Raw genomic sequence first — 72,089 nt, forward strand, 5'->3', positions numbered from 1 at the left:
AAACCATGACTTCATCATTACATAGTAGTAATAGGCGCATGATACTATGAAGCTTTACAAAGTTGTTTTGTAACGGAATTCCGAATAGGATAATTATCTTTTTGGTACGCAGTTCAAAAAGAGCCATCCGAATATCGCTATTTGGAAGGACTTTGTTGAACTTCGTACCAAAAAGCGAATTATTCTATCAGGAACTCCGTTCCAGAACAACTTTCTAAAGCTTGATAGCGCATGCGTCTGTTACTACCAAGTAATGATGAAGCCATGGACCATGACTTCATCATTACCTAGTAGTGAGAGGCGCATGATGCTATGAAGCTTTACAAATTTGTTTTGTAACGGAATTCCGAATAGGATAATTAGATTTTTGGTAGCAGTTCAAAAAGAGCCATCCGAATATCGCTATTTGAAAGGACTTTGCTGAACTTCGTACCAAAAAGCGAATTATTCTATCAGGAACTCCGTTCCAAAACAACTTTCGAGAGCTTGATAGCTCCATGCGTTTGTTACTACCAGATAATGATGAAGCCATGCATTTATTCAATACTTTGACACACAACGTGACATATAGAATCTAGGTAGCTAGGTTACATAGATGAGATCAAAAAAATTGAATCAACTTGTGCACATACATAATGTGGCAGTCTTGATAAATCCATTATTGACACTAGCTAACAATGTTGTTTTCTCTAGCTTAACCTACACCTAACAGAAAATTCACTTAAACATGTACAATCTATAATCTACAAATATTCTACAATTTACAAATATCACTTAAATCACTACAAATATCACTTAAGCATTTCTATGCTTAAGTGATTTTTGTAGTGATTTAAGTGATATTTGTAGATTGTAGATTAATTTGTATATGCTTAAACACTAACTGTGACCTAAACTAAAAGGCCCTAAACTAACTTACTTAAATTTACATAACCCTAAACTAGCTAGCACTAACCTATTAGTTAACACTAATTAACTACCTAACCCTAATAACACAAATTTACATAACACAAAAATAACACAAATAACCTAATCTACTAATTAAACATCTACTTAATCTACAAATAACCTAATTAATCTACTAATTAAGCATCTACACGTACGTATGTAGTAAATTACATGCATGATCGACGCTCGATCGAGAGAGGAGAGGAGAGAGACTCACCGGCGGGGCGACGACGACGGCGAGGAGTGACAGGGCGACGACGACGGTGAGGAGTGGTAGGGCGACGGTGCGACGACGACGACGAGGAGAAGGACGGCAGGGTGACGACGCGACAGCGAGGAGGTAGGGCGGCGGTGCGACGGCGATGACGAGGAGTGGCAGGGCAACGACGCGACGGTGACGGCGACGGCGAGGAGGACGGCAGGGCTACGACGACGGCGTTGGCATCGAGCAGTTCGTCCGAGCACGAGAGGCGGAAGAGAAAGATCCGGCGATTTGGGTTCCAAATTTCCAACTCCCTCTTATATAGGCGGAGCTTTATTTCCGGGTCGTGGCTCGAACCGGGACTAAAGACCCCCTTTAGTCCCGGGTCGAGCCACGGCCCGGTACTAAAGACCCCTTTTCGGCAGGCAGAGGGGTGGGGAGCGAGGGCCTTTAGTCCCGGGTCGTGGCTCGACCTGGGACTAAAGGGGGTCTTTAGGTCCGGTTCGAGACACGACCCGGGACTAAAGACCTGGGCTGGCTCCGGCGCAGGACACACATTGTTTAGTCCCACCTCGCCGAGCGAGGGGCTCTCGGAGTGCTTTATAAGCACTGTTGCGCGTGCTCTTTCGAATTCCTCTCTAAAGCAGTCTTACAGGCATAAACGCACTCTGTGTGCCTAAATTTAAAAAATGAAAATATATGTGAATTTAAAGACAAAATTCAACCTAAATTCAAAGTGGGCTCACTCTGAATTTGGGTTGAATTTTCTCTATAAATTCTCATCTATTTTCAAATAAATTCCATTATTTTTGTTTTGTTCTTTGCTTTATTTATTTTGTTTTTTTCTACTTACAGCTAAATACTTACACCTAAATATTTAGTTTTCAAATTTGAATTCTTTGAAATTTGTGAATAACTTTACTTTCATTTTTTGCTACTAAAGATCTTTTTCTTCTATTTTATTTTAGTTTTCTATTAAAGATTTTAACCAAAAAACTTTGTGAAAATTCTTTTGAGTTGATTTTTTTGTTTCTTTTTAGGTAATGTTTTACTTGATTCTTTTTAACAAATAAGCACTTTGATAATTTTAGTTGATTATTTTTAATTCATTCATTTTAGTTAATGTTTTAATTGATTATTTTAGTTGACTCTTTTTTTTGTTTTCTATTAAATATTTTAACAAAAAAACTTTGTGAAATTTCTGACTTTTGGTATTTTGCGTGCATTTACTTAATTGTTTTGAGCTAGTTGACCCTGAAATTGAAAAGCACTACAAATGAACTCTGAAAATGTTGACAGTTGGCATGGTATCATCATTTCATCCACATAGCATGTGCTAAAAAGTTGAGAGGGTTACGAAAAAATTGGATGCACTTCGTGTACAAAAGGGACAATCCCTCCCGAAGTATTAGGGTTTCGAACGAGAACTCATCTGTTACAAAAGGATTTCATTTTTTTGAACTTATTTGAATTCCATACTTTTTGTGTGTTCAAAATGCACCATTCAAAGGCACATCATAAATTTTCAACAATTTCTGACTTCATTTGATATTTTTCGTGCATTTACTTATTTTTTTAGCTAGTTGACCCTGAAATTGAAAAGCAATACAAATGAAGTGTGGAAATGTTGAAAGTTGGCATGGTATCATCATTTCACCCACATAGCATGTCCTAAAAAGTTGAGAGGGTTACGACAAAAACTGGATGCACTCCGTGTACAAAACGGACAATCTTTCTCGAAGTATGAGGGTTTCGAACGAGAACTCATCTGTTACAAAAGGGATTTCCTTGTTTTGAACTTCTTTGAACTCCATACTTTTTGTGTGTTCAAAATACACCATTCAAAGGTACATCACACATTTTCAACAATTTCTGACTTCATTTGATATTTTTCGTGCATTTACTTTTTTTTGAGCTAGTTGACCCCGAAATTGAAAAGCACTACAAATGAACTCTGAAAATGTTGAAAGTTGGCATGGTATCATCATTTCACCCACATAGCATGTGCTAAAAAGCTGATAGGGTTACGACAAAAACTGGATGCACTTCGTGTACAAAACGGACAATCTCTCTCGAAGTATCACAGTTTCGAACGAGAACTCATCTGTTACAAAAGGGATTTCATTTTTTGAACTTATTTGAACTCCATACTTTTTGTGTGTTTAAAATGCACCATTCAAAGGCACAACACAAATTTTCAACAAATTCTGACTTCATTTGATATTTTTCGTGCATTTACTTATTTTTTTGAGCTAGTTGACCCTACAATTGAAAATCACTAGAAATGAACTCTGAAAATGTTTAAAGTTGGCATGGTATCATAATTTCACCCACATAGCATGTGATAAAAAGTTGAGAGGGTTACAAAAAAAAAATTGGATGCACTTCGTGTAGAAAACGGACAATCTCTCTCGACTTATGAGAGTTTCAAACGAGAACCCATCTGTTACAAATGGATTTCATTGTTTGAACTTATTTGAACTCCATAATTTTTGTGTGTTCAAAATGCACCATTCAAAGGCACATCACAAAGTATCATTAGTACACATCATATAAAGTTTAATACATTAGTACACATCACATAAAGTTTAATACATTACAAAGATTTATATTTTGATCCCTTGCATATGATAGCTTTGGCCGTAACCATGGAGCATCTTCATTATTTAATGGGATGCTTGGGTCAATTCTCACTATGAAGGCCGGAATTTCATCAAACTTATTATAATCTGCTTACATGTCTGTCTTGTTCTCGATCCCCACGATGTTTCTTTTTCCATGAAAGAACTATGTGACGCTTTGGCTCATCGTACGATGTATTCATTTGCTTTTTTTTCTTTTTTCGGTCTGGAGGACATGTCTTTCAGGTAGAAAACCTGAGCACATCATTGGCTAGGACGAATGGCTCGTCTCTGTGACCAAGATTCTTGAGATCAACTGTTGTCATTCCGTACAACTGGTCTACCTTTACCCCTTCTCCATTCATGTTCACCCAACTAAATCGAAACAAAGGGACCTTAAAAGTAGGTCCGTAGTCAAGTTCCATATCTCCTCTATGTAACCATAGTATGTGTCCTTTTTCCCATTCTCGTCTGTCGCATCATAGCGGACACCACTGATTTGGTTGGTGCTCTTTTTATCTTGGGCGGTCGTGTAAAATGTATTCCCGTTTATCTCGTACCCTTGGAAATGTAATAGAATCGAAGAAGGTGACGCGGCCAACAAGTAGAGTTGATCTCCAACAGTGTTGTCATTCATGAGACGTGCTCGCAACCAACTGCCGAAAGTATCCATGTGTTTTTCTTCAATCCAGGAGATAGCCTTCCCCGGGAACTCAGAGCGTACAAAATTCTTATGCTCCTCGATATACGAAGCCACGAAGGTGGAACTTTTTAGAACTCTGTAGTGTGCTTGAGTGAAAGAATGCCCGTCCCTACAGATCACTGCTTTCTTTCCTAGTGTGCCTTTTCCACTCAGTCTCCCCTCATGCCGCGATTCAGGAACACCAATCGGCTTAAGGCCAGGAAGAAAGTCTACACAGAACCCAATGACCTCCTGTGTTCAATAGCCCTTGGAGATGCTTCCTTCTGGCCTAGCATGGTTATGAACATATTTCTTTAAGACTCCCATGAAACTCTCAAAGGGGAACATATTGTGTATAAATACACGACCGAGAATGGAAATCTCGTCGACTAGGTGAACCATGAGATGCGTCATAATATTGAAGAAGGACGGGGGAACACCAACTCAAAAATGACAAGACATTGGACCACATCCTTCTGTAGCCTTTCCACACGTTCTTGATTGATTAACTTCTAAGATATTGCATTGAGGAATGCACAAATCTTCACAATGGGTAATCGAACATTTTCCGATAGAATCCCCCTCAATGCAACCGGAAGCAACTGCGTCATAATCACGTGGCAATCATGAGACTTCAGGTTCTGGAATTTTTTCTCTGCCATATTTATTATTCCCTTTATATTAGACAGAAGCCAGCGGGGACCTTCATACTGCTCATGCATTCAAAAAAGATTTCCTTCTCTGCTTTGGTAAGAGCTTAGCTGCTTAAGTATTGTTGCACTTTATCAGTCTTCTTGTCGTATGGGTCTTTCATACGTTGCTGCTCCTCCCGTGCTTTTGTTGTATCTCTTGTATTTCGATACACTCCCAGGAAGCCTAGCAGGTTCATGCAAAGATTCTTCGTCACGTGCATCACGTCGATTGAAGATCAGACCTCTAGGTGTTTCCAATAGGGTAGCTCCCAAAATAAAGATTCCTTTTTCCACATGGGCACATGTCCGGTAACGTCGTCTTTCGGAACAGATTGACCGCCAGGACCCTTTCCAAATATTACTATTTGATCCAAATCCTTGACCATAGCCAATAACTCATCACGAGTAGGGAGGTTAGGCTTCTTCCGATGATCTGCCTCACCGTTGAAATGCTTGCCTTTCTTTCTTACGGGATGATTAGTCGGAAGAAATTGACGACACCCCAAGTAGACAACCTTCTTAGACTTTCCAAATATCTACCTTTAGTCTTATCTAAACAGTGCATGCATGCATTGTATCCCTTGTTTGACTGTCCTAAAATGTTACTAAGAGCATGTCAATCATTGATGGTTATGAACAACAATGCTCGTAGGTCAAATTCTTGCTGTTTGTGCTCATCCCACACATGTACACCTGGTTTGGCCCACAACTGCAAAAGTTCATCAACTAATGGCCTTAGGTACACATCAATGTCGTTGCCGGGTTGCTTCGGTCCTTGGATGAGCACTCGCATCATAATGAACTTTCGCTTCATGCACAACCAAGGTGGAAGGTTGTAGATACATAGAGTCACGGTCTAGGTGCTGTGACTGCAGCTCTGCTCCCCAAAAGGATTCATGCCATCTGTACTTAGACCAAGCCATAAGTTCCTTGGGTCATCTGCAAAGTCCGGCCACTCCCTCTCGATTTTCCTCCACTGTGACCCATCTGCGAGGTGTCTCAACTTTTTCCCGTCTTTAATACGCTCGTCTTTGTGCCATCGCATAAACTTGGCATGCTCATTGTTTCTGAATAGACGTTTCAACCGTGGTATTATAGGAGCATACCACATAACCTTAGCAGGAACCTTCTTCCTGGGGGGCTCGTCATCGCCCTCAACATCACCAGGGTCATCCTGTCTGATCTTGTACTGACATGCAGTGCATACTGGGCATTTATCCATATTCTCGTACTTCTCACCGCGGTACAGGATGCAGTCATTAATGTATGCATGTATCTTCTGCACATCTAATCCAAGAGTGCAGATAGCCTTCTTTGCTTCGTACGTATTCTCGGGCAATTCGTTATCCTTTGGAAGCTTCGACTTCAATATTTTCAGTAACTTCTCAAATCCCTTATCAGATAAACCAGTTTCTGCCTTCCATTTCAACAGTTCCAGTGTGGTACCGAGCTTTGTGCTGCCATCTTCGCAATTTGGATACACCAACTTTTTATGATCCTTTAGCATGGACTCCAACTTCAGCTTCTTCTTTTCTGTATCAAATTCTCTCTTTGCATCAGAAATGACCCGACCAAGACCATCAGCGGGATCATCTGATGTCGTTTGTTCTTCACCTCCTTCTTCTTCATTGTCTTCCATTGTAGTACCACTGTATTCTTCAGTGAACATAGGATAGTCGTCATCATCATATTCTTATTCATTGTCTTCCATCCTAACCCATCTTTCTCCGTGCATGGTCCAACAATAATATGTGGGCATGAAACCTCTCTGAAGCAAGTGGAGATGAATGGTTTTCGAGCTAGAGTACTCCTTCACATTTCGACAACCAACACATGGACAAGGCATAAAATTATCCACTTTGTTTGCCTCAGCCACATCGATAAATTTATGCAGGCCTTTTATAAATCCGAAACCGCATCGTTCGCCGTACATCCATCGCTTCCGTGCATCGATCTGGCATCATACATGAATAGTGAAATGACCACCGTACATTGACACATGCAATATTTTTGTATCAATTACAAATGAAAAGGATAAGGTTGCTAACCTCGGTCGAGGATACCATTTTGTGTGAACTATAGTGTGACTCGGGCATTAGTCCCGGTTCGTAATGTACTCCGAAATGCGTCGGTCACGGTACATCCATTGGCGGTTCATCTCTATTATGAAATTGAGTATATCAAAAAACCATTGGAGAACATCATGAATAGAGAAATGACCAAATTAATACAAGTTCATCATCACATTAAAACCAAAGCATAGTAGTGATCAAATGTTATTATTGCAAAAAATAAATACATAAAGTTCTCTCATAAAACAGCCTACAACTATGTAAAACATTTAAATGCAATGACAAATGCGATCAAAACCGCAACTAAGGTAACAATTGACCCAACATCATAATGATACCAAGCCTCTTTATCAATGGCATATTTTCTAATATTCCTAATCTTCAAGCGCATTTCATCCATCTTCAAGCGCATTGCATCCATCTTCAACCGCATCGCATCGATCTTCATCTTGCGATCATCGATGACATCGGCGACATGCAACTCGAGTTCCATATTCTTCTCCTCAATTATTTTCAATTATTTCCTTCAAGTATTTGTTTTCTTTTTCAACCAAATTTAACTTCTCGACAAGAATTTCTATGTGGGTTGGAATTTCCGGTTCACATACCTCCTAGATTAAAAAATATATATCACGTTGGTCGTCAAAATTGTCATAAACACTAAATAAAACAAATAGTTATAAAATATAATATATACCACATTCGAATCATAGACAAGACGAGGGCCGACGGAGGCGGATACCAAAACCATCGCACTATATAATAACAAAAAATAATGAAAGTAAGTAATTTATACAAGTATGTATCTAAATCATACAAGTAAGAAATTTTTATTTCTTTTAAAAAGAGATAAGAACAAGAGGCTCACCACGGTGGTGCTCGCGACGAGATCGGCGCGGGCAATCGACAATGGTGAGGACGGGCACGGGACGACACCCTACACATGTGCAGACTCTAAGAAGTTAATTTGAGCATTTGAAATAAGCTAAACTAGCAGTGACATATGAAAGGATGAAGTAGCTAACCTTTTAAAACACTTGTACAATTGGTGCACAACCAAACCTAGACAAATATTGAGGAAAATGGAGCTTGGAGGTCGAGCTTGGAGAGGAGAAAGCTTAAGTAGTGTGGCTCGGGCATTTCATCGAACACCTCATGTGCATGAACTAGAGTGGCAAGAGCATGGCATGGACACACCTCAATAGCCAAAAAACTGAGGAGAGGGTGGGCAGGGGTGAGGGTTTATAAAGGCAACACTTTAGTTCCGGTTTTTGTCTAAACCCAGGACTAATAGCCTAACCTTTAGTCCCGGTTCTTGCCACAAACCGGGACTAATGCTCCGCGACACGCCACGTGGCAGTCGCTGGATCTTTAGTCCCGGTTTTCCCCGAACCGGGACTAATGAGGTGAAACGAACCGGTACCAATGCCCTGGCAAACCGAACCGGGACCAATGCTTGGCATTGGTCCGGTTTTAGTTTGAACCGGGGCTAATGTGGTTTTTCGCTCCGGCCGAAAGACCCATTTTTTACTAGTGGCCCTTAGCACCTAGAGGCCCGGGGCAGCCACCCCGCTTGCCACTCTTCGCGGGCCTAGGGATGGATGGTATCCTATTCTATGTTTGATCGACATGTAAAACAATTCCCAGCTATCCCAAGAGGGGATGGTGCATGATACGTCTCCATCGTATCTACTTTTTCAAACTCTTTTGCCCTTGTTTTGGACTCTAATTTGCATGATTTGAATGGAACTAACCTGGACTAACGCTGTTTTCAGCAGAATTGCCTTGGTGTTGTTTTTGTGCAGAAATCAAAGTTCTCCAAACGTCCTGAAAATTTACGGGGAACATTTTTGGAAAATATAAAAAATATCTGCGCCAAGATCCACCTGAGGGGGTGGGCCAGTGGGCCACAAGCCCTGCCTCGGCCACCCACTCGTGGCGGTGGGCAAGCTTGTGGGGCCCACATGGCTCTGCCGCCCCCAATCTCAACTCTATAGGTTCACTTTCATCCCAGAAAAAAATAAAAAGAGAAGATTTCGTCGCGTTTACGATACGGAGGCGCCGCCACAACCTGTTCTTCATCTCGAGGGCAGATCTGGAGTCTGTTTTGGGCTACGGAGAGGGGAAATCGTCGCCATCGTCATCATCAACCTTATTCCCTCTCCAATTCCATGAAGCTCTTCGTCGTTTGTGAGTAATCTATTCTTAGGCTCGCTGGGCGATGATGAGTAGGATGAGAATTATCATGTAATCGAGTTAGTTTTGATGGGGATTGATCCCTAGTATCCACTATGTTCTGAGATTGATGTTGCTACTACTTTGCCATGCTTAATGCTTGTCACTAGGGCCCGAGTGACATGATTTCAGATCTGAAATTATTATGTTGTCACCAATATTGTGTGTTTTAGATCCGATCTTGCAAGTTGTAGTTACCTACTATGTGTTATGATCCGGCAACCCCGGAGTGACAATAACCGGAACCACTCCCGGTGATGACCATAGTTTGAGGAGTTCATGTGTTCACCAAGTGCTAATGCGTTGGTCCGGTTCTTTATTAAAAGGAGAACCTTAATATCCCGTAGGTTCCTTTTGGACCCCACTGCCACGGGAGGGATGGACAATAGATGTCATGCAAGTTCTTTTCCCTAAGCACGTATGACGACACACGGAATGCATGCCTACATCACATTGATGAACGGGAGCTAGCCACATATCTCTCCGTGTTATAACTTTTGCATGATGAATATCATCCAAACAAATCACCGACCCATTGCCGACGAGTTTTTCCTACTGCTGTTGTTACTTGTCTTGATCTACTGCTACTGCTGTTACTACTGTCGCTTGCTACTGTTGCTACTTGCTACTGCTGTCACTACTGCTGTTCCTTGCCACTTTCGTTACTCGCTACTTTGCTGTTACTACTTTGCTTGCAGATACTAATCTTTCACGTGTGGTTGAATCTGACACATTCAGCTGCTAATACTCGAGAGTATTCTCTCACCTCCTATTTGGCGATCAACAAATTTGGGTCGAATACTCTACCCTGGAAAACTGCTACGATCCCACACGCTGGTGGGCCGTCAACAACATTCTTCTAGTTTCGATTGTCGGAGAGTGGTAGCTGCATTCTTCTGGTGCCGTTGCAAGGGAAGGTCTGCAGTTACGGAGTCAACATTTTTCTGGCGCCATTTCCGGGGAGGTATTGCTATATTCTCTGAGTTACTTGGGATTTATATCTGCTGATCACTATGAAGATTCTGAAGGATCCGAAAACCAAAGTCTTGCCCTCAACTACGAGGGGAGGTATGGAACTGCCATCTAGCTCGGCACTTGATTCACCTTCAGTTATGAGTAAATTTGCGACATCACCTCCTCCTAGAAATCTTGATATGTCGCCTGTGCTTGATGATGCTTATGATGCTACTGCTAGAGATGCTATGCTTGATACTCTGCTTGATACTGCTAGAGATGCTATGCTTGATACTATGCCTGATACTGCTTTGCCTGATATTGCTAGAGATGCTATGCTTGATACTGCTTTGCCTGATGATGCTAGAGATGCTATTTTTCCTGATGATGCTATGCTTGATACTGCTAGAGATACTACTTTGCGTGATGTTCCACTAGGGGTATTCCTTGATCCTCATATTGCTAGAGTTACTACCAATGCTCGTGATGCTTCTGAAACTGCCGATACTATTGAGATAGAACCTGCTTTTGCTCCTGCTAGATCTAGCTCTCCTAGATATGAATTGCCTGATATACCTGAGGGTTAGGTTATGGAGGGAGAGATAGCTTAGGATTTTCTTGTGTGTAAGGATGCCTATGACGCTGAGAAATTACTTCTCAAGTGGAAGGAAAAGTCTGTGAAAGCTAGGATGAAATACGACCCAAAGTTTGCCACTTCACCTATCTTTATCACCGATAAGGATTATGAATTCTCTGTCGATCCTGAGATAATCTCTCTAGTCGAATCTAATCCTTTTCACGGTTATGAGTCTGAGACGGTCGTAGCCCATCTTGCCAAACTACATGATATAGCCACCCTTTTCACTAATGAGGAGAAGATCCGCCACTACTATATCCTTAAGTTGTTTCCTTTCTCTCTAAAGGATGACGCTAAAGCGTGGTTCACTTCTCTTGCTCCTGGATGTGTGAGTAGTCCCCAGGATATGGTCTATTACTTCTATGAGAAATATTTCCCTGCCCATAAGAAGCAAGCTGCCTTGCAGGAAATATACAACTTTGCTCAACTCCAAGAAGAGAGTCTCCCAGAAGCTTGCGGGAGGCTCGTCCAGCTACAAAATGCTTTGTCGGATCACCCTCTTAAGAAGAACGAGATACTTGATATCCTCCATAACGGACTTACCGATGCTTCTAGAGACCACCTAGATAGTTGTGCCGGTTGTGTTTTTAGGGAACGGACTGTAGAACAAGCCGAGACCCTACTGAATAACATCTTGATCAACGATAATGCTTGGACTATTCCCGAACCACCTCCTAAGCCAACTCCGAAGAAAAGAGGTATTCTATTCCTTAGTCCCGAAGATATGCAAGAAGCCAAGAAATCTATGCAAGAGAAAGGCATTAGATCTGAAGATGTCAAAAATCTACCACCTATCGAAGAGATCCATGGTCTCGATAACCCGATAGAGGTAGTAGAAGTAAATTCTCTGCGTAGGTTTGATGAGAGTGATATTCCCTTTGACAAACCTGCTAGCCTATGCTTTGATGAATTTGACAAATTTGTTTCCAAACAACAGAGTTTCAATGATTATGTTAGCAGACATTTGGAACAAAGTACTCGTATGCTTAGCCATTTAAGTGCTTGTGTACACAGAAATGTCAATGATCTGAAGCTTCTGAGTAAACATGCCTCTATGATTACTACTCAGGTAGAACAAGTACTTAAAGCTCAGAATGACCTGCTCAATGAATTAAATGACAACTCTGTTAGAGTCATTACTAGAGGAGGCAAAATGACTCAGGAACCTTTGTATCCTAAAGGTCATCCTAAGAGAATTGATCAAGATTCTCAAGGAATCAATGCTGATACACCTAGTCATCCTAAGGAGAAGAAGAAGGATGATAGAAACCTGCATGTTAGTTCACCAAATACTTTCACACCTGAAGAACCTAATGATATTTCTGCGTCTGATGCAGAAACACAATCTGGTGATGAACATGAACCTGGTGACAATATGGACAGTGATGTTCATAATGATGTTCAACCTAGCAATGATGAGGATGTGGAGATTGAACCTACGGTTAATCCTGATAACCCACAACCTAAGAGATACGATAAGAATGACTTTACTGCTAGGAAGCATGGTAAAGAAAGGGAACCATGGGTTCAGAGATCTATACCCTTTCCTCCTAAGCCATCCAAGAAAAAGGATGATGAGGATTTTGAGCGTTTCGTTGAGATGATAAGACCCATCTTTCTGCAGATGCAGTTAACTGATATGCTCAAGATGTCTCCGTATGCCAAGTACATGAAAGATATCGTGACTAATAAACGGAAGATACCAGATCTTGAGATCTCCACCATGCTTGCCAACTACACTTTTAAAGGTGGAACTCCTAAGAAACTTGGTGATCCCGGAGTGCCCACTATACCTTGCTCCATTAAAGGAAACTACGTAAGAACTGCCTTATGTGACCTTGGAGCCGGTGTTAATGTTATGCCGCTCTCTCTTTATCGTAGACTTGAATTGGATAAGTTCACACCCACTGAAATTTCTCTGCAAATGGCCGACAAATCAACTGCTTTCCCTACCGGCATTGGCGAGGATGTGCCTGTTGTGGTTGCTAACACCACTATCTTAACAGACTTTGTTATCTTGGATATTCCCGAGGATGATGCCATGGATGTCATCCTCGGAAGACCCTTTTAAAACACTGCAGGGGCTGTTATAGATTGCAACAAAGGCAATGTCACTTTCCATGTCAACGGTAATGAGCACACACTGCACTTTCCGAAGAAACGATACCAAGTACATTGCATCAATGCTATCGAAAAGACTTCATCGATTCTTATTGGGAGCTTTGAAGGCCCTATTCCTCCTGTCAAGATGAAGTATGATTTTCTTGTTGGGGAGATACATATCCCCATTGAGGTGACTTACTGGCTATTTGAAAATTATCCGTTCTCTCTTGCGATTCGAGAAGGTTTTGTCATGAGGACTTGATCAACCCCATTGACGAATTTCTTTCGATGACCATGAAATGGATGAATCAAAGAGTCACATACCTCTGTTTTGAGCTTTCATTTTCTGTTGCTTAGAAGAAAAATGATGGAATTAGTTTAGTTTTTCGTGTTTTATGTTTTAGCGTCCCGGAGAAAACTACCTCGAAAATAAAAGTTCTCCGATGGTCCTGAAAATTTAGTATGATTTTTTCTGGAATTTTTGAAAATTACTAGGCCTGAGAGCTGGCCTGGGGGCCAGACTAGTGGGCCACAAGCCCTGCCACCGCCACCCCCCTGGTGGCAGATGGCAAGCTTGTGGGGCCCACTGGGACCCCCTCCACTCATTCCAGCTCCCAGCCTCTTCTTCCACCTCCAGAAAAAATTGTTTCGCACCTCAAACCCGTGTTCTTGCTCATTTGGCTGTGATTTTCGATCTCCTTGCTCAAAGCACCATTCTCCGAACCGTTTTGGGGAAATTACTCCTTGGTAAGTGACTCCTCCATTGGTCCAATTAGTTTTTTGCTCTAGTGCTTTATCCTTCGCATATTCTTGCTACCTTGGTGACCCTGATCTTGAGCTAGAAAGGTTGATTTTAGCTGGTCCCAAGTAGTTTTAGCGCGTGATACGGTGTCTAGGCACTAGTAGGAGTAGTTGCTACAAGTTGGGTTAATCTTTATTCACTTTTCTTTCGAAGTCTCTAAAAATTTCAGAATTTTTCAGAGCTAGAAAAAGGAAAAGATGAGGAGGTTCTTGAGAGGCTCTTCAAGCCGTAACCCCAAGGAGGATGAGAAGAACCACCCCGAGTACGTAGTCCCTCGAGTCACAGAAGTTCGAGCGTGCGAGTGGCCAAGTGATGATTTTTTGCACGCCGTTAGGCTTTATGAAGACTTTTATTACTTGGTGGAGAACGCAGGTCTTACTGCGTTCGTTGAAGATAAGTGCTCACAATATCTCATCCTCGCCAATATTTTCGTTCAAAGCTTCAACTTTTATCCGAGGAAGAATCCTCCCATGGTTGAGTTCATGATATACGATGTTCCCCAGTGCATGACACTACAGGATTTTTGCAATGTATGCAAATTACCTTATGTTGGGGATATCAGTGACCCTCGTCCACGGGACTTGGAGGATTTCATTGGTACTATTGCTGTTGGAGAGGAGAGAGGAGTGTCTCGCGCTAGAATTGCTAGCATACATTTTCCTGTGCTTCGGTACTTCTCATTATTTGTGGGAAAATGTTTGATTGGCCATGGGGAGGCTGGATAACTTAGTTCTCGAGACCTTGCGGTTTTGCGCGGAGGCCTTTATAACGATAAGACTTACAACCTATGTGCTATAGTGGCCCAGCGGTTGAACATCAACCATTCCAAGGGTGTCGTCTATGGAGGTATCTACGGTACCCGTCTTGCCAGACACTTTGAGATACCCATTAGACTGGGAGAGGAAGGAGAGATGCTTCTCCCTAGGAAATATCTGGATTATGACAGCATGGTTCGCCATGATTTTCTGGATAGAGATGCTAGTAGACGGATGATTTATAACATGGTATTTAGTCAGGGTACTCGAGAGACTATCACTTTGCCTGCTCCTTCTTTGTTCGATCTTCATGCAGGCAGGTACACTATTATGCCCTCGAACATCTACGCATATCGGGGCTTGGCCCAACCACAGGCGCCCGTGCCCGAGCCGCCAGTCGAGTACCAGACGCCAGTTTATCAGTGGGAGCCAGAGGAGCTCACACAGCAGTGGCATCCACAGTCTGCTCCGGAGTATCCTGGAGCTCGTGATTTCCCACCGTGGGAGTAGACCAAGCTAGGCCAAAAGCCTAAGCTTGGGGGTGTACGTGTTCTCACCGACTTTACATTCATGCTTATGCTTTCACTTTGTTAGCCGGTGTTCACACTTTGCCATTGTATTATCCATGCTAGTTTATTTTCGTTTTCTTGTTTTGTGTCCTTTTGAGAAAACCCAAAAAGATTTTCCTTTCTTCTTTTTCTTGTTGGGAGCTTTCTCGTGTAAATAGTTTTCTTTTTCTTTGGGTCAAGGTAGAAGATATTGGTTTCAATGTTTAGTGGTTCTTGCATGCTTACCTGTTTAGCTTTCAAAGAGCCATATTATTTTGTCTTCTCTTTTGTGTTTGCGTGTAGATTCAGCTTAGTCCAATGCACGAGCACTCTTATTGTTGTTCACATCGTTCGATCGTGCAAGTGAAAGGCAATAATGATGATATATGATGAAGTGACTGAGACTGAAAAGCTGGTATGAACTCTATCTATTTTGTTTTTGTAAATATGATTAGCTTGTCATCCCAGATTCAGCTTTATTGTGGGAGAACCATGTTTGCGATGACAACTTAGAGATCATAGTTTCTGATGCCATGTTTAATTAGCTGAGAGCTTATAATGGTTTGTCTTGAATGCCAACATAGATTTTGAGATGACTATGATATAGTATGATAGGATGGTATTCTCCTTTGAATGTTTCAAGTGGCTTGACTTGGCACATGTCCATGCATGTAGTTGAAACAAAATCAACATAGCCTCTATGATGTTCGTGTTCATGGTGATTTGTATCCTGTTCATGCTTGCATTCAATGTTAGTCAAACTCATTGCATCTTGATGACCGTTGTCGCTCTCTAGTTGGTCGCTTCCCAGTCTTTTGCTAGCCTTCACTTGTACTAAGCGGAATACTGCTTGTGCATCCACTTCCATAAACCCAAAAGTTTTTCCATGAGATTCCACCATACCTACCTATTTGCGGTATCTACCTGCCGTTCCAAGTCAATTTGCATGTGCCACTCTCTAAACCTTCAAGAAATAATCTGTTTTGCATGCCCGAACCGCTCATGTGGTGACAGGGGGCTATTGGTATCTTCCATGCTAGGAGTGTTATCCTCGACATGTGATTATTCACTGTCATTCACGAGAAAGGGGCCGGTAATTGGAATGCCCAGTTCCACACTTAAATCGAAAACATAACTGTAAAACAAGACTACCCCCGGATTGATGTTAGTATGGACGGTACCCGAGGATTCGGCGAGCCGTGGAGTGTGATTGATTGGTGGTGGGGGAGTTAAAACTTTACTTTTCTGTTTGGGAACCGCCTATAGCTTGAGTAGCATGGAAGATATTGAGAACTCTTGGTCATTGCGTTGACAATGAAAGCATGCCACCCAAAATTATTATCTCTATTTTCAAAGCTTGAGCTCTGGCACTTCTGCAAATCAATGCTTCCCTCTGTGAAGGGTCTGTCTATTTATTTTCCTGTTGAGTCATCCTCTTCTTTCACAAGCACCAATTAGAGAGCACCTCTGTCCTTTTTATGCTTTTCTTTTGATTGATATTGAGTATGACTATGACTGGATCTTCATTGCTATGAATTACAATGTTTAGTCAGCCCTTGATCTTTGAAAGTGTTGTGCATTTATGTTTTGCGGTCTTAGAAAGAGCTAGCGAGATACCACCTATTCATATTGCTTCATGCTTGTTTTGATTGAAGTGTTGGTATTTGAAACTCATTATTATTTGCTCGTTATCTGATTATGCCATTGATATTAGTTTACCGTGAGACCTTTGTGTCACTTGCTTATATGGTTAACTTGTGATCTTTCTGAAATTCTGGTTATGAGTTAGACATAGTTGCAACAACAAGATAAAACAGAGTTTGTCAAAGTTTTTCTTTCTCTCTCAGTTTGTCAACTGAGTTGCTTGAGGACAAGCAAGGTTTTAAGCTTGGGGGAGTTGATACGTCTCCATCTTATCTAATTTTCTAAACTCTTTTGCCCTTGTTTTGGACTCTAATTTGCATGATTTGAATGGAACTAACCTGGACTGACGCTGTTTTCAGCAGAATTGCCTTGGTGTTGTTTTTGTGCAGAAATCAAAGTTCTCCAAACGTCCTGAAAATTTTCGAGGAACATTTTTGGAAAATATAAAAAATATCTGCGCCAAGATCCACCTGAGGGGGTGGGCCAGTGGGCCACAAGCCCTGCCTCCGCCACCCCCTGGTGGCGGTGGGCAAGCTTGTGGGGCCCACACGGCTCTGCCACCCCCAATCTCAGCTCTATAAGTTCACTTTCGTCCTAGAAAAAATAAAAAGAGAAGATTTCGTCGCATTTACGATACGGAGGCGCTGCCACAACCTGTTCTTCATCTGGAGGGCAGATCTGGAGTCCGTTTTGGGCTTCGGAGAGGGGAAATCGTCGCCATCGTCATCATCAACCTTCTTCCCTCTCCAATTCCATGAAGCTCTTCGTCGGTCGTGAGTAATCTATTGGTAGGCTCGCTGGGCGGTGATGAGTAGGATGAGATCTATCATGTAATCGAGTTAGTTTTGATGGGGATTGATCCCTAGTATCCACTATGTTCTGAGATTGATGTTGCTACTACTTTGCCATGCGTAATGCTTGTCACTAGGGCCCGAGTGACATGATTTCAGATCTGAAATTATTATGTTGTCACCAATATATGTGTGTTTCAGATCTGATCTTGCAAGTTGTAGTTACCTACTATGTGTTATGATCCGGCAACCCCGGAGTGACAATAACCGGAACCACTCCCGGTGATGACCATAGTTTGAGGAGTTCATGTGTTCACCAAGTGCTAATGCTTTGGTCCGGTTCTTTATTAAAAGGAGAACCTTAATATCCCGTAGTTTCCTTTTCGACCCCGCTGCCACGGGAGGGACGACAATAGATGTCATGCAAGTTCTTTTCCCTTAGCACGTATGATGACACACGGAATGCATGCCTACATCACATTGACGAACGGGAGCTAGCCACATATCTCTCCGTGTTATAACTTTTGCATGATGAATATCATCCAAACAAATCACCGACCATTGCCTACGAGTTTGTCCTACTGCTGCTGTTACTTGTCTTGCTCTGCTGCTACTGCTGTTACTACTGTCGCTTGCTACTGTTGCTACTTGCTACTGCTGTCACTACTGATGTTCCTTGCCACTGCTGTTACTCGCTAATTTGTTGTTACTACTTTGCTTGCAGATACTAATCTTTCAGGTGTGGTTGAATCTGACACATTCAGCTGCTAATACTCGAGAGTATTCTCTGAGTGCACTAAATTATTGTTTTTATAAATAATGATGAAGTTAAAGATGCATGTATTGTAGTGCCAATGTTTATTTCTTCCTATCTTAGACCACGACAAAGATAAGGCTTGACAATAGTCTTAGTTATTCCTAATGAAAACCGAAGGTGATGAAATCCAAAAATGATTTCCAACAGTAAGCTTGCTGGTAAAGGGAGATAGTAAAAACATGGAGTCCTTCAATACTGCTGCCCCAACTCAACAACAACAAGTGCAGCTAAAAAAAACCATATTTTGGTTGCTCAAATGCCATCTCTCAAGAAGGCCAATGACTTGAGTACATGCAAATGAACTGAAATTTGACAGTGAGCGTATTAGCACTGAAACTCTGAAAACTATGACATCAAAAAATAAAGGCCACGCCCGTGGCTCTTTCCATTGTGCACTCAAGATTGGTTGGATTAACTCACTTTTTTGTGGGTTATATATTCACTTATGCAACTTTCTTGATTTCCCCAATATGAGCTTGAAGTATGAGATAAGTCTTTTTCTATCTTTTAAAAGATCATAAATCAGAGGGGTGATCAATCCACTTTCAATCATTCATCTTCTTATGATTAGCCGCCACAATCGGGCACCTTTCATTTCATGGACCATGACCAATATCACCTCACACCATTTCAAGTCAAAACTGACTAGATGACGTACTCTCAAGGACCTGCAAAACTCTCTAACGCGAATGATCAAACACAATTAAAATATCCCATAACAGGAAGGTAATGATGTGTGTACACTGATCATGTTTTTTTAATTTTGGATAGCTACTACTAAATCTATAATGATGACATATTTCAACTTTGTAATAGAAAGCTAACCAGGTGTGTAAACAAAAGCAACACCAACTCAAATTAAAAATTAGAAGTTCACCTTTGGTACAATCGATAGATTACAACAAGAACCTATGGTGAGTTTTGCAAGCCACAGAAAACTATCAATTTAAAACTTAACAATTAGGTCAAGTATTTCCTCCATATGAAAATTGTGGTCTCGATTTTCTCATCCTATATAATACGCTCCCATGATACAAAAACCTACCATATTAGGTACATGAAATGGAAGCCCAACTAAATACAAGAGAGAACTTAGACTTTCAATGAGGTATCAAATGGAATGGATATGGTGAATGTGGTGGTGTTGATTGGACCGACAGAAGTGTGATCTAGATAATTATTTTGGAGAAGAAATCATTGTAGTCGCTATTGGGTCCAATTTCACACCCGAGCAATGGAAAAGCTCGATAATGTACGGGACCTTAATTCACTGCCGGTAGCATACAAATAAAATAAGTAAAACGACTCCAATATAGGTGATATAGCAATACTACAAATGCCTCATACAAAAAAAGATACAATATGGAGAACCAAACGCACGAGAACATAGTACACGCACTGTTTCATGAAATATGTCACGTGCAAAGACACGTATTCCTCATCTTCCATCATGTTAGTGATTGCTTCACCTTGAGAAAGTGAAACCCTAAAAACATGGAATCCTAAGCCAAGAATGTGCATTCAATGAAGCAAAGAGGGGAGTATCTTGGGTATTTACAGGTGAATGAGCATGGTGAGATGATTGGTCTTGATTTCTGTACCATGTGCGACAATCAGAGGCACCCGATGGGAGAGGGAACAACCATTGCCATTGTCTTCATGTGTCGCATCATATGCTCCCCGACCCAAGCGACGTGATAGCAAGAGGCCCATAGGTGTGCGGATGTCGGCATCAGCATTTGCGGTTTAGACGTCACTTTAGCAGTACATACATTATCCATGCAATAGGCACAGATGCAATCAGCTGTTCGTTACTATAAAAACAAGAAGAAAAAATGATTTCCTCAAGGACACATATCAGAAATTAAACCTGGACAACATAATTCGTCATTCTCTCACATATATAACCATTTAGAAAAAGAACCTCCGGCTTCATCTATTTGCATACATATAACAAGTAGTACTAAGAATTGTTGTCTACAATAAACAATGGACATAATTCAGTTATAGAAACTATTAAGCATAAATAGGGATCTTATTGTTCAAAATCCACCGACAGCGGAGCATCAAGAATCACAGCCAACAGAATGAAGGGATCAATGAACAAGCGAAATGAGATGCCCATCTACTCTATGCAGGAAGACCTCACACTCTTTGGGAATGTTTCAATGGCACCACAATCATTGGGGGATTCTGTTGGAATTATGCCCTAGAGGCAATAATAAATATAGTTATTATTATAATTCTTGTATCAAGATAATCGTTTATTATCCATGCTATAATTGTATTGAATGAAGACTCATTTACATGTGTGGATACATAGACAAAACACTGTCCCTAGCAAGCCTCTAGTTGGCTAGCCAGTTGATCAAAGATAGTCAGTGTCTTCTGATTATGAACAAGGTGTTGTTGCTTGATAACTGGATCACGTCATTAGGAGAATCACGTGATGGACTAGACCCAAACTAATAGATGTAGCATGTTGATCGTGTCATTTTGTTGCTACTGTTTTTATGCGTGTCAAGTATTTGTTCCTATGACCATGAGATCATATAACTCACTAACACCGGAGGAATACTTTGTGTGTATCAAACGTCGCAACGTAACTGGGTGACTATAAAGATGCTCTACAGGTATCTCCAAAGGTGTTCATTCAGTTAGTATGGATCAAGACTGGGATTTGTCACTCCGTGTGACGGAGAGGTATCTCGGGGCCCACTCGGTAATACAACATCACACACAAGCCTTGCAAGCAATGTGACTTAGTGTAAGTTGCGAGATCTTGTATTACGGAACGAGTAAAGAGACTTGCTGGTAAACGAGATTGAAATAGGTATGCGGATACTGACGATCGAATCTCGGGCAAGTAACATACCGAAGGACAAAGGGAATGACATACGGGATTATATGAATCCTTGGCACTGAGGTTCAAACGATAATATCTTCGTAGAATATGTAGGATCCAATATGGGCATCCAGGTCCCGCTATTGGATATTGACCGAGGAGTCTCTCGGGTCATGTCTACATAGTTCTCGAACCCGCAGGGTCTGCACACTTAAGGTTCGATGTTGTTTTATGCGTATTTGAGTTATATGGTTGGTTACCGAATGTTGTTCGGAGTCCCAGATGAGATCACGGACGTCACGAGGGTTTTCCGAATGGTCCGGAAATCAAGATTGATATATAGTATGACCTCATTTGATTACCGGAAGGTTTTTCGGAGTTACCGGGAATGTACCGGGAATGACGAATGGGTTCCGGGAGTTCACCGGGGGGGGGGGCAACCCACCCCGGGGAAGCCCATAGGCCTTGGGGGTGGCACACCAGCCCTTAGTGGGCTGGTGGGACAGCCCAAGAAGGCCCTATGCACCATAGGAAGAAAATCATAGAGAAAAAAAGGAGGAGGTGGGAAAGGAAAGAAGGACTCCACCCACCAAACCAAGTAGGACTCGGTTTGGGGGGGGAGACCTTCCCCCCTTGGCTCGGCCGACCCCCTTGGGGCTCCTTGAGCCCCAAGGCAAGGCTCCCCCTCTCCCACCTATATATACGGAGGTTTTAGGGCTGATTTGAGACGACTTTTCCACGGCAGCCCGACCACATACCTCCACGGTTTTTCCTCTAGATCGCGTTTCTGCGGAGCTCGGGCGGAGCTCGGGCGGAGCCCTGCTGAGAGAATATCATCACCAACCTCCGGAGCGCCGTCACGCTGCCGGAGAACTCTTCTACCTCTCCGTCTCTCTTGCTAGATCAAGAAGGCCGAGATCATCGTCGTGCTGTACGTGTGCTGAACGCGGAGGTGCCGTCCGTTCGGCACTAGATCGTGGGACTGATCGCGGGACGGTTCGGGGGGCGGATCGAGGGACGTGAGGACGTTCCACTACATCAACCGCGTTCACTAACGCTTTTGCTGTACGGTCTACAAGGGTACGTAGATCACACATCCCCTCTCGTAGATGGACATCACCATGATAGGTCTTCGTGCGCGTACGAAATTTTTTGTTTCCCATGCGACGTTCCCCAACAGTGGCATCATGAGCCAGGTTCATGCGTAGATGTCTTCTCGAGTAGAACACAAAAGTTTTTGTGGGCGGTGATGTGTGTTTTGCTGCCCTCCTTAGTCTTTTCTTGATTCCACGGTATTGTTGGATTGAAGCGGCTTGGACCGACATTACTCGTATGCTTACGAGAGACTGGTTTCATCGCTACGAGTAACCCCATTGCTCAAAGATGACTGGCAAGTGTCCGTTTCTCCAACTTTAGTTGAATCGGATTTGACCGAGGAGGTCCTTGGATGAGGTTAAATAGCAACTCATATATCTCCGTTGTGGTGTTTGCGTAAGTAAGATGCGATCCTACTAGATACCCATGGTCACCACGTAAAACATGCAACAACAAAATTAGAGGACGTCTAACTTGTTTTTGCAGGGTATGCTTGTGATGTGATATATTGGATGTATGAGATGATCATGTTGTAATAGATAATATCGACTTGCACGTCGATGGTACGGCAACTGGCAGGAGCCATAGGGTTGTCTTTATACTAACGTTTGTGCTTGCAGATGCGTTTACTATTTTGCTAGGATGTAGCTTTAGTAGTAATAGCATGAGTAGCACGACAACCCCGATGGCGACACGTTGATGGAGACCATGGTGTGGCGCCGCTGACAAGTAGATCGTGCCGGTGCTTTGGTGATGGAGATCAAGGAGCACGTGATGATGGCCATATCATGTCACTTATGAATTGCATGTGATGTTAATCCTTTTATGCACCTTATTTTTCTTAGAACGACGGTAGCATTATGAGGTGATCTCTCACTAAAATTTCAAGACGAAATTGTGTTCTCCCCAACTGTGCACCGTTGCTACAGTTCGTCATTTCAAGACACCACGTGATGATCGGGTGTGATAGACTCAACGTTCACATACAACGGGTGCAAAACAGTTGCACACGCGGAACACTCGGGTTAGGCTTGACGAGCCTAGCATGTGCAGACATGGCCTCGGAACACATGAGACCGAAAGGTCGATCATGAATCATATAGATGATATGATTAGCATAGGGATGCTTACCACTGAAACTATGCTCGGGTTAAGCTTGACGAGCCTAGCATGTGCACACATGGACTCAGAACACATGAGACCGAAAGGTCGATCATGAATCATATAGATGATATGATTAGCATAGGGATGCTTACCACTGAAACTATGCTCAACTCACGTGATGATCGGACTTGAGCTAGTGTAAGTGGATCATGAACCACTCAAATAACTAGAGAGACGTACTTTTTGAGTGGGAGTTTAGCGAATAATTTGATTAAGTTAAACTCTAATTATCTTGAACATAGTCTAAGTCCACTTTGAATATATTTGTGTTGTAGATCATGGCTCACGCGACAGTCACCCTGAATTTTAATACGTTCCTAGAGAAAGCTAAGTTGAAAGATGATGGAAGCAACTTTGTAGACTGGGCTCGTAATCTTAAGCTAATTTTACAAGCTGGGAAGAAGGATTATGTCCTTAATGCTGCGCTAGGAGATGAACCACCCGCTACGGCTGATCAGGATGTTAAGAACGCTTGGTTAGCACGTAAGGAGGACTACTCACTAGTTCAATGTGCAGTCTTGTATGGCTTAGAACCGGGACTTCAACGTCGCTTTGAGCGTCATGGAGCATTTGAGATGTTCTAGGAATTGAAGTTTATCTTTTAGAAGAATGCACGGATCGAGAGGTATGAGACCTCCGATAAATTCTATGCTTGCAAGATGGAGGAGAACTCGTCTGTCAGTGAACATGTGCTCAAAATGTCTGGGTACTCAAACCGTCTAGCTGAGCTGGGGATTGAACTCCTGCAAGAGGCTATCACTGACAGAATCCTTCAATCACTGCTGCCAAGCTATAAAGGCTTTGTGTTGAACTACAACATGCAAGGGATGAACAAGTCTCCCGGCGAGTTGTTTGCGATGCTGAAAGTCGTAGAGTCTGAACTCCGTAAAGAGCATCAAGTGTTGATGGTGAATAAGACCACTAGTTTCAAGAGAAACGACAAAGGCAAGAAGGGTAATTCAAAGCAGAGCGGCAAGCCTGTTGCCAATCCGATGAAGAAACCCATAGCTGGACCTAAGCCTGAAACAGAGTGTTACTATTGCAAGGGTATGGGACATTGGAAGCGCAATTGCCCCAAGTATCTGGCAGATAAGAAGGCGGCCAAAGAAAAATCAGGTATATTTGATATACATGTTATTGATGTGTACTTAACCGGCTCTCGTAGTAGTGCCTGGGTATTCGATACCGGTTCTGTTGCTCATATTTGCAACTCGAAACAGGAACTACGGAATAGACGAAGGCTGGCGAAAGATGAAGTGACGATGCGCGTAGAAAATGGTTCCAAGGTTGATACAATCGCCGTCGGCACAGTTTCACTTCAGTTACCATCAGGATTAGTTATGAACTTGAATCATTGTTATTTAGTGCCTGCGTTGAGCATGAACATTATATCTAGATCTTGTTTATTGCGAGACGGTTACTCTTTTAAGTCACGGAATAATGGTTGTTCTATTTCTATGAGTAACATCTTTTATGGTCATGCACCCAATGAGAGAGGATTGTTCATATTGAATCTTGATAGCGATACACACATACATAACATTGAGACCAAAAGAGTTAGAGTTAACAATGATAGCGCCATATTTTTGTGGCACTACCGCTTAGGTCATATTGGTGTAGAGCGCATGGAGAAACTCCATGCCGATGGACTTTTGGAGTCACTTGACTTTGATTCACTTGACACGTGTGAACCATGCCTCATGGGCAAGATGACTAAAACTCCGTTCTCCGGAACAATGGAGCGTGCAAGTGACTTGTTGGAAATCATACATACCGATGTGTGTGGTCCGATGAGCGTGGAGGCACGCGGCGGATATCGTTATTTTCTCACCTTCACTGACGGTTTGAGTAGATATGGTTATGTCTACTTAATGAAGCACAAGTCTGAAACATTTGAAAAGTTCAAGCAATTTCAGAGTGAAGTTGAAAATCATCGTAACAAGAAGATCAAGTTCCTACGGTCTGATCGTGGGGGTGAATATCTGAGTTTCGAGTTTGGTGCTCACTTAAGACAATGTGGAATTGTTTCACAGTTGACACCGCCTGGAACACCACAGCGTAATGGTGTGTTCGAACGTCGTAATCGTACTTTATTAGAGATGGTGCGATCTATGATGTCTCTTACTGATTTGTCGTTATCGTTTTGGGGTTATGCATTAGAAACAGCTGCATTCACTTTAAATAGGGCACCATCAAAATCCGTTGAGACGACACCATACGAACTGTGGTATGGCAAAAGGCCAAAGTTGTCGTTTCTTAAAGTTTGGGGATGTGATGCTTATGTCAAAAAGCTTCAGCCTGAAAAGCTGGAACCCAAAGCGGAAAAGTGTGTCTTCATAGGTTACCCAAAAGAGACAGTTGGGTACACCTTCTATCTCAAATCCGAGGGCAAAGTGTTTGTTTCTAAAAATGGAGCTTTTCTCGAGAAGGAGTTTCTCTCGAGAGAATTGAGTGGGAGGAAGATAGAACTTGACGAGGTTGTCGAACCTCTCATCCCTCTGGATGGTGGCGCAGGGCAAGGGGAAACCTCTGTCGTTGCGACGCCGGTTGAGGAGGAAGTTAATGATAATGATCATGAAACTCCGGTTCAAGTTTCTGTCGAACCACGCAGGTCGACGAGACCACGTGCTGCTCCAGAGTGGTACGGTAATCCCGTCTTATCAATCATGTTGTTGGACAACAATGAACCTACAAATTATGAAGAAGCAATGGTGGGCCCAGATTCCAACAAATGGCTAGAAGCCATGAAGTCCGAGATAGGATCCATGTATGAGAACAAAGTGTGGACTTTGGAGGTACTGCCTGAGGGCCGCAAGGCTATTGAGAACAAATGGATCTTTAAGAGGAAGACGGACGCTGACGGCAATGTGACCGTTTATAAAGCTCGACTTGTGGCAAAGGGTTTTTCACAAGTTCAAGGAGTTGACTACGATGAGACATTCTCACCCGTAGCAATGCTTAAGTCCGTCAGAATCATGTTAGCAATAGCTGCATTTTTCGATTATGAAATCTGGCAGATGGATGTCAAAACGGCGTTCCTTAACGGTTTCCTTAAGGAAGAATTGTATATGATGCAACCCGAAGGTTTTGTCGATCCTAAGAATGCTAACAAGGTGTGCAAGCTCCAGCGATCCATTTATGGACTGGTGCAAGCATCTCGGAGTTGGAACAAACGCTTTGATGAGGTGATCAAAGCATTTGGGTTTATACAAGTGGTTGGAGAATCTTGTATTTACAAGAAAGTGAGTGGGAGCTCTGTGGCGTTTCTAATATTATATGTGGATGACATATTGCTGATTGGAAACAACGTAGAGTTTTTGGAGAGCATAAAGGATTACTTGAATAAAAGTTTCTCTATGAAGGACCTAGGAGAAGCTGCTTACATTCTAGGCATTAAGATCTACAGGGATAGATCAAAACGCCTGATAGGACTTTCACAATGCACATACCTTGATAAAGTTTTGAAGAGGTTCAAAATGGAACAGTCCAAGAAAGGGTTCTTGCCAGTTTTACAAGGTACGAGATTGAGTAAGACTCTGTGCCCAGCAACTGATGAGGATAGAGAGCATATGCGCACTGTCCCCTATGCTTCAGCCATAGGTTCTATCATGTATGCAATGCTGTGCACTAGACCGGACGTTACCTGGCCATAAGTATGGCAGGTAGGTTCTAGAGTAATCCAGGAGTGGATCACTGGACGGCCGTCAAGAATATCCTGAAGTACCTGAAAAGGACTAAGGAGATGTTTCTCGTGTATGGAGGTGACGAAGAGCTCGCCGTAAAAGGTTACGTCGATGCAAGCTTTGACACAGATCCGGACGACTCTAAGTCGCAAACCGGATACTTATTTATTCTTAATGGGGGTGCGGTAAGCTGGTGCAGTTCCAAGCAAAGCGTCGTAGCAGATTCTACATGTGAAGCGGAGTACATGGCTACCTCGGAGGCGGCTAAGGAGGGTGTCTGGATGAAGCAATTCATGACGGATCTTGGAGTGGTGCCAAGCACACTGAATCCAATAACCTTGTTCTGTGACAACACGGGTGCCATTGCCTTAGCAAAGGAACCACGGTTTCACAACAAGTCCAGACACATCAAACGACGCTTCAACCTCATCCGCAACTACGTCGAAGGAGAGGACGTAAATATATGCAAAGTGCACACGGATCTGAATGTAGCAGACCCGCTAACTAAACCTCTTCCACGGCCAAAGCATGATCAACACCAGAACTGTATGAGTGTTAGATTTATTACAATGTAATTCGCATGATGATGTGAGGTCTAGATTATTGACTCTAGTGCAAGTGGGAGAGTGTTGGAATTATGCCCTAGAGGCAATAATAAATATAGTTATTATTATAATTCCTGTATCCAGATAATCGTTTATTATCCATGCTATAATTGTATTGAATGAAGACTCATTTACATGTGTGGATACATAGACAAAACACTGTCCCTAGCAAGCCTCTAGTTGGCTAGCCAGTTGATCAAAGATAGTCAGTGTCTTCTGATTGTGAACAAGGTGTTGTTACTTGATAACTGGATCACGTCATTAGGAGAATCACGTGATGGACTAGACCCAAACTAATAGACGTAGCATGTTGATCGTGTCAGTTTGTTGCTACTGTTTTTATGCGTGTCAAGTATTTGTTCCTATGACCATGAGATCATATAACTCACTAACACCGGAGGAATACTTTGTGTGTATCAAACGTTGCAACGTAACTGGGTGACTATAAAGATGCTCTACAGGTATCTCCAAAGGTGTTCGTTGAGTTAGTATGGATCAAGACTGGGATTTGTCACTCCGTGTGACGGAGAGGTATCCGGGGCCCACTCGGTAATACAACATCACACACAAGCCTTGCAAGAAATGTGACTTAGTGTAAGTTGCGGGATCTTGTATTACGGAACTAGTAAAGAGACTTGCCGGTAAACGAGATTGAAATAGGTATGCGGATACTGACGATCGAATCTCGGGCAAGTAACATACCGAAGGACAAAGGGAATGACATACGGGATTATATGAATCCTTGGCACTGAGGTTCAAACGATAAGATCTTCGTAGAATATGTAGGATCCAATATGGGCATCCAGGTCCCGCTATTGGATATTGACCGAGGAGTCTCTCGGGTCATGTCTACATAGTTCTCGAACTCGCAGGGTCTGCACACTTAAGGTTCGATGTTGTTTTATGCGTATTTGAGTTATATGGTTGGTTACCAAATGTTGTTCGGAGTCCCGGATGAGATCACGGACGTCACGAGGTTTTTCGGAATGGTCCGGAAATGAAGATTGATATATAGTATGACCTCATTTGATTACCGGAAGGTTTTTCGGAGTTACCGGGAATGTACCGGGAATGTACCGGGAATGACGAATGGGTTCCGGGAGTTCACCGGGGGGGGGGGGGGCAACCCACCCCGGGGAAGCCCATAGGCCTTGGGGGTGGCACACCAGCCCTTAGTGGGCTGGTGGGACAGCCCAAGAAGGCCCTATGCGCCATAGGAAGAAAATCATAGAGAAAAAAGGAGGAGGTGGGAAAGGAAAGAAGGACTCCACCCACCAAACCAAGTAGGACTCGGTTTGGGGGGGAGACCTTCCCCCCTTGGCTCGGACGACCCCCTTGGGGCTCCTTGAGCCCCAAGGCAAGGCTCCCCCTCTCCCACCTATATATACGGAGGTTTTAGGGCTGATTTGAGACGACTTTTCCACGGCAGCCCGACCACATACCTCCACGGTTTTTCCTCTAGATCGCGTTTCTGCGGAGCTCGGGCGGAGCCCTGCTGAGAGAATATCATCACCAACCTCCGGAGCGCCGTCACGCTGCCGGAGAACTCTTCTACCTCTCCGTCTCTCTTGCTAGATCAAGAAGGCCGAGATCATCGTCGTGCTGTACGTGTGCTGAACGCGGAGGTGCCGTCCGTTCGGCACTAGATCGTGGGACTGATCGCGGGACGGTTCGGGGGGCGGATCGAGGGACGTGAGGACGTTCCACTACATCAACCGCGTTCACTAACGCTTTTGCTGTACGGTCTACAAGGGTACGTAGATCACACATCCCCTCTCGTAGATGGACATCACCATGATAGGTCTTCGTGCGCGTAGGAAATTTTTTGTTTCCCATGCGACGTTCCCCAACAGATTCGTCTTCATCATGGGAGGATCTAAATAAACTAGTACAGAAACTAAATTATTGGTTGTGTTTTCTCTAGCTCTTCCTTTTGATTTGCGAAAAATTTGGTTGTTTGATAAGGGTCGTTACACTCAAAATTACTCAACTACACCTGCACATGTAATCTCGTCCCAGAAACCATATAAAAAGGGCATCATATGAATTGCAATTCCAAATAGCTAATAATAGGACTGCTTTGCTCAATGTTTTTTACTTATGAGAATGCATATTTAGTTAGTAGATTATTGGTAAATATCATAGCATGGTTGCGTTTGTCAACATTAGTTACTAATCGGCATGACCTATTTAGTCAAGATATTACTTCTAGTTACCTTTTAAAATTTGCAGGATTACTATTAGTTCTAATGCTCATGACCTATTAAATCTGCACGGCCTAAAGTGCGAAGGAAACCACTCCATGCTACAACGTGATGAGCTGAAGGTCACATGGCGGCGTCCACCATGACCACCATTACGTTGGAGTCACTACGTGCGTAGCCAATTCTTCCACCATCAAATTGCTTGCTAATTTATTGCAAAACATGTTGGACACAAAATTATGCTGCTAATAAAAAGAGGAGTACACTTCATTATCGATACTTTAGCTTCTAAGAAATAAAGTGGTACTCAACCAAGCCTGTAGGTAAAACATATTGGAGATCATAAAATATTCCATAAAAAATGCTAGTTACCGATAGAACGGTTGATCAAAAAATGAACCAAGTACAAATTTGAACATGGGAGATTATGTTGAAGATGGCATCTAGTTTGTAATTTATAAGTTAACGATGTAGTCCATAATCAACCAAGGGAAAAGGAAGCACATGACAAAGCAATGGATTAAAATTGTGTGTAATTAGTTACAAGATCAGGAAATTAAATATTGCATAATAATATGTATTTTTCTCTCTTCAGGTTACTTATTTATATACATCCATATAAACCATATATGTTTAGGCAGCAAAATCACAAAACAACATGCATCGTTACTGCTTGATCCACCAAACACCACACATAGACACACACACACAACAAGCATCCATCGACACCCAGCAAGCATCACGCACACACACATGATGAGTTCATACAAGCATCAATCTATGGAGATCACTTACTCGCACAAGCTAGAAAGCTACACACACAACACGACACCCCCATCACATTAATCATGCATAGCACACACGCACACAACGCAAACACAAACAAAGAAGTGAGATTTGGCAGGGAGGGGAAGAGAGATATACCACGACAGGACGGAGCCATCGCGCCTGTGTGATCGGTGACTAAGTGGACGATGACCACAGATCAAGCAGCATGCACAAGGCGACGACTGTTGGTCGGCGAGGCTGAGGTGAGCAGACAGGTTCGTCGCCGACCACTTTTTAGGTGACACTGCCGCCGCTGTCATATGCCAGAGACGATGGGGAAGTCAGTTGGGTGCCCACCAGAGTTCCACACGGGCGCCCCCTCCCCCCTCTCTCTCTCTCCGGCAAGGAGGTGCGCGACAAGGGAGGGATCCCGGTGGCTACCCCAACTACAGTGTTGCATGACACCGCACACCCAATGGACGCCCTTGGGGAAGAGCACGACTCCCACTCCGGGTTGCGCATGCGATTGATAAGGAGTAGAAGCCTCAGTTCGCTCATCCTGACTAACTTATCCCAAGTCTGAACCGCAATTTGGCTGCGACGGAGGACCAAACCAGCATATCATAGGGAAGTGACACAAAGATCGATTTGTGGTGGTCGCCGGTGATCCGTGGTGGTGATGCACGTATTCGCGACGTCTTGGTGGTGGTGATCAGCAGAGATCGCTGCCTCTCGTCCGGCAGAGGAGGAACAGTGACTTGGGGTCTCGATCGGGACAAGTGGATTGGCGAATGGTTTTTTTTCCTTATGTTACAAAGGTGATGGGAGGTGGGACGAAATAAAACGAGTGTTACGGAGGTGGGATTGGGACGAAACTAAACCCGCATACGAGGCTACCAATTCCTCCTTTAGGAGTAGAGATATCCTTCAAATATGTTATTTGTTTCCCCAAAATCTCTTAGTTGTTACCTAAAACAAATTGCATTAACGAGAGGAATCCATTAATTTGGAAAAGTTAGGAAAGTTAGATTAAAATCTGTTATTTATTTCCTAAACAAACTGCACTAATGAGAAGATAGATTGATTTGATAAGTTAGGAAAGTTAGATTAAAATATATTATTTGTTTCCTAAAACAAATTGCACTAATTATAGGGATTCATTGATTTGGATAATTTAATAAAGTTAGATCAGTGATTTGTTATATGTTAGGGAATTGTCGATTTGTAATGAAAGAGTGAAGAGGAAAATAAACCAATGAACCATTATGGCATGGGGTGGTGGGTGAAACAAATATAAACCAGACGAACGAGGGAGTAGAGACAAAAATAAACCGATGATAAGTTAGGAAAGTTAGATTAAAATCTGTTATTTGTTTCCTAAACAAATTGCACTAATAAGAGGATCGGTTTATTTGAATAAGTTAGGAAAGTTAGATTAAAATATGTTATTTGTTTCGTGGAAATATGTTATTTGTTTCGTGGAAATATGTTATTTGTTTCCTTAATCAAATTGCACTAATGATAGGGATCCATTAATTTGGATAATTTAAAAAAATCAGATTAGTGATTTGTTATATGTTTGGAAATTGCCGATTTGTAATAAAAGAGTGAAGAGAAAAAACAAACCGATGAACTAGGATGAGAGGGGTGGTGGGAGGAGAGACGAAAATAAACCAGACGAACGTGGGAGGAAAGACAAAAATAAATCGATGAATAACGACTGCCAAACCTATCATCACGGTTGCAGATTGCCCCTTTAAGACTAGAGATAAACTGGAAAAAGAGACAATGAATCCTCCGTCGAGTCCGGAAGAGGAACACGCGCACGAGGTGATACGCGCTAGGTCGTTTCGTAGCAACCTAAGCGTGAAATAGTATTCTCCGGCGATATGTCCTCCCAGCTCGCAGCGTCCACCGTATTGAGCCCAACCCAATAGTATTAGATCCGTGTACTTCCAACACAACAGTTGCACGTTCGAACGCTCTAGTTTCATTCGTTTTCCCTTCATTTTTCTTTTCTATATTATCAAGTATTATACATACATTCCAAATCATAGTTTAGTTACATCTTTTCGAAAATGTTCACCGCAAATTTTAAAATGTTTTGCAACAAAAAATAATTGATTGTGCAGTTTTAAAAAAATATGAAAAATTCATTAAAATATTTGCACCACTAAAAAAAGTTCATGTGTTTCAAAATAATAGTTGTGATATTTTGTAAGAAATGTTTAAGTACCTTAGAAAATATATTTCATTCCCTTAAAAAATGTTTTATGCTTAGAAAAATATTCACTTGGTTCAAAGATATTTTCATAACATTTAAGGCAATGAAAAAAGGTTTTATGATTAAAAATGTTTAACCAATGTAAAAATGTGTTCACGTAGTTTAAAAAAATCATATCATTCTAGAAAATGTTCAACGTGTATTTGATAGATGCTTTTACATATATTTGAGAATATGTTCAAGCATGTACTTGCAAATATATTTATACAACGTAATAAATATATTAGCGCAATTGAACTTGTTCGTACCATTTCATATTTTACATGTATTAGAAAAATGTTCAATGTGTGTCACAAAAGATATTTAGTTTATTGTTTCACGTGTATTGATAAAAGTAGACATGTACTAAAAATACCAAAAAACATGAAAAACGATAAGAAAACACAAAGAAAAAAGAGAGGGAAAAACCTGCATAAGTTAAAACATATATAACCTTTCTAAAACCATTCGTGCGATATATTTTATTAGGCCATCCTATTAGCCTCACGCTAGAGTCGAGTGCTTCTCTCGATATGGGCGAGCAGGTTAGTCATGCCTTGTTCCAAATGATCAATAGATGCAAGAAATACTACGGTATTGTGGTTGATAATTGATCACAAGGATGCCAACTCAATTATATGATATTGCGAATCGATGCAAGAAATACTATGACCTAAATGATCAACAAACAATCAGGTTAAGATATCTGATGGAAATTTTGTAGAAATTACAATACTTCCCATCAACATAGTACCTATGTGATTTATTGTCATAATTCATTTTAGAGTCCTATACACTCTAGCTCATTGCATAGAAATTGCAAGGGAGTTGTTCGTGATAGAACAATAATTGTTTAATATTATGAACAAAACCTCATACCTCTATCATGAATAGGACATATGTTATGAATACTGATAATAAAATTAAAGATCCATACCACCGACACTAAATGTCGTAGGACTAAAATAATACCACATATATATAGCACTGCATTTAGTCACATTGGAGAAACCCGCATGAAGAAATTTCATAGTGATGGATTCTGAAGTCATCTAATTATGAATCGTCTCACACTTGCAGCGTCCATTCAAATAGTGAAGTAAGCTAAAATACCGTTCACATGCCATAATGAACGAGCAAAAAAATAAATTGGAGACATGTGTATTCTCGCAAGCGGTGAATTTATTTATCTTCAAAGATGAGTCCAATTAATTAATACAGAAATATGGATCCTTTAAATGTTTCAAAAATCTTATCAAAATGAAGTAGTAATTAGTGTAACAAGAAAACTATGTTTCTATGATTTGATTGTAAAAAAATATTTGAGTTACAAGTTTAGTAAATGTCTGATGAGCCATGAAAAGAATTTTATAGGTTTCACCTTCCATAACACTACTAAGAGTTGACTGTTTTGCGTAGATGTAATGAAGCTATGTATGACATGGTGAGATCAAAGTGGACATTAATAGATTTGTGAGTATACTTCTCACGTGATGCATTAGAGACTATATCATTTACACTAAAAAGCATGCCATAAAAATTGTTGAAGTGACACCATATAAAATTTGAAATGATAAGTGCTACTTTGTTTGTTATGTCAAATGGTTGGGTACTCCTCTATCACTACGTCGAGGCAAAGTGTTTTGCAAGAGAGTGTAGAAATGTTTGAAGAAAGTATTTTCTACAAAAGAGTGAGTGGGAGGACAATGAAACTCAACAAAATTATAGACTCTTCGTAACCATGTCACAGAAAAGAAATGCTAAAAGTGGTTCTAGAATTTCCATCAATGACTCATACAAAAGCGTTTACATAAGATATAGATACTTAGGTTGAACTTGCGGTTGAACTACATAGGTTGAGGAAATTCGTGCAAACCTTCGTGGTACGCACACGAAATGCTATTGAAGTAAACAATGAATCTATGTTACACAGAGAAGTATTGATGGGCCCTCACTCCAAAAATGGCTATATGGCAAAGTAATGTCAGATAGTATCCATATACTTGAATCAAGTTTGGATCTTGATGAACCGTACGAAAGACTTAGAGTCTAATGTATAGTAATGGATCTATAAACTGAAAAAGATAGAACTGTTTTATAAATCTTGACTTGTTGCAAATAGTTTATGACAAGATCAAGGAGTTGACTATAATAGGATCATCTCGTCATAGCACTACTTAAAGTCAGTTCGATTAAAATATCAATTACTACACATTTTAGTTATGAGCTAGATGTCAAAAGGATTCCCAAGAGATGGAAATAGAACCAGACTTCTATATATGATACGGTCCAAAGTTATTTTGTCAATCCAGAGGATGCTAGTAAGCGTGCAAACTTTAAGAGATCCTATAAATGGACTGAGGAAAGCATAATGGAGTTGGAATCTTTGTTCTGATGAAATGGTCCAATGATTTAATTTCATCTAGGAAATCAAATATACTTGTATTTACAAGAAAGTAAGTGGGAGCATGATAACATTTTTAAACATTGTGTGTGCATAACAGATTGATGATTGGAAACTATATAAATTTCTTGACATAAATTAATACTTTATTGAAACTATTTTTTAGTAAAGAACTTAGGTAATAGAACCTTGGTATTTGGATAATAATCTATAGAGATAATAATGTATAATTGGGCTTATCCAAAATACCCATTAACAAGATACTAAAGAAATTTAGTATGAAAAATACGCCAAGAAGTGTTTCTTGTCGAAGTCACATGGAAGGACTTTTAAGCAAGAAACGGTATCGTGAAATACTGTTAAGTGAAATACATGATTTAAATTACACTTGTGTTAATTATATTCCATGGTATGTAAATAAACAAATATGTCCAGGATTCCAAGTAACTTGTGAGTAAAGTTACAAGAATGGTAAAATTGTTGATCACGGGACAACAATAAAAATGTTGTTAAGTACCAACGACATGATTCTCGCATAATGAGAAAATGAAGAGATTGTGTAAGGAATTACATTAATACATCCTGATGTCAGTAGTACACCGACAAAATCTTGATCGATGCTCCAAGCTGTTGTTGATTTCAGTTAAATGATTTATGGTGGTCGATTATGTTGGAATTGGTGCAAGAAAGTTACTGTGGTGAATTCTATAACAAAAGGCTGAGTATATTGTCACTTGAGAAGCAACAATGAAAGATAATGAATCAAAAGTTCATTTATGAACTTGGTAAGATTTCCAAATGATTGTGCCAATGGAACATTGTTCTAAATGGTTCTTCAATACCTAAGTCTAATAAATCAAAGGTTCTGCCTATGATTCAACATATACAAGGCCAGTTTCACAAAGTTATGAATTCTTATGAAAACATGGTAGATACATTGAAATGCAACCGATACACATGGAAGTGAAGTTGTCAGATTAGATAGGACAAATTCTATACCAAAAAGAAAGCATGGAGTCACATCGGATTGCGATTGGTGTAAAAGTAAAATGTGCTAATTATACTATTGACTCTAGTGCAAGTGGGAGTGTGTTCGAAATTGATACTTATGATTTGCATTAGGATTTCCGTGAAGAGGAGCGTGTGATGCAACTCAATATTGGTGAGTATTTCCCTTAGTAGTGAACCAAGATTTATTGAACCAATAGGAGTAACAGCCAACCCCCGTCTTTAGTGGCTACACACAAAGAAGCAAACACTTGCACCCAACACGGGCAAGAGGGTTGCCAATCCCCTTGGACTCATTATTTGCAAGCTTGTAAGTAGTGTGGTTGGTAGAAGGTAATTATAAATTTCTAAATAAAATAAAAAGTAAATAACAACAACAAGGTATTGTAGCATTCGTAAACTTATAAGTGAATAGACCCTGGGGCCAAAGTTTTCCCTAGTGGCATCTCACATAAATGTAAACATACGGTGGGTAGACAAATTACTGTTGGAAAATTGATAGAAAAGTGCAAAGTTATGTGATATTCACGGTAATGATCATGTGTATATAGACATCACATCCTTAGTCAAATAGGCTAACTCCTGCCTGCACCTATTACTATTACTCCACCCATCGACCGCTATCCAACATGCATCTAGAGTATTAAGTAAAAGAAAGTAATGCTTGGAGGACAATGACATGATATAGAAAAAGAGAATTTGATTAATATGAATGAACCACATAGTTTTATCCTTAATGCCAACAATACAAAGACGTGTCTTATCCCTTTCTCTCACTTGGATGTAGAGCACCGCCAGATTGAACCCACCACAACGCACCTCTCTCGCTGAAGAAATATCAATCTAGTTGGCCAAACTATTTAAATAGATTGGAGATAATTACAAATCTATAATGATCATGCACATCAGAATCATAGTAGATTACAAAGAAGACTCAGATATTTTTCATGAGTAATCTGAACATAAACCCATAATTCATCGAATCCCAACGAACACACCACGCAAAAGTATTACATCATATACATCAAAGCAAAGATGTGATGATCATATTGAAGATCAAGAGAGAGAGAGAGATAGCCATTTAGGTACTAACTACGGACCCATAGGTTTGTGGTGAACTACTCACACATAACCATGGGAGCATAAATGATGATGTAGAGGCCCTCGATGATTGATCCCCCCTCTGGTATGGCACTAGAACAGAGCTCCAGATGGGCACACGACGGAACGGAAGCTTGCGACGGTGGAAAAAATGTTTCGGAAGGCTGTGTAATGCTTTTGGAATATATGTAAATTTATAGGATAGGGAGGGGTATCAGAAGGAAACCGACGGGAGCACGATCCATCATGCCGCGGCCAACCCCCTAGGCATGCCTTGTTGGGTCATACCTCCCTTGAGAGGCCTCTCATCTCCTCCTCAAGCTTCTAGGTCTTCTTTTGGTCAAAAAAACATGTAAAGGTTTTGTGGCAATTGGACATCGTTTGGTACTGTAGACTTAAAAAGCAAAAAACATGTAGAAAATAGCAACCGACACTAGGCACTGGGTTAATAGGTTAGTTCTCAAAAATAATATTAATTGGTAAATAAACACCCAAAAAGCATCCTAGAATGATAATAATTGCATCGAAAAATTAAAACAAATATAGATACATTGGAGATGTATCAACATCTGCAAACTTAATTCCTGTCCGTCCTTGAGTAGGTAAATGATAAAAACAGAATTTTTGATGTGACCTGCTACCCAACATGTAATCTATTGCAGGTGTGATCATTGATAAACAATGAATTAATAAACATCAACTAAATAATGCTTGTAAACATAACAACATAATTATCAAGTCTCAAAGCATACAATCCTTAAAGAATGTTCACCACCTATAAATATAGCATGGCCCCATCCTCACCACATAAATACAAATGTTAAGCACCATGGTGTCAACTCAGGCAATTGGATCATAATTCTTAATGCGCTTCAGCTTTTTATTACTTGCGCAATATATGAGCATGAACCATGGATATAAAATAAAGGTGGAATAGAATATGGTGGTAGGTTTTAAAGGGTTGAAAGTGGAGAATAAAGTCTCCCATCAACTAGGCATATCAATGGGCTACATATGCACTAGAGCTATAAGTGCATGAAAGCTCAATTGAAACAAAGTGGGTGTGCATCTAACTTGCTAGCTCATGAAGACCTCGGGCCTTTGAGGTAGCCCATCAACAAAATATACAAGCCAAGTTCTATAATGAAAAACTCCCACTAGCATATGAAAGTGACAAACACAAGAGACTCTCTATATGAAGAAGATGGTGCCACATTGAGGCATAAGTGTGGAATAAGACATAGTAGCATTGTCCCTTGTTTCTCTTATCTCTTTCCCTTTTTCTTTTTCTCTTTCTTTTTTGCTCCTTTTTCCTTTTATTTTTCGTTGGGAGTCTCTTCCAAACTTGTCGTGGAATCATTGACTCCATCATCCTTTCCTCACTCAGACAGTGCCCTAAATAATGATGATCATCACACTTTTATTTACTTACAACTCGATATGAAGAACTGATAGGATGATATGACTCTATATGAATGCCTCTAGCAATGTACCAGGATGTGCAATGATCTAGCATAGAAAAATATATCAAAAATGGACAAGCCATGTAAGTATTATGATAGCTATCTTACGATCATGCAAAGCAATATTATATTGCAAGTATAAGTCATATGATGTGACGGCGGAAGTTGCATGGCAATATATCTCAGAATGGCTATGGAAATGCCATGATAGGTAGGTATGGTGGCTGTTTTGAGGAACATATAATAAGGCTTGTGTGCAACAGAGAGTATCATGTCATGGGATTTGGATGCACCAACGAAAGTTGCACCGATCCTCAAGGTGATAATGGGCAGCGCACGGTATCGAAGAGGCTAGCAAATATGTGGAGGTGAGAGTGCGCATGTCCATGGATTCACATTAGTCATGTAGAAGTTACATAGTGATTGCAAGATTTTATTAGCTCTCTCGAAGCAAAGCACTACCCACATGCCCCTAGGGAGGAGGTTGGTAGGAGTTAACCATTGTGCGCCCCCGACTTAAACATCACTAGGATTTCAACGAGGAATAAGTATGCTCACACATCGTCACCATGCCATAAAAAAATTTGGATGAACAACAAGTTAACAACCTATAATTCATGATAATTTTATTAACCAATGATCATGCACTCATGCTCTTTCACATTACCACATTAATATCATTAACCATGATTTCTATATTATGTGCTACATGTGGTTTTGATTATGCACTCATTGAATGCCTATGATTTTTAGACTAGTCTTACAACCCATGAAAATTATCGTCCCTATTTGTGAACTCCCAAACAAATATAAGTAAAGAACGAGAGTGCAATTATTTCTATAAAATCTATACACCACCATGCTCTAAAAGATATAAGTGGAGTACTAGAGCAACTAACAAGCTCAAAAGATATAAGTGAAACACAAAGAGTATTCTAACAAATCATGGTGATAGTGTGTCTCTGTTAAGTAGGTGTATTCAGAGAACAATGATTGCAAGAAACTAAAACGAACAACAAACTAAACCAAACAACACACCAAGCAAAACTATAGCATGTGATGAATAAAAATATAGCTCCAAGTGACATACTGATGGATTGAGACGCAAGAGGGGATGCCTTCCATGGCATACCCAAGCTTAGATGCTCGAGTCTTCCTAGAATATTACCTTGGGGTGCCTTGGGAATGCCCAAGCTTAGGCTCTTGTCGCTCCTTATTCTTTCGTCCATCGAGATAACACCCAAAACTTAAAACTTCAGCACACAAAACTCAACAGAAACTTCGTGAGATCCGTTAATGTAATAAACATATCCAATACTTTAGGTCCTTTTATACATTGATTCATATTTTAGTATTGCGTAAGGTACTGTGCTATAAATACTCCATGACTTATACCCCTGATATAATACATAGCATCATCAAAACAAGCAAACTATGCAAGCGAAAACAGAATCTATCTAAAGTAGAACAGTATGTAAAGATATAGTTATGTACCATACTTTTGTAACTCCAAATCGTGTGAAACATTAGGACGAGGTGCAAAATTTGTATAGAGATACTATGTAAAAAAATCAGATTAAAAAGATGTTGTAGTAAAATCAGAGAAATTTTGTAGTGGACATCAAAGTTTCTTTTTTGAAGTGGATCAATTCTAATTATCGTTCAAATCATCCCAAAGGATTTAATTGGCACAAACACTAATTTAAACATAAAAACACAATCAATACAGAGGCAACAATCATATTATGACACAAAACCAGAAAGTACAAAAGCAAAATTAAAGATAACTATTGGGTTGCCTCCCAACTAGCGCTATTGTTTTACGCCCCTAGCTAGGCATAATGCATATGATTCAGGTGTTGTAATAATCATGAGAGCAATTCATCTTGTTATAATCATATTACCTCCTCTCAGCGACAAGTTTTCTAATAGGTAAGCAGAAGTAATGTAAGGGACTAAACTTCACAACACAAGGATCCGTAAGATCTATCTCTAGAGGACAAGAAGGAGGTTCCTCCTCACTTCTCTCATAAGTGATACTCCCTCAATTTTTATATACAAGGCCACTTCATTTTTCGTGTCAAGCTTCGACTTGTAATTTTCATCAAGAAAATAAGGGATATAATTCATAAAAAATAGACTATTGAAAAGTTCTTTCAAATGTGCATCCAATGGCACACTTTTTATGACATATGACTCACATTTTGTTGGCAAAATTAATGGTCAAAGATAGACATAAAAATATGAAGTGGCCTTGTATTACTAGATGGAGGGAGTAGTACAATCTTCATTGTATAGGTTCCTGTAAAGATACTTTCTTAATTTTATTTCAAGCTCATAATTGTTGGAAATATTCCCTAGAGGCAATAATAAATTAGTTATTATTACATTTCTTTGTTCATGATAATCGTTTATTATCCATGCTATAATTGTATTGATTGGAAACACAGTGCATGTGTGGATACATAGACAAAACATTTTCCCTAGTAAGCCTCTAGTTGACTAGCTCGTTGATCAAAGATGGTCAAGGTTTCGTGACCATAGGGAAGTGTTGTCACTTGATAACGGGATCACATCATTAGGAGAATCATGTGATGGACTAGACCCAAACTAATAGACGTAGCATGTTGATCGTGTCATTTTGTTGCTACTGTTTTCTGCGTGTCAAGTATTTGTTCCTATGACCATGAGATCATATAACTCACTGACACCGGAGGAATGCTTTGTGTGTATCAAACGTCGCAACGTAACTGGGTGACTATAAAGATGCTCTACATGTATCTCCGAGGGTGTTCGTTGAGTTAGTATGGATCGAGACTGGGATTTGTCACTCCGTGTGACGAAGAGGTATCTCAGGGCCCACTCGGTAATACAACATCACACACAAGCCTTGCAAGCAATGTGACTTAGTGTAAGTTGCGGGATCTTGTATTATGGAACGAGTAAAGAGACTTGCCGGTAAACGAGATTGAAATAGGTATGCGGATACTGACAATCGAATCTCGGGCAAGTAACATACCGAAGGACAAAGAGAATGACATACGGGATTATATGAATCCTTGGCACTGAGGTTCAAACGATAAGATCTTCGTAGAATATGTAGGATCCAATATGGGCATCCAGGTCCCGCTATTGGATATTGACCGAGGAGTCACTCGGGTCATGTATACATAGTTCTCGAACCCGCAGGGTCTGCACACTTAAGGTTCGACGTTGTTTTATGCGTATTTGAGTTATATGGTTAGTTACCGAATGTTGTTCGGAGTCCCGGATGAGATCACGGACGTCACGAGGGTTTCCGGAATGGTCCGAAAACGAAGATTGATATATAAGATGACTTCATTTGGTTACCGGAAGGTTTTCGGGCATTACCGGTAATGTACCGGGAATGACGAATGGGTTCCGGATCTTCACCGGGAGGGGGGACCACCCACCCGGGAGGGCCCAAGGACCTTGGGGGTGGCGCACCAAGTAGGTGGGGTCAGCCCAAGGCTGTCTTGCGCAAGAGAAAGAAAAAACCAAAAGAAGAGAAAGGAAAAAAAAGGGAGGTGGGAAAAGAGAGAAGGACTCCACCTGCCAATCCTAGTTGGACTAGGATTGGAGGAGGACTCCTCCTCCCCTTGGTGGTGCATCCCTTGGGGCTCCTTGAGACTCAAGGCAAGCCTCCCCTCCCTCCTCCTATATATATGGAGCAATTAGGGCTGATTTGAGACAACTTTTTCAAGGCAGCCCGACCACATACCTCCACGGTTTTACCTCTAGATCGCGTCTCTGCGGAGCTCGGGCGGAGCCCTACCGAGATTAGATCATCACCAACCTCCGGAGTGCCATCACGCTGACGGAGAACTCATCTACCTCTCCGTCTCTCTTGATGGATCAAGAAGGCCGAGATCATCGTCGAGTTGTACGTGTGCTGAACGCAGAGGTGCCGTCCGTTCGACACTAGATCGTGGGACGGATCGCGGGACGGTTCGTGGGACGGTTCGCGGGGCGGATCGAGGGACGTGAGGACGTTCCACTACATCAACCGCGTTCACTAACGCTTCTGCTGTGCGATCTACAAGGGTACGTAGATCGGAAATCCCCTCTCGTAGATGGACATCACCATGATAGGTCTTCGTGCGCGTAGGAAAAATTTTGTTTCCCATGCGACGTTTCCCAACAATAATCCAATCCAAGAATTGGGAAAATAATTTGATCATTGTATTTGGAGATTTTATCTATTTAGACATTAGGTGGGACCTTCTTTCTAAGGTTTTTATTGTAAACAACATAGTGAGTTGATCTTAATCTCCTTATTTTTCCATATCATAAAGGATTCTCTCTATTGGTGGGCACTCACCACTCACCCTATAATGACAAAATATTTCTCTTGCTTGCTGCATAATATGATTAAATTCATGAACAAGAAATATTGTTGCTAACTGTTTAGTAGGAGCATCCTCAATATTAGAGAATTCTGGAAACAACCATTGTATGGAGGGATGCATATGAAAAAATTATCTTTCCATTTAAATGATCAGCAAAGATATAGCATCCACATAACTAGTAGTTCTCGCAACAATAGATCCTCCTATCAATGGTAATGAGCCAACACAAGTGAAAAAGTCTTGGATCACACTTTTTCCAATAATATTACCACTACCAATGCAAAGTTTCTTAGTTTGCATAATATGTTCTTCTTTTGAAGAATCATCATCCACAAGATTATCAAGTTTTCCCTTATCATCTTCATCAAAATTCCTTTTAGAATTTTCATTAATAAGTGAAGTTGAATGTTCTAATGCCTCCTCACTAGAGGCGGGAATATCACTGGTTTCAAAATCAGACATGATAGCAACTTTCAAGCAACTCAAACAGGTAAGACAAGTAAACTAGCAATTAGGAAAGATAATATTTTTTGTATTTTTGATTTTTACGAAGGAAGCAAAATATAATAACAAATAAAAATAAAAACAAGTGAATGATAATTTGTGTGAAGTTACTTGATAGTAGGTTGATCATACTCCCTGGGAACAACGCTAGAAATCCTTCCTAATACTTGTGATCCGTGTTGGGTTTTTCGTGAAGAGGAACGGGTGATGCAACACAATAAAGGAAAGTATTTCCCTCGGTAGAGAACCAAGGTTTATCGAACCAATAGGAGTAACAACCAACCCCCATCTTCGATGGCTACACACAAAGAAGCAATCACTTGTACACAATGTGGGCAAGAGGGTTGTCAATCTCCTTGGACTCGTTATTTGCAAGCTTATTAGTAGTGTGGTTGGTAGTTGATAATTATAATTCAAAAAATAAAATACAAATTAAATAAGAACAACAAGGTATAGTAGCATTTGTAAACTTATAAGTGAATAGACCCGCGGGACATAGTTTTCCCTAGTGGCATCTCTCATGAAAGTAAGGATGCAGTGGGTAAACAAATTACTATTGGGCAATTGATAGAAAAGCGCATAGTTATGTTACATTCATGACAATGGTCATGTGTATCTACGCATCATGTCCACGAGCAAATAAGCTGACTCCTGACTGCACCTATTACTATTACTCCACCCATCGACCACTATCGAGTATGCATCTAGAGTATTAAGTAAAATAGAGTAATGCATGGAGAACAATGACACGATGTAAACAAACAGAATTCAATTAATATGAACTAGCCCCATCATTTTATCTTTAGTGGCAACAATACAAAGACATGTCTTGTCCCTTTCTATCATTGGGATACAGAGCACCGCTAGATTCAACCCACCACAATGCACGTCTCTCATTGAAGAAATATTAATCTAGTTGGCCAAACTATTTCAATACATCAGAGAGAATTACGAAGCTGTAATCATCATGCACATAAGAAACATAGTAGATTTCAGAGAAGACTCAAATATTTTTCATGAATAATCTGAACATGTACCCACAATTCATCGGATCCCAATAAATGCACCACAAAGAAGGATTACATCGGATGGATCAAAGCGAAGATGCGATGATCATTGTATTGAAGATCAAGAGAGAGAGAGAGAAAGAGAGAGAGAGAGAGACATCTAGGTACTAACTACAGACCCGTAGGTCTGTGGTGAACTACTCACACATCACCATGGCGGCACAAATGATGATGTAGAGGCCCTCTGTGATCGATCCCCCTCCGAAAGGGCACCAAAACAAGGCTCCAGATGGGCACACGGCAGAACAGAAGTTTGCGGTGGCAGAAAAAAATTGGGAGGCTCTGTAGGGTTTTTCAAATATATGTGAATTAATAGGACATAAAGGGGCACGAGAAGGCAACCGAGAGGAGCACAACCCATCAGGGCGCAACCAACCCCCCTGGACGCGCCCTGTTGGGTTGTGCCTCCCTCATGAGGCCTCTTGTCTCCTCCCGAAGCTTCTAGGTCTTATTTTGGTCCAGAAAAAAATCATGTAAAAGTTTCATGGCAATTGGACTTCGTTTGGTAGTGTAAACCTAAAAAAGAAAAAAAACATGCAGAAAACAACAACTAGAAGTGGGCATTGGGTTAATAGCTGAGCGCTTGAAAGTAATATTAATTGGCAAATAAACACCCAAAAAGCATCGTAGAATGATAATACAATACTCCCTCCGTTCCTTGATATAAGGTGTATAGATATTTGAGAAAAAATCCGAAATATAAGGTGTATTGCGTTGCACCACTCGTTTGGATATTTGTTTTAGTGATTTTATTACATTTCCTTATATTAGGCAAGCTCCTCTATTTTGTGATGTCAATTCACAAGGTATAATATCACCCAAAACTTGTGAAATTGTCCCTCTACGTGCGTTCTGTAATTTCCGTGCCCAAAAACTATACACCCTATATTTAGGAATGGAGGGAGTAACATGGAATAATAAGAAATTATTGATACGTTGGAGACATATTAGAAATATACCCTAGAGGTAATAATATTATATTATTATATTTACATATTCATAACTAAGAGTTTATATTTTATGCTATAACTGCTACGATCCTTGTATATGCGATTCAGTGGAGAACTTATATGCACGTGTGAAATGGTGAACAGTAAAATAAGATTTCTAGTATCGCCTCTCAGACTAGCTAAAGTGTTGTTAGTGATCACAGTTTTTGCATCTTAGGATATTCTTGAGTGCAATGATGATCCTAAAATAACATTGAGAGTATGATGTTTGTCGGGACCCCGATCCTGAGTCATAAGAATCTAGCCTGTAACACATCACATCACTTTGCGGCTTCACGCACGGTAAACTCCACGGCTGCCACCTTACCTTGGCCGGGACCGTTTGCGTCTTTTGGCTCACGTATATGAATATGTTGCTAGCGTTCAAACGACAAAGAACCCGGGTCGACATGACTAGTTATAAACCCAAGCGGTACATCCGTACAGGGACATGCATACATAACCCAGCAAGGCAGGTGTCGATCAACATTGTGTGTAGACGAGTCGTAGCAAGCTACAAGGACTCCATTACACCGCGTGACATTTCTCCGAGGGGACAGACATAGCAGCAAAGAAGGATACAAGCCGGTCAATCAATGTGTCTAGAGCAGTAGCAGGCTACCAAGGCTCGATAGAAGCACAAGGAGGCATTTCCCCGTAAAGAGTACTACTAAAGGCACACAACTAGGTGTCGAATCCCACACATATAATGCATTTCATAATGTACACACAATATGCACGATATGTGTAGATACAACATGGCATCACAACATAACTCTATGACTCAAGCTTTTATTAAGGACTCATAAGAATCAACATAGCATGATATTACAAACAGGGGCCCCGTGACCCGACGCTCAAGTCATACCAACAACAAGCGGAAGCAAAACATGTCTGGGTACAGACATCTACTAAAAGTGGCTGGAAGATCCTGAAAAGCTACCACGACCCTACCAAAGGAGCCAGACCTTTGTCTGGGATTCCCAAGCTATTCCGGTCAACATCGAACACATCGCCTAGAACCTTTTAATGAGTCTAAATCTTCTGTGCAAAAACATAAATAAAGCAATCGTGAGTACAAAGGTACTCAGCAAGACTTACATGAGAACTATCTACATATGCATCATGTTTCAATGAAAGGATTGTGTGGTTTGATTGCAGCAAGCCAGCTTTGACTCTTGGCTAACCTGTACTACGACTACAAGTTCTTTCTTTGAGGCGGGATAGCGCACACGAGTCTGCATATTCACCAATCAATACACCACTATGGATTCACTCTCGTCTCCCTACGAGAAAGCCTTCCATAGCACTCACACTTATCTTGCATGTTTTAGAGTATCCATTTAAGTTGTCTATGTACCACGTAATGTTTCCAAGTAGTCCATATACGAGGACGCGGCTATTCGAACAGATTGATTCACCCTGCAGGGGTATACTTCTTCACACATGCTCTCACCACTTAGCACCATATGCACGCCATGCATCTCGGCAACCTTCAAGCGGAAGCACTGTCTTGGGTGTCGGCCATGACCGTTAACCACACAAGACCCTAGTCCAGGTTTATCGCCTATTTGAGACTGAACCCGCAAGAAAGTCCGGCCGAGGTTTCCCCTACGACCCCAAACGATGTGCGTAGGGTTCCCAAGCCCACCATCCGGGTGCCACTTAGTACACCATGCCACTGTGTATCTACCGCAGAGAAGCCTACCCCGTCGGGCAGAGCTAAACACGACCACCAACACTTTTCCTACAAACACCAGAAACTAATTGCAACTCCTGGACAGAGATCTAGGCAATTAATAAGCCGAGCGGGGTCATATTTCAGGGCCCAATGCATGGTAGTATCTTGTCTTGGATAAAATACAAAGGACTCAGTTGTTAAGGACGGTCCCAATGAGACAACCCACCATGTACTCCTACATGGCCTCTCATCGCTACCTTTACCAAATCAGATTCACATCTTTACTCTCACACTATAGGACATGAACACAACCATTTCGATTCATCATCCAGATGGATCAGACCCGGCACGACTCTAAGCATAGCAGGCATTGTAAGCAAGCATGGATGAGTAAGCACAACAAGGCTCAAGCAGTTGCAACTCATGCAAAGTGGTTTCAACTATTTACTGTGACAAAAATCAGGTCATGCAGAGGAATGGGTTCAACTACCGATAACAGGTACAGTTGAATCGTGATTGTCCTAGTGCAGTAAAAGAGAACATGAGCGAGAGAGTGGTTTTATATCAATATGCTCAAGGGGGTTTGCTTGCCTGACACGTCTGAATATAGCAATGAGTCTTCATCAATGTCAACGGTCACATCGTCGGAACCATCGTCTACCGGGAGGGAACAACAACGGCAAACAAGAAAGGAACAACAATTACTTCACGGAAATGCAACACTATGATGCATAATCAAGAAATGGAGATGAAATGTGACACGGCCAATATAGCTACCATTTCTTAGGTTGAAGCTGGATTTGAATCAGGATTCAAATACCACTTCAAGCAAGGTATTTTCCGGATACCCTTTTAATTGATTCGACCTGATGCTCAGGTATAACTTGTTTTTAACATGCATGAAGATGGCAATTTGAGGTACTGGTTTTGCTAGCTCAGTGTTTGAACATAGTAATTGAAGTGGAATTCAAATAGGAATCAAATTCCAACTCCAAACTATTTATTAAATTTACCATGTTCATCATTTTACCTATTTGGTGTTGTTAACTTTCTCAAACCAGAATGAAAATGTCATAATCAGATTCTTTGGATTTTTCTGATCCTTTTACATATATAAATTATTTTCATTGGACTTACATATTATTTTCTATGATTTTTAGAAGTTTTAGGCATTTTCTAGAATTTCTTTTATACTAGAAAATACTTTTATTGCGTCAGCACTGCGTCATCAGGTCAGCTGACCCAGGTCAGAGTCAAACCTGACGTGTGGGGTCCACACGTCAGTGATGGAGTTTAGCTAACAGGGTTTTATTAACTAACTAATGAATTAGTTAGAAGTGGGGCCCGTCTGTCAGTGAGTCATTAGGTTAGCTAAACTTAATTAGTTAATTTTCATGATTAAAAAACTTAACAGGGCCAGGCCCCACCTGTCTGTGACCTTGGGAGGTCAAACCCATGGTCAAGGGGCCAGAACCACCGGTGGCTCAACGCCGGCGACTCCAGACGCAGCGGAGCTCATCGAACTTCGCCATCCGGCGACCATTTGGACGGCCGAAACCATCTACGTGAAGCCCAGGTTGGACTGTATCCGTCCCGACCAGCCACAGGCCTGGAGGTGGCCGGAACGAGGCCGGCGACGACCTCGGGCGGCGGCCGGAGTTGGCCATGGTGGGGCTAATGCTAGGAGGCGCGGGAGGAGGAGATGAGGCCGGTTGCGGCTCCACGCGAGCTCACCGAGCACGCCAGAGTGCACAGCAGGGCGAGGGAGGCCCTGGCCACGGCGGCCATGGCCGGCGGCGAGGACCTCACGGGATCCGCGGCTAGAAGGGGTTAGAGGATGGGAAAACGCGATGGGGAGAGGAAAATCGATCGAGAGCCTCAATGCGAACCTTCTGGCGCTGGTGGCAAGCTCGGAGACATGCCGGAGGTAGTGAATCGACAGCGGCAACATCCCCTGGCAGCGAGAGGCAGAGGGGAAAAAGAGAGGGAGAGAGGAAGGAAGAAGATAAGGCAGAGGGGTCCGGGGGAGGAAGAGAAGAGAGGCACAGGGGCGAGGCGTCGCGCTGGCTAGGAGGGCCAAGCAGGCAAGGAGAAGGTGGCGCCCCTGGCCACGGTGTCGTGCTCATCTTCTCCCCTGCCTTCTGGCAGGAGGAGGGAGACGACAGGGGACCCCCCTGGTGGGCTGGGCCTGGAGGTAAGCGACAGGTAAATCTCTCTCTCTCTTTTCCTTTTTCTATTTTTATTTCTTTCTCGCATTCAGATTTAGGTTTTAAATAAAATGTTTGACTATTTTATAAAACCCTAAAATAGTGGTATGTGACAGAGATAAAATAATCAATGCAGCAAAATAGTTTCAACATTTTTGAAACTTTTATTTTAAAAGAAAACAAAATAACTCCATTCCAAACAGTTATTTGATCAAATCAGAAATCCATTTCAAAATGTTTCTGTGACTTCAAATTTTGGTTTGACAAATTTATTCCCTGTCACTATTTTCCCAATTATTTGGAACATTTTCCTCGTCCCTTTTAAGGTAATATTTTTATTGCCCTTTTGTCAAATTTCAATTCATTTGGGCTTGATCACTTCCCTTTTGTAGATCATCCCCATTCCAATGAGTTGATTTGAATGCATGTATGAATGCTTGGCAAACAGAGCTATGCTAGGGTTGTGACAACTCACCCCCACTAAACAAGAATCTCGTCCCGAGATTCAGGCGTAGTCGAAAAGAGGAAGAGGGGATGCTAAACTATCGAAATCTTCACGATCCAATTACCATTCTTGAAGGTGTTGATTCACTACATCAGGTTGATCTTGGCATCTTTGTATTTGAGGTCTTCATCTAGCTTGACGACAAAAGAATAGGAAGACTCTACAAGATTCTATCTCCTCAAGATCGAGCAACTCAAGATCAATTTTTAGAATGAGATGTGGAAACGTCCCTTGAGCTGAGACACTATACACATAACAGGGATGAGGAAATGAGGCATATGACAAAGGTTTAATTGGTAGGCAACAATTACACGCTTAAAATAGATGGAGACAAGGTTTTTCAAAGTAGCGAGGAGTTAAATTGCCCTTCATGCCATAACGGGGCACCTTAGGAGGGTGACTCGTAGAGTTATTCCCTTAAGTGGCAAAAAGAATACTTTTGATACAGAGATCATTGAAACTCTTCATACCAGGGTAAGGCAATTCACAAATGATTGTTTGAAGGAATTTGAAAGAATGGCATACTCAGGTTGAAAAGAAACTAGGGTTAAAGAATAACTCGGCAAACGGAAGGCACATTCCAATTACTATCAAGGATATAACCTAGTGTCTGAGCGTGCTCTCAAGAACTTGAGCATTTCCATATTCATCAAAGGTTACCAACATCCGTGCCAAGATCTTGGTGTCACATCTTACTACTATGATGAACAGTGATGGAGGATGCAGATGCAAAGGAAGACAACACTTGCTCGGCTTTCACCTTAGCTATGCCAAGGAAACAAAATCTAGTTAATCAACCGAGAGACATTTAGCACTCCGGTTCTAATGTTCTCCTTGATGTACTAGCACAACCCAATTATAGGTCATGCTTGATATCTAGCACATCAAGTATAGGTCGGACTTCCGGCTCAAAGGGGATCCATGAGGAACAACTTCCAGAATAAGTCATACAAAAACTTCACGGAAGATGACTAAGATTGCTGATGCAAGATATTATAATATCAAGTCTTCCGGCTAGGTGTGTTAGCCATTACATCACTTTACCGGGTTACATAGAGACCAATATTATAATTCTTGGGGAAAGTTCCAACCATTATAAATGCCTGAGATTCAGCTCCGGTTGGTGACACGATTGTTTAGACTCAGCATGTCCGAAAAGAAAGTTTGCAAGACAAATCGACGGGATAACATTGCAAGATTCTCAGGAAATGAACTACGGAGGACAACTCCAAAACATGAGCTGGATTGCAACACCCACGTGAACACACTGCCCAAGACAATGATGAGCACATGAAAAGTCTTACAACAAACACTACCGCATTCTGGTTTGGGAACCATCATTGCGAATATCGAAGCTATGTGCAAGTCCGTTTGGGCCCTTCGGGAATAACACCTAACTTCTTTTCCTTGAACAAATCAATCAGTGGCTTGGTGTTCTAGGAGATACATATGGAGTGAAGATGATGAGTCTATCAAACCATAGAATACTTCGCACTTGCATGATTGACTTGGGATGATTCTGAAGAAAGGAATTAACTTTTCTCGAATTCACGGCGGCAACTTGCATCAGATGCACATGAATTAGAGGAAGTCACTTCTTACACCTAACATATACCTCATGCTCGAGACACGAAGACAATGTCTACAAAGTTTCCACCACTAGCTTAATGTCCAACATAGATCATGGAACAGATGAGAATGTTGCCGATGGGCTCAACAACAATTCATCAAGATACCCATATAAATGGATTTCCACAACTATGTGAGCAAGATAATAGCATTATATTGGTCAGATCGAAGAATACAATAGTGTAGGCTCAAGGAAAACCCTGAGTAAGACACCGTTACGAAAATCTTTGGTTCTGAGTTTGATTTGACAATAGCCCACACTCAAATCAAGATTGGACAAGATAATATATGCAACAATTGATCACACGGATCAACCAATGACAATATCATCTTTCTTCAAGACTCTCACAACAGGAAAGATATCCCTATTAAAATGAACTAAGTTTAGGCGAAGCGTTTATCTTCCAACTCTCCAAGTTGTTGTTTAGCTTAACCAACTAGCTCGGGGTATCCAACACAGATTCTTGGAGAAGATGGCTTATAAATAAACCAACTTGATCACGAGCTCTATCATAACAGTAAGGAAACAACGTGGTAATACTTCTGAGAAGATATTCGGAAAATCACGAACCACTGCAATATTATTAAGCTCGGGAACAATCTCGCTTTTCAGGGCAAGATGATGTGATCAATAGAGCGAGGGATTGACACAATCCTAAGCCATCGATCGAAAAGTGCACCATGAAACATGGACTAGGTAGCACGGTCAATCTTAGGATGACGATTCAATCATCATCACCATAAGAGTGAATTTATTGTCCATTAGCTACCAAGCAATAACATTGCTAGAAGTATTGATTTCACACATCATGGTTCACTTGTCGATATTCCAGTTACAACCAACACGGAAACCGAGGGATGAATAATGATGTTGAGAAGTACCACTGTATCAAGAGTTCATAAGAGATGGTGCAATTCTCATAATATTCTTGACAAAAGAAGATAATACTCCAAGATGGAACAGAACAAAACCCAGATTGGCATTTTGATCTGCGGATTACAACTACTTTGACCCAATCCAAGAAATGGATGAGGTACTGGAGTTTACTTCTCCCAGTCAATTGGAAATAGCACAACTTGACAAACTACAGGAATAAAAGACATCGATACACGAATGCACAACTACTCTTGACTAACCTCTCAATGATGAAGGTCAAAATACAACTAGATAGGGCCAACTCAAGAGCACATGATTTATTGAGTTGTGGATGCATAGATTAGCATGTCGAACGAGTTCAACATAATTCTTCCAGATAACCCATGCAGAAGGACGGAGTTGGCAGAATCACAATATGGACTAGAGAACTCATCATGAGCACTCTTGTTATGATCTTTAGTTCACGGAGAACTTCTGCCAAAAATGATCCATGGTGTTGAAAGAATGATATACCATGAACCTTGGAAACTACAACAAGGTTACTAATCATTCTAAAGGAACTAGCAACACTATCAACAGAAGTGAGCAGAATGTGTTGGGGATCGTCGCATCGGAAACAAAAAAATTCCTACGCGCACGAAGACCTATCATGGTGATGTCCATCTACGAGAGGGGATATTCGATCTACGTACCCTTGTAGACCGCACAGCAGAAGCGTTAGTGAACACCGTTGATGTAGTGGAACGTCCTCACATCCCTCGATCCGCCCCGCGAACCGTCCCGCGATCAGTCCCACGATCTAGTGCCGAACGGACGGCACCTCCGCGTTCAGCACACGTACAGCTCGACGATGATCTCGGCCTTCTTGATCCAGCAAGAGAGACGGAGAGGTAGATGAGTTCTTCGGCAGCGTGACGGCGCTCTGGAGGTTGGTGGTGATCTAATCTCAGCACGGCTCCGCCCGAGCTCCGCAGAAACGCAATCTAGAGGTAAAACCGTGGAGATATGTGGTCGGGCTGCCGTGGCAAAGTTGTCTCTAATTAGCCCTAAAACCTCCGTATATATAGGTGGGAGAGGGGGGGGCTGCCTTGGGTCTCAAGGAGCCCCAAGGGGGTCGGCCGAATCAAAGGGAGGAAGGTATCCCCTCCCAAACCGAATCCAACTTGGTTTGGAAGCTGGAGTCCTTCTTCCCTTTCCCACCTCCTCCTTTTTTTTCTCTTTGATTTTCTTCCTACGGCGCATAGGGCCTTCTTGGGCTGTCCCACCAGCCCACTAAGGGCTGGTGCGCCTGTTGGAATTATGCCCTAGAGGCAATAATAAATGTATAGTTATTATTATAATTCCTGTATCAAGATAATAGTTTATTATCCATGCTATAATTGTATTGAATGAAGACTCATTTACATGTGTGGATACATAGACAAAACACCGTCCCTAGCATGCCTCTAGTTGGCTAGCCAGTTGATCGATGATAGTCAGTGTCTTCTGATTATGAACAAGGTGTTGTTGCTTGATAACTGGATCACGTCATTGGGAGAATCACGTGATGGATTAGACCCAAACTAATAGACGTAGCATGTTGATCGTGTCATTTTGTTGCTACTGTTTTCTGCGTGTCAAGTATTTATTCCTATGACCATGATATCATATAACTCACTGACACCGGAGGAATGCTTTGTGTGTATCAAACGTCGCAACGTAACTGGGTGACTATAAAGATGCTCTACAGGTATCTCCGAAGGTGTTAGTTGAGTTAGTATGGATCAAGACTGGGATTTGTCACTCCGTGTGACGGAGAGGTATCTCGGGGCCCACTCGGTAATACAACATCACACACAAGCCTTGCAGGCAATGTAACTTAGTGTAAGTTGCGGGATCTTGTATTACGGAACGAGTAAAGAGACTTGCCGGTAAACGAGATTGAAATAGGTATGCGGATACTGACGATCGACTCTCGGGCAAGTAACATACCGAAGGACAAAGGGAATGACATACGGGATTATGCGAATCCTTGGCACTGAGGTTCAAACGATAAGATCTTCGTAGAATATGTAGGATCCAATATGGGCATCCAGGTCCCGCTATTGGATATTGACCGAGGAGTCTCTCGGGTCATGTCTACATAGTTCTCGAACCCGCAGGGTCTGCACACTTAAGGTTCGACGTTGTTATATGCGTATTTGAGTTATATGGTTGGTTACCGAATGTTGTTCGGAGTCCCGGATGAGATCACGGACGTCACAAGGGTTTCCGGAATGGTCCGGAAACGAAGATTGATATATAGGATGACCTCATTTGATTACCGGAAGGTTTTCGGAGTTACCGGGAATGTACCGGGAATGACGAATGGGTTCCGGGAGTTCACCGGGGGGGGCAACCCACCCCGGGGAAGCCCATAGGCTTTGGGGAGACACACCAGCCCTTAGTGGGCTGGTGGGACAGCCCCAAAGGGGCCTATGCGCCAAGAGAAGGAAATCAAAGGAAAAGAAAAAAAAAGAGGGAGGAAGTGGGAAGGGAGGGGGACTCCTCCCACCAAACCAAGTCCAACTCGGTTTGGGGGGGGGGAGTCCTCCCCCCCCCCTTGGTTCGGCCGACCCCTTGAGGGTCCCTTGGACCCCAAGGCAAGGTCCCCGTCCCTCCTCCTATATATATGGAGCTTTTAGGGCAGATTTGAGATGACTTTCTCACGGTTGCCCGACCACATATCTCCATAGTTTTTCCTCTAGATCGCGTTTCTACGCAGCTCGGGCGGAGCCCTGCTGAGACAAGATCATCACCAACCTCCGGAGCGCCGTCACGCTGCCGGAGAACTCTTCTACCTCTCCGTCTCTCTTGCTGGATCAAGAAGGCCGAGATCATTGTCGAGCTATACGTGTGCTGAACGCGGAGGTGCCGTCCGTTCGGTACTAGATCGTGGGACTGATCGCGGGATTGTTCGCGGGGCGGATCGAGGGACGTGAGGACGTTCCACTACATCAACCGCGTTCTCTAACGCTTCTGCTGTACGATCTACAAGGGTATGTAGATCACTCATCCCCTCTCGTAGATGGACATCACCATGATAGGTCTTCGTGCGCGTAGGAAAATTTTTGTTTCCCATGCGACGTTCCCCAACAGTGGCATCATGAGCTAGGTTCATGCGTAGATGTCTTCTCGAGTAGAACACAAAAGGTTTTGTGGGCGGTGATGTGCGTTTTGCTGCCCTCCTTAGTCTTTTCTTGATTCTGCGGTATTGTTGGATTGAAGCGGCTTGGACCGACATTACTCGTACGCTTACGAGAGACTGGTTTCATCGTTACGAGTAACCCCCTTTGCTCAAAGATGACTGGCAAGTGACGGTTTCTCCAACTTTAGTTGAATCGGATTTGACCGAGGAGGTCCTTGGATGAGGTTAAATAGCAACTCATATATCTCCGTTGTGGTGTTTGCGTAAGTAAGATGCGATCCTACTAGATACCCTTGGTCACCACGTAAAACATGCAACAACAAAATTAGAGGACGTCTAATTTGTTTTTGCAGGGTATGATTGTGATGTGATATGGCTAACGATGTGATGTGATATATTGGATGTATGAGATGATCATGTTGTAATAGAAATATCGACTTGCACGTCGATGGTACGGCAACCGGCAGGAGCCATAGGGTTGTCTTTATACTAACATATGTGCTTGCAGATGCGTTTACTATTTTGCTAGGATGTAGCTTTAGTAGTAATATAATAAGTAGCACGACAACCCCGATGGGAACACGTTGATGGATGATCATGGTGTGGCGCCGGTGACAAGAAGATCGTGCCGGTGCTTTGGTGATGGAGATCAAGAAGCACGTGATGATGGCCATATCATGTCACTTATGAATTACATGTGATGTTAATCCTTTTATGCACCTTATTTTGCTTAGAACGACGGTAGCATTATGAGGTGATCTCTCACTAAAATTTCAAGACGAAATTGTGTTCTCCCCGACTGTGCACCGTTGCTACAGTTCGTCGTTTCGAGACACCACGTGATGATCGGGTGTGATAGACTCAACGTTCACATACAACGGGTGCAAAACAGTTGCGCACGCGGAACACTCGGGTTAAGCTTGACGAGCCTAGCATGTGCAGACATGGCCTCAGAACACATGAGACCGAAAGGTCGATCATGAATCATATAGTTGATATGATTAGCATAGGGATGTTTACCACTGAAACTATACTCAACTCACGTGATGATCGGACTTGGGATAGTGTAAGTGGATCATGAACCACTCAAATGACTAGAGAGATGTACTTTTTGAGTGGGAGTTTAGCATATAATTTGATTAAGTTGAACTCTAATTATCTTGAACATATTCTAAGTCCACTTTGAATATATTTGTGTTGTAGATCATGGCTCACGCAAGTGTCATCCTGAATTTTAATACGTTCCTAGAGAAAGCTAAGTTGAAAGATGATGGAAGCAACTTTGTAGACTGGGCTCGTAATCTTAAGCTAATCTTACAAGCTGGAAAGAAGGATTATGTCCTTAATGCTGCGCTAGGAGATGAACCACCCGCTACGGCTGATCAGGATGTTAAGAACGCTTGGTTGGCGCGTAAGGAGGACTACTCAATTGTTCAATGTGCAGTCTTGTATGGCTTAGAACCGGGACTTCAACGTTGCTTTGAGCGTCATGGAGCATTTGAGATGTTCCAGGAGTTGAAGTTTATCTTTCAGAAGAACGCCCGGATCGAGAGGTATGAGACCTCCGATAAATTCTATGCTTGCAAGATGGAGGAAAACTCGTCTGTCAGTGAACATGTGCTCAAAATGTCTGGGTACTCAAACCGTCTAGCTGAACTGGGGATTGAACTCCCGCAAGAAGCTATCACTGACAGAATCCTTCAATCACAGCCGCCAAGGTATAAAGGCTTTGTGTTGAACTACAACATGCAAGGGATGAACAAGTCTCCCGGCGAGTTGTTTGCGATGCTGAAAGTCGCAGAGTCTGAACTCCGTAAAGAGCATCAAGTGTTGATGGTAAGCAAGACCACTAGTTTCAAGAGAAACGGCAAAGGAAAGGGGCAATTCGAAGAAGAGCGGCAAGCCTGTTGCCAATCCGCCGAAGAAGCCCAAAGCTGGACCTAAGCCTGAAACAGAGTGCTTCTATTGCAAGGGTATGGGTCACTGGAAGCGCAATTGCCCCAAGTATCTGGCAGATAAGAAGGCGGGCAAAGAAAAATCAGGTATATTTGATATACATGTTATTGATGTGTACTTAACCGGATCTCGTAGTAGTGCCTGGGTATTCGATACCGGTTCTGTTGCTCACATTTGCAACTCGAAGCAGGAACTCGGAATAGACGAAGGCTGGCGAAAGACGAAGTGACGATGCGCGTAGGAAACGGTTCCAAGGTTGATGCAATCGCCGTCGGCACAGTGTCACTTCAACTACCATCGGGATTAGTGATGAACTTAAATCATTGTTATTTAGTGCCTGCGTTGAGCATGAACATTATATCTGGATCTTGTTTATTGCGAGACGGTTACTCTTTTAAGTCTGAGAATAATGGTTGTTCTATTTCTATGAGTAACATCTTTTATGGTCATGCACCGAATGTGAGAGGATTGTTCATATTGAATCTTGATAGCGATACACATATACATAACATTGAGACCAAAAGAGTTAGAGTAAACAATGATAGTGCCATATTTTTGTGGCACTGCCGCTTGGGTCATATTGGTGTAAAGCGCATGAAGAAACTCCATGCTGATGGACTTTTGGAGTCACTTGACTTTGATTCACTTGACACGTGCGAACCATGCCTCATGGGCAAGATGACTAAGACTCCGTTCTCCGGAACAATGGAGCGTGCAAGTGACTTGTTGGAAATCATACATACCGATGTGTGTGGTCCAATGAGCGTGGAGGCACGCGGCGGATATCGTTATTTTCTCACCTTCACTGACGATTTAAGTAGATATGGTTATGTCTACTTGATGAAGCACAAGTCTGAAACATTTGAAAAGTTCAAGCAATTTCAGAGTGAAGTGGAAAATCATCATAACAAGAAGATCAAGTTCCTGCGGTCTGATCGTGGGGGTGAATATCTGAGTTTCGAGTTTGGTGCTCACTTAAGACAATGTGGAATTGTTTCGCAGTTAACACCGCCTGGAAAACCACAGCGTAATGGTGTGTCCGAACGTCGTAATCGTACTTTGTTAGAGATGGTGCGATCTATGATGTCTCTTACTGATTTGCCGTTATCATTTTTGGGGTTATGCATTAGAAACAGCTGCATTCACTTTAAATAGGGCACCATCAAAATCCGTTGAGACGACACCATACGAACTGTGTTATGGCAAAAGACCAAAGTTGTCGTTTCTTAAAGTTTGGGGATGTGATGCTTATGTCAAAAAGCTTCAGCCTGAAAAGCTGGAACTCAAAGCGGAAAAATGCGTCTTCATAGGTTACCCAAAAGAGACAGTTGGGTACACCTTCTATCTCAAATCCGAGGGCAAAGTGTTTGTTGCTAAGAACAAAACTTTTCTCGAGAAGGAGTTTCTCTCGAGAGAATTGAGTGGGAGGAAGATAGAACTTGACGAGGTTGTCGAACCTCTCATCCCTCTGGATGGTGGCGCAGGGCAAGGGGAATCCTCTGTCATTGCGACGCCGGTTGAGGAGGAAGTTAATGATGATGATCATGAAACTCCAGTTCAAGTTTCTGTTGAACCACGCAGGTCGACGAGATCACGCGCTGCTCCAGAGTGGTACGGTAATCCCGTCTTATCAATCATGTTGTTAGACAACAATGAACCTGCAAATTATGAAGAAGCAATGGTGGGCCCAGATTCCAACAAATGGCTAGAAGCCATGAAATCCGAGATAGGATCCATGTATGAGAACAAAGTGTGGACTTTGGAGATACTACCTGAGGGCCGCAAGGCTATTCAGAACAAATGGATCATTAAGAAGAAGACGGACGCTGACGGTAATGTGACCGTTTATAAAGCTCGACTTGTGGCAAAGGGTTTTTCACAAGTTCCAGGAGTTGACTACGATGAGACCTTCTCACCCGTAGCGATGCTTAAGTCCGTCAGAATCATGTTAGCAATAGCTGCATTTTCCGATTATGAAATCTGGCAGATGGATGTCAAAACGGCGTTCCTTAACGGTTTCCTTAAGGAAGAGTTGTATATGATGCAACCCGAAGGTTTTGTGGATCCTAAAAATGCTGACAGGGTGTGCAAGCTCCAGCGATCCATTTATGGACTGGTGCAAGCATCTCGGAGTTGGAACAAACGCTTTGATGAGGTGATCAAAGCATTTGGGTTTATACAAGTGGTTGGAGAATCTTGTATTTACAAGAAAGTGAGTGGGAGCTCTGTGGCGTTTCTAATATTATATGTGGATGACATATTACTGATTGGAAACAACGTGGAGCTTTTGGAGAGCATAAAAGGTTACTTGAATAAAAGTTTCTCTATGAAGGACCTAGGAGAAGCTTCTTACATTCTAGGCATTAAGATCTATAGGGATAGATCGAAACGCTTGATAGGACTTTCACAAAGCACATACCTTGATAAAGTTTTGAAGAGGTTCAAAATGGAACAGTCCAAGAAAGGGTTCTTGCCAGTTTTACAAGGTACGAGATTGAGTAAGACTCAGTGCCCAGCAACTGATGAAGATAGAGAGCATATGCGCTCCGTCCCCTATGCTTCAGCCATAGGTTCTATCATGTATGCGATGCTGTGCACTAGACCGGATGTTAGCCTAGCCATAAGTATGGCAGGTAGGTTCCAGAGTAATCCAGGAGTGGATCACTGGACAGCGGTCAAGAATATCCTGAAGTACCTGAAAAGGACTAAGGAGATGTTTCTCGTGTATGGAGGTGACGAAGAGCTCGCCGTAAAAGGTTACGTCGATGCAAGCTTTGACACAGATCCGGACGACTCTAAGTCGCAAACCGGATACGTATTTATTCTTAATGGGGGTGCAGTAAGCTGGTGCAGTTCCAAGCAAAGCGTCGTAGCAGATTCTACATGTGAAGCGGAGTACATGGCTGCCTCGGAGGCGGCTAAGGAGGGTGTCTGGATGAAGCAGTTCATGACGGATCTTGGAGTGGTGCCAAGTGCACTGGATCCGATAACCTTGTTCTGTGACAACACTGGTGCCATTGCCTTAGCAAAGGAACCAAGGTTTCACAAGAAGACCAGACACATCAAACGACGCTTCAACCTCATCCGCGACTACGTCGAGGAGGAGGACGTAAATATATGCAAAGTGCACACGGATCTGAATGTAGCAGACCCGCTGACTAAACCTCTTCCACGGCCAAAACATGATTGACACCAGAACTGTATGGGTGTTAGATCTATTACAATGTAATTCACATGGTGATGTGAGGGCTAGATTATTGACTCTAGTGCAAGTGGGAGACTGTTGGAATTATGCCCTAGAGGCAATAATAAATGTATAGTTATTACTATAATTCCTGTATCAAGATAATAGTTTATTATCCATGCTATGATTGTATTGAATGAAGACTCATTTACATGTGTGGATACATAGACAAAACACCGTCCCTAGCATGCCTCTAGTTGGCTAGCCAGTTGATCGATGATAGTCAGTGTCTTCTGATTATGAACAAGGTGTTGTTGCTTGATAACTGGATCACGTCATTGGGAGAATCACGTGATGGATTAGACCCAAACTAATAGACGTAGCATGTTGATCGTGTCATTTTGTTGCTACTGTTTTCTGCGTGTCAAGTATTTATTCCTATGACCATGAGATCATATAACTCACTGACACCGGAGGAATGCTTTGTGTGTATCAAACGTCGCAACGTAACTGGGTGACTATAAAGATGCTCTACAGGTATCTCCGAAGGTGTTAGTTGAGTTAGTATGGATCAAGACTGGGATTTGTCACTCCGTGTGACGGAGAGGTATCTCGGGGCCCACTCGGTAATACAACATCACACACAAGCCTTGCAGGCAATGTAACTTAGTGTAAGTTGCGGGATCTTGTATTACGGAACGAGTAAAGAGACTTGCCGGTAAACGAGATTGAAATAGGTATGCGGATACTGACGATCGAATCTCGGGCAAGTAACATACCGAAGGACAAAGGAATGACATACGGGATTATGCGAATCCTTGGCACTGAGGTTCAAACAATAAGATCTTCGTAGAATATGTAGGATCCAATATGGGCATCCAGGTCCCGCTATTGGATATTGACCGAGGAGTCTCTCGGGTCATGTCTACATAGTTCTCGAACCCGCAGGGTCTGCACACTTAAGGTTCGACGTTGTTTTATGCGTATTTGAGTTATATGGTTGGTTACCGAATGTTGTTCGGAGTCCCGGATGAGATCACGGACGTCACGAGGGTTTCCGGAATGGTCCGGAAACGAAGATTGATATATAGGATGACCTCATTTGATTACCGGAAGGTTTTCGGAGTTACCGGGAATGTACCGGGAATGACGAATGGGTTCCGGGAGTTCACCGGGGGGGCAACCCACCCCGGGGAAGCCCATAGGCTTTGGGGAGACACACCAGCCCTTAGTGGTCTGGTGGGACAGCCCCAAAGGGGCCTATGCGCCAAGAGAAGGAAATCAAAGGAAAAGAAAAAAAAAGAGAGGGAGGAAGTGGGAAGGGAGGGGGACTCCTCCCACCAAACCAAGTCCAACTCGGTTTGGGGGGGGAGTCCTCCCCCCCTTGGCTCGGCCGACCCCTTGAGGGTCCCTTGGACCCCAAGGCAAGGTCCCCCTCCCTCCTCCTATATATATGGAGCTTTTAGGGCAGATTTGAGACGACTTTCTCACGGTTGCCCGACCACATATCTCCATAGATTTTCCTCTAGATCGCGTTTCTGCGGAGCTCGGGCGGAGCCCTGCTGAGACAAGATCATCACCAACCTCCGGAGCGCCGTCACGCTGCCGGAGAACTCTTCTACCTCTCCGTCTCTCTTGCTGGATCAAGAAGGCCGAGATCATCGTCGAGCTGTACGTGTGCTGAACGCGGAGGTGCCGTCCGTTCGGTACTAGATCGTGGGACTGATCGCGGGATTGTTCGCGGGGCGGATCGAGGGACGTGAGGACGTTCCACTACATGAACCGCGTTCTCTAACGCTTCTGATGTACGATCTACAAGGGTATGTAGATCACTCATCCCCTCTCGTAGATGGACATCACCATGATAGGTCTTCGTGCGCGTAGGAAAATTTTTGTTTCCCATGCGACGTTCCCCAACAGCGCCACCCCCAAGGCCTATGGGCTTCCCCGAGGTGGGTTCCCCCCCCCCCGGTGAACATCCGGAACCCATTCGTCATTCCCGGTACATTCCCGGTAACTCCAAAAACCTTCCGGTAATCAAATGAGGTCATCCTATATATCAATCTTCGTTTTCGGACCATTCCGGAAACCCTCGTGACGTCCGTGATCTCATCCGGGACTCCGAACAACATTCGGTAACCAACCATATAACTCAAATACGCATAAAACAACGTCGAACCTTAAGTGTGCAGACCCTGCGGGTTCGAGAACTATGTAGACATGACCCGAGAGACTCCTCGGTCAATATCCAATAGCGGGACCTGGATGCCCATATTGGATCCTACATATTCTACGAAGATCTTATCGTTTGAACCTCAGTGCCAAGGATTCATTTAATCCCGTATGTCATTCCCTTTGTCCTTCGGTATGTTACTTGCCCGAGATTCGATCGTCAGTATCCGCATACCTATTTCAATCTCGTTTACCGGCAAGTCTCTTTACTCGTTCCGTAATACAAGATCCCGCAACTTACACTAAGTCACATTGCTTGCAAGGCTTGTGTGTGATGTTGTATTACCGAGTGGGCCCCGAGATACCTCTCCGTCACAAGGAGTGACAAATCCCAGTCTCGATCCATACTAACTCAACTAACACCTTCGGAGATACCTGTAGAGCATCTTTATAGTCACCCAGTTACGTTGCGACGTTTGATACACACAAAGCATTCCTCCGGTGTCAGTGAGTTATATGATCTCATGGTCATAGGAACAAATACTTGACATGCAAAAAACAGTAGCAACAAAATGACACGATCAACATGCTACGTCTATTAGTTTGGGTCTAGTCCATCACATGATTCTCCTAATGATGTGATCCCGTTATCAAGTAACAACACTTGCCTATGGCCAGGAAACCTTGGCAACTAGAGGCTTACTAGGGACAGTGTTTTGTCTATGTATCCACACAAGTATTGTGTTTCCAATCAATACAATTATAGCATGGATAATAAACGATTATCATGAACAAAGAAATATAATAATAACTAATTTATTATTGCCTCTAGGGCATATTTCCAACAGTCTCCCACTTGCACTAGAGTCAATAATCTAGTTCACATCACCATGTGATTCCAACGAATCCAACACCCATATAGTTATGGGGTCTGATCACGTCTTGCTCATGAGAGAGGTTTTAGTCAACGGTTCCGAAATTTTCAGATCCGTGTGTTCTTTACAAATCTTTATGTCATCTCATAGATGCTGCTACTATGTGCTATTCGGAAATACTCCAAATATCTACTCTACTATACGAATCCGTTTCACTACTCATAGTTATTCGGATTAGTGTCAAAGCTTACATCGACGTAACCCTTTACGACGAACTCTTTAACCACCTCCATAATCGAGAATAATTCCTGAGTCCATCACTTACTAAGGATAAATTTTGACCGCTGCTAGTGATTCAATCATGGATCACTCTCTGTACCTCTCAACAGACTTGCTGCAAGGCACACATCTGGTGCGGTACTTAGCATGGCATACTTTAGAGTCTACGGCTAAGGCATAGAAGACGACTTTCGTCTATTCTCTTTATTCTGCCCTGGTCGGGTTTTGAGTCTTACTCAAATTCACACCTTACAATGCAACCAAGAACTCCTTCTTTGCTGATCTATTTTGAACTCCTTCAAAACTTGTCAAGGCATGCATCTTGTTGAAACTTCCATTAAGCGCTTTCGTTCTATCTCCATAGATCTTTGATGCTCAACGTTCGAGTAGCTCAATCCAGGTATTCCTTTGAAAACTCCTTTCAAACAACCTTGTATGCTTTACAGAAATTCTACATTACTTCTGACCCACAATATGTCAACCACATATACTTATCAGGAATTCTATAGTGCTCCCACTCACTTCTTTGGAAATACAAGTTTCTCATAAACCTTGTACAAACCCAAAATCCTTGATCATCTCATCAAAGTGTATATTCCAACTCCGAGATGCTTGCACCAGTCCATTTAAGGATCGCTGGAGCTTGCATACTTGCTAGTATTTTAGGATCGACAAAACCTCATGGTTGTATCTCATACAATGTTTGCTCAGGGAAACCGTCGAGGAAACAATGTTTTGACATCCTACATGCAATATTTCATAAATAATGCAGCAACTACTAACATAATTCTAACAGACTTTTAGCATCGCTACGAGTGAGAAAGTCTCATCATAGTCAACTGTTTGATCTTGTCGGAAACATCTTTGCGACAAGTCGAGCTTTTCTTAATAGTGACTTATCACTATCATCGTCTGTCTTCCTTTCAAAGATCCATCTTTACTCAATAGTCTTATGACCATCAAGTAGTTCTTCCAAAGTCTATACTTTGTTTTCATACATGGATCCTCTCTCGGATTTCATGGCTTCCAGCCATTTGTCGGAATCTGGGCCCACCATTGCTTTCTCCATAACTCGTAGGTTCACTGTTGCTCAACAACATGACCTCCAAAACAGGGTTACCGTACCACTCTGTAGTAGTACGCGACCTTGTCAACCTACGAGGCTTGCAGTAACTTGATCCGATGCTCGATGATCACCATCATCAGCTTTCACTTCAATTGGTGTAGGCGCCACAGGGACAACTTCCTGCGCCCTGCTACACACTGGTCGAAGTGATGGTTCAATAACCTCATCAAGTTCTACCACCCTCCCACTCAATTCTTTCGAGAGAAACTTTTTCTCGAGAAAGGATCCGTTTCTAGAAACAAACACTTTGCTCTCGGATCTGAGATAGGAGATGTACCCAACTGTTTTGGATATCCTATGAAGATGCATTTATCCGCTTTGGGTTCGAGCTTATCAGACTGAAACTTTTTCACATAAGTGTCGAAACCCCAAACTTTCAAGAAACGACAGTTTAGATTTCTCTAAACCTCAGTCTATACTGTGTCATCTCAACGGAAATATGTGGTGCCCTATTTAAAGTGAATGCGGTTGTCTCTAATGCTTAACCCATAAACGATAGTGGTAATTCGATAAGAGACATCATAGCATGCACCATACCAAATAGTGTGTGGCTATGACGTTCAGACACATCATCACACTATGATGTTCTAGGTGGCATGAACTGCGAAACAATTTCCACATTGTCTTAACTACGTACCAAAACTCGTAACTCAGATATTCATTTCTATGATCATATCGTAGACAGTTTATCCTCTTGTTACGACGAACTTCACTCCGAAACAGAATTGAACTCTTCAATATTTCAGACTTGTGATTCATTAAGCAAATACTCTAGTATCTACTCAAATCGTCATTGAAGTAAGAACATAATGATATCCACTGCGTGCCTCAGCACCCATTGGACTGCATACATCAAAATGTATCACTTCCAACAAGTTACTATCTTATTTCATCTCAATGAAAACAAGGCATTGCTCATGTGGTATGATTTGCATGTCACTAGTGATTCAAAATCAAGTGAGTATAAAGATCCATCAGCATGGAGCCTCTTCATGCAATTTACACCAACATGACTCAAGCGGCAGTGCCACAAGTAAGTGGTACTATCATCATTACCTCGTATCTTTTGGCACCAATATCATGAACATGTGTAACACTACGATCGAGATTCAATAAACCATTGAAGGTGATTATTCAAGAAAATAGAGTAACCATTATTCTCTTTAAATGAATAATCGTATTGCAATAAACACGATCCAATCATGTTCATGCTTAACGCAAGCACCAAATAACAATTATTTAGGTTTAACACCAATCCCGATGGTAGAGGGAGCGTGCGACGTTTGATCATATCAACCTTGGAAACACTTCCAACACCTATCGTCACCTTGCCTTTAGCTAGTCTCTGTTTATGCCGTAGCTTTCATTTCGTGTTACTAATCACTTAGCAACCGAACCGGTATCCAATACCATCATGCTACTAGGAGTACTAGTAAAGTACACATCAACATCATGTATATCAAATATACTTCTTTCGACTTTTGCCAGCCTTCTTATCTACCAAGTATCTAGAGTTGCTCCGCCTCAGTGACTGTTCCCCTCATTACAGAAGCACTTAGTCTCGTGTTTGGGTTTAATCTTGGGTCTCTTCATTAGTGCAGCAACTGTTTTGCCATTTCACGAAGTATCCCTTCTAGCCCTTGCCTTTCTTGAAACTTAGTGGTTTTACAAACCATCAACTATTGATGCTCCTTCTTGATTTCTACTTTCGCAGTGTCAAACATCGCGAATCGCTCAAGGATCATTGTATCTATCCTTGATACGTTATAGTTCATCACGAAGCTCTCACGGCTTGGTGGCAGTGACTTTGGAGAACCATCACTATCTCATCTGGAAGATTAACTCCCACTTGATTCAAGTGATTGTCGTACTCAGACAATCTGAGCACACGCTCAACTATTGAGCTTTTCTCCTTTACTTTGTGGACAAAGAATCTTGTCAGAGGTCTCATACCTCTTAACAAGGGCACGAGCATGAAATCACAATTTCATCTCTTTAGAACATCACTTATGTTCCGTGACGTTTCGAAACGTCTTCGGTGCCTTGCTTCTAAGCCATTAAGTATTTTGCACCGAACTATCGTGTAGTCATCAGAAACGTGTATGTCGGATGTTCACAGTATCCACAGACGATGCTCGAGGTGCAGCACACCGAGTGGTGCATTAAGGACATAAGCTTTCTGTGCAGCAACGAGGAAAATCCTCTTCAAAGTTTGCTACTATCAACTTTCAACTAAATTTTCTCTAGGAACATATAAAACAGTAGAGCTATAGCGCAAGCTACATCGTAATTCGCAAAGACCATTAGACTATGTTCATGACAATTAGTTCAATTAATCATATTACTTAAGAACTCCCACTCAAAACGTACATCTCTCTAGTCATTTGAGTGGTACATGATCCAAATCCACTATCTCAAGTCCGATCATCACGTGAGTCGAGAATAGTTTCAGTGGTAAGCATCTCTATGCTAATCATATCAACTATACAATTCATGCTCGACCTTTCGGTCTCATGTGTTCCGAGGCCATGTATGCACATGCTAGGCTCGTCAAGCTTAACCCGAGTGTTCTGCGTGTGCAACGTGTTTTGCACCCGTTGTATGTGAACGTTGAGTCTATCACACCCGATCATCACGTGGTGTCTCGAAACGAAGAACTGTCGCAACGGTGCACAGTCGGGGAGAACACAATTTCGTCTTGAAATTTTAGTGAGAGATCACCTCATAATGCTACCGTCGTTCTAAGCAAGATAAGGTGCAAAAAGGATTAACATCACATGCAATTCATAAGTGACATGATATGGCCATCATCATGCGCTTCTTGATCTCCATCACCAAAGCACCGGCACGATCTTCTTGTCACCGGCATCACACCATGATCTCCATCATCATGATCTCCATCAACGTGTTGCCATCGGGGTTGTCGTGCTACTCATGCTATTACTACTAAAGCTACGTCCTAGCAATATAGTAAACGCATCTACAAGCACAAACGTTAGTTTAAAGACAACCCTATGGCTCCTGCCGGTTGCCGTACCATCGACGTGCAAGTCGATATTAACTATTACAACATGATCATCTCATACATCCAATATATCACATCACATCATTGGCCATATCTCATCACAAGCATACCCTGCAAAAACAAGTTAGACGTCCTCTAATTTTGTTGTTGCATGTTTTACGTGGTGACCATGGGTATCTAGTAGGATCGCATCTTACTTACGTAAACACCACAACGGAGATATATGAATTGCTATTTAACCTCATCCAAGGACCTCCTCGGTCAATTCCGATTCAACTAAAGTTGGAGAAACTGACACCCGCCAGTCATCTTTGAGCAACGGAGTTACTCGTAGCGATGAAACCAGTCTCTCGTAAGCGTACGAGTAATGTCGGTCCGAGCCGCTTCGATCCAACAATACCGCGGAATCAAGAAAAGAGTAAGGAGGGCAGCAAAACGCACATCACCGCCCACAAAAACTTTTGTGTTCTACTCGAGAAGAGATCTACGCATGAACCTAGCTCTGATACCACTGTTCGGGAACGTCGCATGGGAAACAAAAAATTTCCTACGCGCATGAAGACCTATCATGGTGATGTCCAACTACGAGAGGGGATATTCGATCTATGTACCCTTGTAGACCGCACAGCAGAAGCGTTAGTGAACGCGGTTGATGTAGTGGAACGTCCTCACGTCCCTCGATCCGCCCCGCGAACCGTCCCGCGATCAGTCCCACGATCTAGTGCCGAACGGACGGCACCTCCGCGTTCAGCACACGTACAGCTCGACGATGATCTCGGCCTTCTTGATCCAGCAAGAGAGACGGAGAGGTAGATGAGTTCTCCGGCAGCGTGACGGCGCTCCGGAGGTTGGTGGTGATCTAATCTCAGCAGGGCTCCGCCCGATCTCCGCAGAAACGCGATCTAGAGGTAAAACCGTGGAGATATGTGGTCGGGCAGCCGTGGCAAAGTTGTCTCTAATCAGCCCTAAACCTCCGTATATATAGGTGGGAGAGGGGGGGCCCTGCCTTGGGGCTCAAGGAGCCCCAAGGGGGTCGGCCGAACCAAAGGGGGGAAGGTCTCCCCTCCCAAACCGAATCCAACTTGGTTTAGAAGGTGGAGTCCTTCTTCCCTTTCCCACCTTCTCCTTTTTTTCTTTTCTCTTTGATTTTCTTCCTATGGCACATAGGGCCTTCTTGGGTTGTCCCACCAGCCCACTAAGGGCTGGTGCGCCACCCCCAAGGCCTATGGGCTTCCCGAGGTGGGTCCCCCCCCCCCCCGGTGAACATCCGGAACCCATTCGTCATTCCCGGTACATTCCCGGTAACTCCGAAAACCTTCCGGTAATCAAATGAGGTCATCCTATATATTAATCTTCGTTTCAGGACCATTCCGGAAACCCTCGTGACGTCCGTGATCTCATCCGGGAATCCGAACAACATTCGGTAACCAACCATATAACTCAAATACATAAAACAACGTCGAACCTTAAGTGTGCAGACCCTGCGGGTTCGAGAACTATGTACACATGACCCGAGAGACTCCTCGGTCAATATCCAATAGCGGGACCTAGATGCCCATATTGGATCCTACATATTCTACGAAGATCTTATCGTTTGAACCTCAGTGCCAAGGATTCATTTAATCCCGTATGTCATTCCCTTTGTCCTTCGGTATGTTACTTGCCTGAGATTCGATCGTCAGTATCCGCATACCTATTTCAATCTCGTTTACCGGCAAGTCTCTTTACTCGTTCCGTAATACAAGATCCCGCAACTTACACTAAGTCACATTTCTTGCAAGGCTTGTGTGTGATGTTGTATTACCGAGTGGGCCCCGAGATACCTCTCCGTCACACGGAGTGACAAATCCCAGTCTCGATCCATACTAACTCAACGAACACCTTCAGAGATACCTGTAGAGCATCTTTATAGTCACCCAGTTACGTTGCGACGTTTGATACACACAAAGCATTCCTCCGGTGTCAGTGAGTTATATGATCTCATGGTCATAGGAACGAATACTTGACATGCAGAAAACAGTAGCAACAAAATGACGCGATCAACATGCTACGTCTATTAGTTTGGGTCTAGTCCATCACATGATTCTCCTAATGATGTGATCCTGTTATCAAGTAACAACACTTGCCTATGGCCAGGAAACCTTGGCCATCTTTGATCAACGAGCTAGTCAACTAGAGGCTTACTAGGGACAGTGTTTTGTCTATGTATCCACACAAGTATTGTGTTTCCAATCAATACAATTATAGCATGGATAATAAACGATTATCATGAACAAAGAAATATAATAATAACTAATTTATTATTGCCTCTAGGGCATATTTCCAACAGAATGATCCTTGGATTCAAGAACCCTAGAAATAAAATACCTACAAACTAATTAACATCACGAGATGTTTTTCGAAAATGATGGCCAGAACTATCACACTGGAAACATAAAGCACATCTAGACTATTGGGTGGTTTTCGAGGTGACATGGTTTCCTAATACATCAACAATAGGTCGAGGTAATAGAGTACCTCATCACGATGATTAGTGTGCTTGGTCTGGCCAAAAGGCATTAACTCGAGATGAGAGGATTTGCAATTGCACCAGATTATTTAGAAACCTTGGAAAACTCAGACATCATAACGGCTATACGGGCATGAAATATGAGGCAGCCTGCAAGAAAACTAACAACATAACATTGAATTCTTATGGAGAAACTGATCTAGGAAGACAACAATTTTCCTATAGGTCTCCAGCATAATAACTCATCATCCTAATGATTAGATGAGAAAGCCTAATTCTTAAACCCCGTAGAATAAAGAAGAGGATGACTCAGAATAAGAATGACACAAGGAAAGGAGTAAAAAGAGCCTTACGTTCCCTTCCACAAACAATTCCCTTATATAACTAAAGAGTTGCTAGACTCAACATCACCAGTTTGGCTTGGTTATCCTAGAGGCACTCAAGCTCTGATACCAAAGCTGTCGGGACCCCGATCCTGAGTCATAAGAACCCAGCCTGTAACACATCACGTCACTTTGCGGCCTCACGCACGTTAAACTCCACGGCTGCCACCTTACCTTGGCCAGGACTGTTTGCGTCTTTTGACTCACGTATATGAATATGTTGCTAGCGTTCAAACGACAAGGAACCCGGGTCGACATGACTGGTTATAAACCCAAGCGGTACATCCGTACAGGGACATGCATACATAACCCAGCAAGGAAGGTGTTGATCAACAACGTGTATAGACAAGTCGTAGCAAGCTACAAGGACTCCATTACACCGCGTGACATTTCCCCGAGGGGACAGACACAGCAGCAAAGAAGGATACGTGCCGGTCAATCAATGTGTCTAGAGCAGTAGTAGGCTACCAAGGCTCGAC

The sequence above is a fragment of the Hordeum vulgare genome, chromosome 7H (assembly GCF_904849725.1).
Source record: "Hordeum vulgare subsp. vulgare chromosome 7H, MorexV3_pseudomolecules_assembly, whole genome shotgun sequence".
Classification (NCBI taxonomy): Eukaryota; Viridiplantae; Streptophyta; class Magnoliopsida; order Poales; family Poaceae; genus Hordeum; species Hordeum vulgare.